Source organism: Rhinoderma darwinii, chromosome 10 (genome assembly GCF_050947455.1).
Source record: "Rhinoderma darwinii isolate aRhiDar2 chromosome 10, aRhiDar2.hap1, whole genome shotgun sequence".
Taxonomy (NCBI): Eukaryota; Metazoa; Chordata; class Amphibia; order Anura; family Rhinodermatidae; genus Rhinoderma; species Rhinoderma darwinii.
Genome location: NC_134696.1, coordinates 57,544,969 through 57,617,057, shown reverse-complemented (window position 1 = coordinate 57,617,057; position 72,089 = coordinate 57,544,969). Strand labels below are relative to the sequence as shown.

General features: G+C 44.4%; 1 protein-coding gene across 1 annotated transcript; it reads left to right on the top strand.

The window, feature by feature from the left end:
* Positions 1 to 17,526: 17,526 nt before the first annotated feature.
* EMP3 (epithelial membrane protein 3 (MAM blood group)) lies at positions 17,527 to 71,860 on the top strand. Its single transcript, XM_075838862.1, has 5 exons — positions 17,527 to 17,609; positions 55,522 to 55,618; positions 57,310 to 57,412; positions 68,177 to 68,317; positions 70,248 to 71,860. Exons 2-5 carry the CDS (start codon positions 55,541 to 55,543, stop codon positions 70,415 to 70,417), a joined length of 492 nt encoding a protein of 163 aa, XP_075694977.1. The 5' UTR covers positions 17,527 to 17,609; positions 55,522 to 55,540; the 3' UTR covers positions 70,418 to 71,860.
* The last annotated feature ends 229 nt before the right edge of the window (positions 71,861 to 72,089 follow it).

The window sequence follows — 72,089 nt, the reverse complement described above, 5'->3', positions numbered from 1 at the left end:
GGTACCTCAATAGAAGCGACTCCATGCTGTGATGCGGTCGTGTGTCCCAGCGTGCAGGAGCCTGCAGGCATGTTCAGTGTGCCGTCTGATCTCCTCGTGGTCGGCTGCTGTGTGGGATCCGCCATGACACCTGGAGGCCTTGGTGTAGTTTGTGGCGCTTGCAAAAAGCGCTCCATACTTGTGCTGCGCGTCTGAGAGCGCGATAAGGAGCGGGAGGGTGTTGAGCCTAGTCCCCGACGCTTTCCGGGCATCTCCTGCCGGTACAAGACGGACTCTGACTGCTCTTTACTCCACCGCTGCACGGAGCTCCCCCAAAGCACGACTTCACTCCGCCATGGCTAAGCCCCGCCCCCATTCATGCGCTCTTTAACCTGGCTAAAGATCATGAGAATCGGAATCGCCGTAACAATATTCGGCTCCGGGGCATTCCTGAGGATATCTCTCCGGGGCAACTCATACCTGTCTTACAGTCCTTGTTTAACTCCCTGCTGGAGCGTCCTGCTGATGATCCATTGGAGCTGGATAGGGCTCACAGGACTCTTGGCCCTCGTAACCCGGATCCTGATAGGCCTAGAGATGTGCTATGCCGTGTCCATTTTTTCTCTCTGAAGGAGCAGATCATGAGGAAGGCCCGAGATAAAGGAGAAGTCTTATTACATGGGGTCAAGATCCAGTTGTTATCCGATTTGTCCAAGATGACCCTGGACAAGCACCGAGTGCTTCGTCCTTTACTGGATGTGCTGAGAGAGCATGAGATCTCCTATTCCTGGGGTCACCCCTTCCAGCTGCAGGTTCAAAGGGACGGGACATTGCTGAGTGTTCGAGACCCAGGAGATGTTCCGGACTTCTGTGCTGCCCTCAGGGTGCCGAGAGTTTCCCTGCCTGAGTGGCCTTATGCAGGGGCGTAGCTAGGGGGGGGCAAGCGGGGCATGTGCCCCGGGCGCAGTTCAGGGGGGGGCGCCAGTGCCCCCTCCTCCTGCCCTATAATTGTACCTGTGTCGCAAGGACACAGGTACAATTAGAAGCAATGAATGACCGGGTACGTTCCGTGCCCGGCCATTCAGCGCCTCTCCACGAATGAAGCGACTGGTACCTTTTGTACCAGTGACGCTTCCGTCGATGAAAGGCGCTGACTGACTGGCAGGGAAAGTCATCCTGCCCAGCCAATCAGCGCCTTTCATAGACGCCGCGTTCAACCCCCTGGAGACCTGCGCAGAAGAGAGCAGGTCTCCATGGCTGCCGGACGGCGTGGGAGCGGGAATAAGGTGAGTTTGAAATGTTTTTTTTTTTTTTGTTTTTTTTAAATTGTAATAGAAGTGTGCGGCTGTATCTGCGGGGGGGGGGACTTTGTCTACTCGCGGGGGGCTTTACGGGGGTGTCTATCTACAGGGGGACTATATCTACAGGGCTGGGCTGTATACAGGGCTGGGCTATATACAGGGCTGGGCTATATACAGGGCGACTATATCTACAGGGCTGGGCTATCTACAGGGGGGCTATATACAGGGGGACTATATCTACAGGGGGGCTATATACAGGGGGACTATATCTACAGGGGAGCTATATACTGGAGTGGGCTGTCTATAGAGCACCATATACAGGGGTGGGCTATATAGTATATAGCCCCCTGTAGATATAGCCCACCCCTGTATATGGTGCTCCATAGATAGCCCACCCCAGTATATAGTCGCCCTGTAGATATAGCCCAGCCCTGTAGATATAGCCCCCTGTAGATATATTCCCCCTGTATATAGCCCACCCCTGTATATAGCCCCCCTATGTATAGCCCACCCCTGTAGATATAGCTCCCCTGTGTATAGCCCACCCCTGTATATAGCCCCCCTCTGTAGATATAGCCCCCCTGTGTATAGCCCACCCCTGTAGATATGGTCCCCCTGTAGATATGGTCCCCCTGTAGATATAGCCCACCCCTGTATATAGTCCCCCTGTAGATATAGCCCACCCCTGTATATAGTATCCCACAAATAGCTCCCCCTATAGTGCTCCACAGAAAGCCCACCCCTGTATATAGCCCCCTTGTACATATAGTCCACCCCTGTATATAGTGCTCCACAGATAGCCCACCCTTGTATATATTATATACAGGGGTGGGCTATCTGTGGAGCACTATATACAGGGGTGGACTATCTAGTGGAGCACTATATACATGGGTGGACTATATGTACAAGGGGGGGCTATATACAGGGGTGGGCTATCTGTGAAACACTATACAGGGGTGGACTATATGTGGAGCACTATATACAGGGGTGGGCTATATCTACAGGGGGGCTACATACATGGTTGGGCTATCTGTAGAGCTCTATATACAGGGGTGGGCTATATCTACAGGGGGCTATATACAGGGGTGGGCTATCTGTAGAGCACTATAGGGGGAGTTATTTGTGGGACACTATATACAGGGGTGGGCTATATGGCAGGCACTATCTACAGGGGGCACAGTGTGTGTGTGTGTGTGTGTGTGTGTGTGTGGGACACGGTGTATGGTGCTATTATAATTAGAGGTGCAGTGTATGGCACTATTATATTTAGGGATGTAGTGTGTGGTATAATGATAACTTTATATTTATTTATAGGTGCAGAAATGTTGGAAAAGTGAGAAGCTGAAGACATCTGAGCGGCAAACTGCAGAAATGGGCTGTGACCGGGAGAAGTCATCATAGAGGTCTGGACCGGATGGAGAGAAAGAACTAGAATCTGAGACGTCACCGGTGAGTCACTTAATGTAAATGTTTATTCTGCCTCTAATCAGTAATGTAGTCACTGTATGACCTGCAGCGAGATGATTATGATAGGATTTATTTTTGTGAAACGGCATCTCCCAGCATATCCTTACCATTGTTCGGGCCATGCTGGGAGCTGTAGTTTTACGCCGTACAAACCTATACGGCAGGGGTTGCACAGCTGTATTTGTTCTGGGGCTGTATATATGTACTGAGCTTGGTTCTGGTGTTGTGTATAGAACCATATTGCTTGTGAAATGTACAAATAATTTTATGCTCGCGTTACATAAAAAGAAATGACACGTCGATTGGTAGAGAAAATAAACACGGCGAGGGGGAAGGAGATGTCGGGAAAGAGGTGGTGGGGGGCGCCAAACTGAATCTTTGCCCCGGGTGCTGGAGAACCTAGCTACGCCTCTGCCTTATGTCCCCCTACCACCGCAGCGTCCAAGACCACGCCGGCGTGGTCGTTCTCCCGCTTCTCCTATGGGTCGTCCTGGTGGGTGACGTGCTGATCCGCTGTGATTTTATCTGGATGTTTCTTTGTCGGCCAGCAGTCGGACTAGGCCTGTTAAGTTCAAATTGTTACTGCTTATATCTTGGGAGGCGATGGTTTGATGTGTTTCATGTAACACCCCGTTATGTATGTTCGTCCGCTCTAGGTGGAGGCTGCAGGTGATCAGATAGGCCATTTGCCCGTGATTAATTACTGTTCCTCAGCTGCCAGTAATACTGCACTATATATGTTATGTGATTACCTACGTTTTTACTAATTAAATGCCTGTACATCCATGCGGTAAATGTGTACATCTCCGGGAATGTCTTGTTATGCTGGCATCTCTGTTTGATCCTGCCCAAATGTCGGCCATTACTTCATTTTTCTTGTGATATTGATCTAATTGCCTTGATTTTCTTTCCATTCATGTTTTGGTTCTTAGATGTGTGATATTTGTACTGGGTTGGGGGGTGCGGGGCGCTGGCTAGACCTTGTCCTGACACTTCTCCTCTTAGGGACTCACTGGTTATATCCGGTGTATATTGGATTGTTTCTCCTTGAGTAGCTCAAGGAGTGGGTGACTACTTCACCTGTCTGTTTGTCTTTGTGGTCGTGTCTCCCTTCCTGGTTTGTCCTGTATTTGTTTGTCTCACCTCTGCTTAGTGCATTGCCCTACGAGTTCCTTCAGTGGGAGGTGGCGATGGCACAATTGAAGGCTTGTACCTTTAATGCTAGGGGGCTTAATGTCCCAGAAAAACGCTCACAAATTCTATATAACATGCATAAAGAGCAGGTACATATTTTGTTCCTACAAGAGACCCACTTTCAGGTGGGCCATACGCCACAGTTCACGAATCGATATTTTCCGGCCTGGTTCCACAGTACCAACCCGGAATCCAAGTCCAAGGGTGCCAGTATATGTATTCATAAGTCACTCTCTCATAAAATTATTGATGTTCTGGTTGACCCGGATGGTCGATATGTTTTTCTCAAGCTATCTATACGTAATAAGATCTTTACTCTGGCTAATTTATACCTCCCCAATCAGGACCAGGCACGAGTGGGCCGATTGTATTTAAGGAAACTGGAGGAGTTCACTGAGGGCGTTTTAATTGTTGGAGGTGATTTTATTTTGACTTTCGATTCCAGACTTGACACCTCCTCGGGCAGGTCTGCTGTCCCTAAGTCGCATTTGGGGGCACTGAAAACTGTGATGCATTCCATGCAGTTGATTGACGTGTGGAGGATTCTACACCCTCAGGTAAGAGAATACACTTATTTCTCCCCACTGCATAACATGTACAGTAGGATAGACGATTTTTTGGTTAGCCACCACTTGCTTACCTGGCATCCTACCGCTGAAGTGGGCCCTATGGTTTGGTCGGATCATGCCCCTGTGTTTCTGACCCTTACATTTCCTAACTCGTTGCCTAATTTCCATTCCTGGAAACTTAATGACAATTTGCTACGGGATGCAGTATGCGTAGCGGCCATTAAAGATTCACTTACCGGTTTCTTTGAGGTTCATGAAAATGAAGCTACTCCCTTGTCACTCCAGTGGGAGGCACTGAAGTGTGTTATTCGAGGGGTACTGATACAAAATGGGGCACGATTGAAGCGCGAAAAGGGGTTTGCTATTGCACGTCTCTTGATTCAGATACGGGATCTGGAATCCTGTCATAAACAAGTTTCATCCTCACAGATTTTTGCAGAGCTCACTACAGCGAGAGAATCCTTACGTTCTTTGATAGATCAGTCACATGCTCGGTTCAGGGATCACATGCGCAAGCACTCATACGAATATGCGGATAAATGCGGTAGGTCTCTGGCAGGGATGCTGCATCCCCGTACACAAGCGTCATATATCCCTAAAGTTTCATCTCCCTCGGGCGGTGAGGTTCATGACCCGGTTGGTATTACTGACTGCTTTAAACACTATTACTCGGCGCTATACAATATTAAAGGCCAATTTCATGATATGCAGGCAGAGGCATTACGTGATAAAATCGACCGTTATGTTCATGATACTGCGTTGCCGACCTTGGAGGAGGGGGTGGCTTTGGAGCTTGAGGAGGATTTTTTGGAATCCGAAGTTGAGCGTGCTATTGGAGAGTCACCCTTGGGCAAGAGCCCGGGGCCCGATGGGTTTAATAACAAATTTTATAAGGCATTTAAAGATCAATTGGCTCCTTTTCTGACAAAAGTTTTTAACTCGGTGTCCTCCTCGTGTCCCTTTGCGCCTCAATCCCTCGAGGCTCATATAACTCTCCTACCAAAACCAGGCAAGGATCCAACGTTGTGCACAAAATTCAGGCCCATATCGCTAATCAATGTAGATGTGAAGCTTTTCGCAAAGTTGCTTGCCTCTCGTTTATCCCCGGTACTACCTGGCTTGATCGCGGATGATCAGGTGGGGTTTGTATGTGGTCGGGAAGCGCGGGATAACACTAACAAAACCCTCCTTTTGACGTCATACTGCCAAACCCGTAAGATACCGATGTGCTTACTCTCGATAGATGCCGAAAAGGCTTTTGACAGAGTGCTCTGGGTGTTCCTCCGCAGTGTCCTGACGCAGGTTGGCCTTTGCACCACTATGGTGGATAGGATAATGGCCTTGTACCATAGGCCTACTGCTCGAGTTCGTGTCAACGGACTATTATCTGATCCTCTGTCTATTGCTAATGACACGAGACAGGGGTGCCCAATTTCGCCTCTTTTGTATGTTCTGGTGATGGAACACCTGGCCGTGGCACTGCGGAACAACCCTAATATTAATGGTATACACGTTGGCTCACAGCATCATAAATTGGCGTTATACGCGGATGACCTCATGGTATACATCACAACTCCCATGATTTCTTTGCCATCCTTGACGAAGGAGTTTGAGTGCTTTGGTCATTTAAGTAATTTTAAAGTCAATTACTCTAAATCGGAGGCCTTGAATATCTCTTTGGATCCCCCTCTGGCTGCCCATCTCGCTCAGGTTTTTCCGTTCAAGTGGCAATCTACGTCCTTAAAATACCTGGGGGTACATGTCCCCACGCAACAGTCAGATTTGTATGCTTTGAATTATACACCAATTCTACAGCGTACCCTGAAGGAATTGGCGGAATATGGCGGGAACCGCATGTCGTGGTTTGGGCGTATCAATGCGGTTAAAATGGATATCTTGCCCAAATTTCTATATATCTTCCAGACCGTCCCTATTGCCGTACCATCCAGTTTTTTCCAGGTGTTACATAGGGCCATAACCAAGTTTGTGTGGGGCTCCTCTAAGCCTCGTATTCGGTTTGCTGTCCTTAGCCGGAAAAAAGTAGACGGGGGCGCGGGTCTCCCAGACTTTAAACGATACCATCAAGCTGCGATGATTATGAGAGTAGTGGATTGGTTCAGTTCGGAAACAGGTAAGCAATGGGTGCGTATTGAAAAGGCTATGTCTCCTCTTGCATTGTGCTCTCTGCCGTGGCTGTCAGTCCTTCAGAGACAAACTCTTTCTCTACCTTTCCTCACACGTCAGTTTCTCATGGTATGGGAACGGATCCTCGGTACTACGGGCCTTATTCATCGCCCGGGTCCCTTGACTCCTCTATTCGATAACCCTTCCTTCCCTCCGGCGGAGGGTGTTGATACATTCCTCTGTTGGGAGAGAGGGAATGGTGGATGTTTGTCCGAGACCCTTACTCCAGACGGTGCTATTTTGCCAATGACTGCTGTATCTGCCGCCTGCCCGGGGAGGCGGTCAATCTGGTGGTCCTATTTGCAGTTGCGGTCCTATCTTTCTTCCATGGGTGACTGCCTGGTATTACTACAGGATAAGACCCCTCTGGAACTCTACTTGTCCTTGCCCACAGCCCCTTCTCATGTGTTGTCCCACTTACATGGGATCCTTCTGCCAAAATTTTATTTTTCTCAATTGTCCTTCACTGCTGCATGGGACGAGGAAATGGGGGTTAGACACTCTGAAGAGGAGTGGGGCACCCCTTTCTTTTTAGCCCATAAGTTACCGATGTCTTGTTTTGCCCAGGAAAATAACTACAAAATACTTACCAGGTGGTACCGTTGTCCGACCTTGTTACATAGGATATATCCTGATGTGTCTGCTGATTGTTGGAGGTGTGGGGGGGCTCCTGGAACTATGTTGCATATTTGGTGGGACTGTCCCATGCTACGTCCCTTTTGCGGAAAGATTTTTGATCTAGTCAACAAGCTTCTCCATACTGAGGTTCCGACCTCGGCTTCCATAGGCTTGCTTTCTATGGTTCCTGGATCACTCCCACACCTCAAAAAGGGGATCTTTCGACATTTTTTGACCGCAGCGAGAACGGTGATACCTCGTCACTGGAAGTCGCATACTGTACCATCCCTGACGGAATGGGTGACGGAGGTGAATGGGATTATGAGGATGGAGGAGTTGCTGTCCGCTGATAGGGGCAAATCAGTGCTCTTCGTCCAAACTTGGATGGTGTGGTCTGGATTCCGGGGTGGTGCTGATCTACATCTCTGGCTGGATGGAATGTTCTGAACGAATTATATTGCCTAACTGAGGCGCTTTGTCTGTATATGTTTCCCCTTTGTTGTCTAGTGTTATGTGTTGTGTGTCCAAATATTCAAAAGTGCTCTTATATGTGCCACTTCTCACTTTACTGGGGGGGCGGTCTCCCTGACTATTGCACTGTTTTGATGCGAACATGGTACAGTTATTGCCGTTATATCTCTCTTATCACTGAATTCTGATAGGTGGGAGGCTACCTTCTACTGATGTTCTTATACATGTTTATATATATTATATATTGTTGTTATACTATGAAACTTCACTTAATGTATAGCACTGCGTGCAAATTTGATTTTTTTTTTGCAAAAAACGTGAAATGTTTATGTATTGTTATATTTTCAAAATAAAATCTTTGATAAAGAAAAAAAAAAAAAAAAAAAAACGGCTGAAAATCCCTTGAAAACAGCTCTGTATTTTCAGCCGTTTTTTGTTAAGCGTGCGAACATGGCCTTACACCGGCCACCAATAGACTATTATGGTATACGTTAAACATATAGGTCATGCACTCTCATGACTTTCATGAGGTATGTGTCAAACGAATGCCATAATAGCCTATGGGTGACGGATGCAACTATTAGGCATCCGTCACAGGCATCTGCTTAACATATACATCATGAGCTTTTGAATGCTTTTTCATGAAGTGTACGTTAAACGGAGGCCATAATAGTCTATGGATGACAGATCCATAGACTATTATGGCCTCCGTTTAACGTACACTTCATGAAAAATTATTGAAAAGCTCATGATGTATATGTTAAGCAGTTGCCTGTGATGTATGCCATAGAGTGGCATACGTCACCTATAGGCTCCTATGTTTAAAAAAAACATATATCGTGCTTTATACATTTTTCTGTGGGATCCCGTTGTAACTTTTTGAGCCCTATGGACATGTTTAGCGGGTACGTCGGGTGCTTTTACGCTCAACGTAGGGCAAAAATAAATAATGCTGGTCATACAAATTAGATTATTATCAGTGCATCAGCAGAATCAATTCATCAAGCATGATGGATCCATTTTAAAACAAGGATTGGTCTCTCTTGGAAGACAATGGTGCTGTAATGACAGGGTAGGGAGACAGACAGGTGAGCCCTAATCTACCCGCCACTCAGTCCCTGTCTACTTGCAACGACCCGTCCTAAGCGACGGGGTACAACTGGGCGACGGTTCCTACGCTCAGTAAGTGCAAGACAGACAAACAGACAAGGGTACACAGAAGCTAGGGAAACGGGGCAGCTGCCCACGGAGACACCGTGAGCAACAAGAGTAGTGAACGAGACGAGTCAAACCAGGAGAGAACGAAGTACAAAACGCTGAGCAGGAGAGTGGTCAGAAAGCCAAGGTCAATAACAAGCAGAGGATGAGTAGTACAAGCAGCAGCAGCAAGCCAGGAAACAAGCATAGAAGAATCACAGGCAAAGGAGGAACAAGAAAGGCAGGTATAAATAGACAGTGGGCGGGAGCTAGCTCCGTCTGGCCAAGCTGTGATAGGCTCTCCCACTCCTAAGCCTGCCATCCTGAGTGGTGGAAGATGGAGTCAGTCTCACAGACATAGGAGCAGGTGCAGACTGATTGCCAACGGGCGTCGACACAGAAGCTGTGTCTGGCAAATCCTTTACAGTACCCCCCTTTTATGAGGGGCCACCGGACCCTTTCTAGGTGGACCTGGTTTATTGGGGAAACGAAGGTGGAACCTCCTGAGCAATACCCCAGCGTGAACATCCCGAGCGGGTACCCAAGTCCTCTCCTCAGGCCCGTATCCTCTCCAATGGACCAGGTACTGGAGGGAACCTTGGACCATCCTGCTGCCCACAATCTTGGCCACCTCGAATTCTACCCCCTCAGGGGTGAGAACAGGGACCGGAGGTTTCCCTGAGGGAGCCAAGGATGGCGAGCAGCGTTTAAGGAGGGAGGCATGAAAGACCTCGTGCACTCGAAAAGACCGGGGCAACTCCAGTCAGAAGGAGACAGGGTTAAGGACTTCAATGACCTTGTACGGCCCTATAAACCGGGGAGCAAACTTCTTGGATGGGACTTTAAGTTGCAAATTTTTAGAAGATAGCCACACCAGATCCCCGACCACAAACTAGGGGTTAGCAGAACGTCTTCTATCTGCCTGAGTCTTTTGTATGCTCTGGGACGCCTCTAGGTTCTTCTGAACCTGGGCCCAGACTGTGCACAGTTCCTGATGAATGATATCTACCTCGGGATTGTTGGAACTACCAGGTGAAACGGAGGAGAACCGTGGATTAAACCCAAAATTACAGAAAAAGGGAGAGACCCCTGACGAGTTACTGACCTGGTTATTAAGGGAAAATTCGGCGAGGGGAATGAATGAGACCCAATCATGTTGACAGTCAGAGATAAAACACCTTAAATATTGTTCTAGAGACTGATTAGTCCTCTCCGTTTGGCCATTAGTTTCAGGATGGAAAGCCGAGGAGAAGGACAGATCAATCTCCAACTTTTTACAGAAGGCTCTCCAAAACAATGAAACAAATTGTACCCCTCTGTCAGAAACAATATTGACAGGAACCCCATGGAGACGCAGGATGTGTTTGACAAACAAGGTAGCTAACATCTTAGCATTGGGTAGTTTCTTGAGGGGCACAAAGTGGCACATTTTACTGAAGCGGTCTACTACAACCCACACCACCGACTTGCCTTGAGATGGAGGCAAATCGGTGATAAAATCCATGGAGATATGGGTCCAAGGTCTCTGGGGAATGAGCAAAGAACATAGTAAGCCCGCTGGTCGGGACCTGGGAGTCTTGGACCTAGCACAAACCTCACAAGCGGCGACGTAGGCCTTAACGTCTTTAAGCAACCCAGGCTATCAGTAGTTTTTGGCAATGAGGTGCTTGGTACCCAGGATGCCTGGATGGCCAGATAGTGCAGAGTCATGATTTTCCCTAAGTACCCTTAGCCGGAGTTGCAGGGGAACAAACAGCTTGTTCTCAGGAAGGTTCCCGGGAGCTGAACCTTGATCAGCCGCAATTTCGGAGACTAAATCAGAATCAATAGAGGAAATGATTATACCTGGAGGCAAAATACAAGCAGGATCTTCCTCCGAAGGAGGGCTGGCCATGAAGCTACGTGACAGTGCGTCAGCTTTAATATTTTTAGACCCAGCCCTATAGGTGACCAAAAAGTTGAATCTGGTAAAAATAACGTCCATCGAGCTTGTCTCGGGTTTAGCCTCCGGGCAGATTCTAAGAAAACCAGATTCTTGTGGTCGGTAAGGACCGTTACCTGGTGCCTAGCCCCCTCCAGGAAGTGGCGCCACTATTCAAATGCCCATTTAATGGCTAAGAGTTCGCAGTTGCCAATATCATAGTTACTCTCAGTGGGCGAAAACTTCCTGGAGAAGTAGGCACAGGGACGAAGATGGGTGAGGGACCTGGTACCCTGGGACAAGACAGCACCCACTCCCACCTCGGAGGCATCAACCTCCACGATGAATGGCTCCATTTGGTGGGGCTGAACCAGCACTGGGGCCGAGATAAAGCACTTCTTAAGGACCTCAAAAGCCTGGACAGCCTCAGGAGGCCAGTGGAGGAGATCAGCACCTTTGCGAGTGAGATCCGTAAGAGGCTTAGCAATGACCGAGAAGTTAGCAATAAATCTCCTGTAATAATTAGCGAATCCCAGGAAGCACTGTAACGCCTTCAGGGAGGCAGCTTGGACCCATTGCGCCACAGCCTGGACCTTGGCGGCGTCCATGCGGAATTCATGAGGAGTGAGGATTTGACCCAAAAATGGTATCTCTTGCACCCCAAACACACATTTTTCGGTCTTAGCAAACAGTTTGTTTTCCCGAAGGACCTGGAGCACCTTCCTGACATGCTCAATGTGGGAGGACCAGTCCTTGGAAAACACAAGTATGTCATCAAGGTACACTACAAGAAATACCCCCAGGTAGTCACTTAAAATCTCATTTATGAAATTCTGGGAGCATTACACGACCCAAAGGGCATGACGAGGTATTCGAAATGACCTTCGGGCGTGTTAAACGCAGTCTTCCACTCATTCCCCTCTTTGATGCGGATAAGGTTATAAGCCCCCCGTAGATCAAACTTAGAGAACCATTGGGCCCCCTGAACCTGATTGAAGAGATCAGGAATCAAAGGAAGGGGGTACTGGTTCCTTACCCCCTTAATGACCAACCTATTTTAAACCTTAATGACCAAGCCATTTTTTACGTTTTTCCATCGTCGCATTCCAAGAGCTATAACCTTTTTATTTTTGCGTCGACGTAGCTGTATAAGGTCTTGTTTTTTGCGGGACAAGTTGTATTTTTTAATAGCACCATTTTGGGGGACATATTATTTATTGATTAACTTTTAGTAACTTTTTTTTGGGGGGGAATAGAAAAAAACCTGAAATTTTGCCACACTTTTTCGCATCTTAAATCTACGCCATTTACCGTGTGATATAAATAACACAATAACTTTATTCAGCGGGTTGTTACGATTGCAACGATACCAAATTTGTATAGTTTTTGTATGTTTTACTACTTTTACACAGTAAAAACGCTTTTTTTTCAAAATTATTTGTTTTTGTGTCTCCATATTTGAAGAGCCGTAACGTTTTTACTTTATTGCCGATGCAGTTGTATGAGGGCTTTTTTTTTTGCGGGAAGACTTGTAGCTTTTATTGGTATCATTTTGGAGTAGATGCGACTTTTTGATCACTTTTTATCAAATTTTTTTAAGTCAGGATTCAAAGAAAACAGCAATTTTTCCATAGTTTTTTATAAAAAAAATTTACGGCGTTCACCGTGCGGGTTAAATAATGTAATAGATTTATAGTCGGGGTCGTTACGGATGCGGCGATACCAAATATGTGTAACTTTTTTACTTTATTTTGTTTTTTTAATAGTAAAGCATTTTGTAAGGGGAAAAGCTGGGTTTTTCATTTTTTTTTTTACATTTTTTTTAAAATGAACTTTATTCAACTTTTTTTTAACTTTTTCACTAGTCCCACTAGGGGACTATAATATGTGATTCTCCGATCGCTATTATAATACACTGCAATACTTTTGTATTGCAGTGTTTTACTGTCTGTCCTTTTAAAACGGACAGGCATCTGCTAGGTCATGCCTCCGGCATGACCTAGCAGGCATTCGCTCCAGGCAGACCTGGGGGCCTTTATTAGACCCCCGGCTGCCATTAGAGACACAGACACTCGGCGATCGTATCGCCGGGTGTCGGTGTGAGAGAAAGGGAGCTCCCTCCCTCTCTCCAAAACCACTCAGATGCGGTGCACGCTATTGTGCACCACATCGGAGGGGTTAAACGGGTGAGATCGATATTAATATCGATCTCACACGGCAGAGCATGGACGCCCCCAGCTCTCAGCTGCCTCTGGCAGCTGAGAGCAGGGAGATTTGACGCTCCCTGCTCTGTTTACTTTATCCTGATGCAGTGCCGTAAAAAGGCATATGCATCAGAATAAAGCCCGTTAGTGGCCGCCGTTAAAAGGCGTATTGGCAGTCACTAACGGGTTAAAGTGACCTTATTCAAGTTCCGGTAGTCGATGCACGGCCTAAGACCACCATCCTTATTCCCTACGAAGAAGAAGCCAGCACCTACCGGAGAAGTAGAGGGGCGAATGTAACCCTTGGCCAGGTATTCCTGGATATACTCTCTCATGGCTTCACGTTCGGGACAAGAGAGATTGAATATCCTACCCTTAGGGAGCTTAGCTCCTGGTACCAAATCGATTGCGCAATCGTATTCTCTATGAGGAGGTAACACTTCAGAGGCCTCTTTAGAGAAAACATCAGCAAAGTCCTGAACAAACTCAGGTAGTGTGTTCACCTCCTCAGGGAGATAAATAGAATTAACATGACGTCATGCATTCATTACCCCATTTGGTAAGATCCCCAATATTCCAGTTAAACGTGGGATTATGCAACTGCAACCAGGGAAGGCCTAAAACCAAATCGGACGATAATCCCTGCATCACCAGTACAGCGCACTGCTTCAAATGCATGGAGCCAACAAGGAGTTCAAAAACAAGGGTATGCTGTGTAAAATAACCATAAGCAAGAGGAGTGGAGTCGATACCCACTACCGGGACAGGTTTAGGCAAATCAATCAATGGCATAGCTAGAGACATAGCAAATTCCACAGACATAATATTAGCAGAAGACCCTTAAAGAGGCTCTGTCACCAGATTTTGCAACCCCTATCTGCTATTGCAGCAGATAGGCGCTGCAATGTAGATTACAGTAACGTTTTTATTTTTAAAAAACGAGCATTTTTGGTCAAGTTATGACCATTTTTGTCGTTATGCAAATGAGGCTTGCAAAAGTCCAAGTGGGTGTGTTTAAAAGTAAAAGTCCAAGTGGGCGTGTATTGTGTGCGTACATCGGGGCGTTTTTAATACTTTTACTAGCTGGGCGCTCTGAAGAGAAGTATCATCCACTTCTCTTCAGAACGCCCAGCTTCTGACAGTGCAGATCTGTGACGTCACTCACAGGTCCTGCATCGTTTCGGCCACATCGGCACCAGAGGCTACAGTTGATTCTGCAGCAGCATCAGCGTTTGCAGGTAAGTCGATCTTACCTGCAAACGCTGATGCTGCTGCAGAATCAACTGTAGCCTCTGGTGCCGATGTGGCCGACACGATGCAGGACCTGTGAGTGACGTCACAGATCTGCACTGTCAGAAGCTGGGCGTTCTGAAGAGAAGTGGATGATACTTCTCTTCAGAGCACCCAGCTAGTTAAAAGTATTAAAAACGCCCCGATGTACGCACACAATACACGCCCACTTGGACTTTTACTTTTAAACACACCCACTTGGACTTTTGCAAGCCTCATTTGCATAACTACAAAAATGGTCATAACTTGGCCAAAAATGCTCGTTTTTTAAAAATAAAAACGTTACTGTAATCTACATTGCAGCGCCTATCTGCTGCAATAGCAGATAGGGGTTGCAAAATCTGGTGACAGAGCCTCTTTAATCCACAAAGGCACTGCCGGTAGCAGACCTACCACCAAAAGAGACCTGAAAGGGAAGCAAGATTTTATTAGGTTTCATCTTTACGGGAAATACCTGTGCGCCCAAGTGACCTCCCCGATGATCACTTATGCGCGGAAGTTATCCGGCTGCTTATTCTTACGCCTAGGACAGTTGTTCACTTGATGCTTGTCATCCCCACAGTAGAAGCAGAGACCATTCTTCCTGCGGAACTCTCTACGTTGTTGGGGGAACACGGAGGCCCCGAGCTGCATAGGTTCATCCGAGTCTTCCGTGGAAGAACGAAGCAACGGAACCTCGGGAGGCATCATGGGGGAGTCAGAGGAGAAGGCACAAAAACGTTCAAGTCGTCGTTTCCTGAGACGTCGGTCAAGTCATACCGCTAAAGCCATAACCTGATCTAGGGAGTCAGCAGAGGGATAGCTAACTAGCAGGTCTTTCAGGGCGTTCGACATACCCAATCTAAACTGGCACCTCAAGGCAGGGTCATTCCACCGAGAAGCTACACACCACTTCCTAAAGTCAGAACAATACTCCTCTACAGGTCTCTTACCCTGACGTAAGGTCACCAGCTGACTCTCAGCAAAGGCAGTCTTGTCAGTCTCGTCATAAATGAGTCCGAGAGCAGAAAAGATCAACGGAGGAAAGTTCAGGGGCGTCAGGAGCCAAGGAGAAGGCCCATTCTTGGGGCCCGTCCTGGAGCCGGGACATAATTATACCCACCCACTGGCTCTCAGATCCTGAGGAGTGGGGCTTTAAGCGAAAATAGAGCTTACAACTCTCCCGAAAGGAGAAAAAAGTCTTCCGGTCCCCTGAGAACCGGTCAGGCAACTTGAGGTGGGGTTCAAGAGGTGAGGTGGGGGGCACTACCAGGGAAGCATTACGCAGGTTTTCCCTCTGAGCCAGGGCCTGGACCTGTAGGGAGAGGCCCTGCATCTGCTGAGAAAGGGGCTCAAGGGGGTCCATAGATGTGTCAGGGACCAGGGTAGACTAGGTATATGGGCCTGTGATTATGTAATGACAGGGTAGGGAGACAGACAGGTGAGCTCTAATCTACCCGCCACTCAGTCCCTGCCTACTTGCAACGACCCTTCCTAAGCGATGGGGTACAACTGGGTGACCGTCCCTATGCTCAGTAAGTGCAAGACAGACAAACAGACAAGGGTACACAGAAGCTAGGGAAACGGGGCAGTTGCCCACGGAGACACCGTGAGCAACAAGAGTAGTGAACGAGCCGAGTCAAACCAGGAGAGAACGAAGTACAAAACGCTGAGCAGGAGAGTGGTCAGAAAGCCAAGGTCAATAACAAGCAGAGGATGAGTAGTACAAGCAGCAGCAGCAAGCCAGGAAACAAGCATAGAAGAATCACAGGCCAAAGAGGAACAGGAAAGGCAGGTATAAATAGACAGTGGGCGGGAGCTAGCTCCGTCTGGCCAGGCTGTGATAGGCTCTCCCACTCCTAAGCCTGCCATCCTGAGTGGTGGAAGATGGAGTCAGTCTCACAGACATAGGAGCAGGTGCAGACTGATTGCCCACGGGCGTCGACACAGAAGCTGTGTCTGGCAAATCCTTTACAGGTGCCAGATGTGTTTGGTGGCCATATCCCTCTCTATGGCAATACATATGCATGCTCAACTGATCCGAGTGAGACTGAGGGTGTTGGGGGAGTGAGAAGATGAGGGAAAGCCGTGAACTCAGGAATACAGTGGACTCATCGGATAGCTCTGGATATTGTCATTTTAAATAATATATATATATATTTATTTTCTTTTTTTTAAATGTTTTTTTCAGGTTTTTCAGGATTTCACATAAAGAAGAATAAAAAAAAAATCATATATACAGTGAAACCTCCCCAGAAGACCAGCTCTTTGAAAGGACCCCCAAAAAAAACTATTTATTTTTTCTTTTACAATTTTGGGTGGTCATCTCAAAAAGGTTTTATTATATTTACCTTACAGATTCTCTTCCATTGCCCACCTCCAGTCACATGTCACTGACTACATCCCTCTGCAGGACTCAGCAGCCGCAGGCAATCTACAATTATTTTTGAGGCGCATCACCATTGAAGGTTCTCTGGGTAGTAGCGCTCCTCACATGCCCCTTAAAAACAGGCCTGCATCGAGGATTGGGACACAGAGCAATGCAATAATATGCAGTTTCATGTAAAGCTATGCTATCATATCAATGTCCCAGCAAGTTACAAGTATAAAAGTTGTGTGAGCACTTCCTTTATATACCTGCCCACTAACAGAAAGCTGCCAGCAAAGTGGTAAGAAGGAAAAAAGTAAGCTCCATACATTATATAATGAATAGCATGAGTATTTGGCCATTTGTTTGCACCACTTCTGCTCCAAAATATTGTGTGGGTCAGTTTCTTTTAAACATAGTCAAACATTGAATATTTGCAATGCATGTTTATTTATTGAAGATGCATTTTTGCCAAACCACAGCATCTGATGCTCACCCATTTATAACAACTTAACTGCTTATGATCCTAACTTAACCTAAAACATCTGTCTTGAGAGACAGTTGCAGAATGTGAGTGCTGGAGAGCTGCCCAGTTTAAGAAAAGGGAAGGGTGGTGGTGGTGGGGGCTGTGATTAATATGCCTAGCAAAGTTCTCTTTGACGTGTGGTTTGGATGGGTGTGGGGTGGGAGGGTATAGGTCTCCATCAACTTTTAGCAAAAGGGAGGAGTACTGTAGTGCAAACATTTCTTGCAAACTCCCACTTAAGGCATCACTTCTACGTGCACAGAGGGCTACAGTGCTAGAGAGAAAAGGCAGAAGATCATCACCTTCAAAGAAGTTACTTATTGAGACCATACATCTTAGTGGTAAGATATTTTATTATTTACACTAAAGAATACTTCATAACTGGCTTTAGTCTTACGCTTTATACTATTAGTTTACTTGTGTTAGTTGTCAGTTCATACTGGCGAAATCTGTTTTTTAGGTAGAAAAAGCAGAGGCAAAAATTAAAACGATATCTTCTTATAATAAAAAGAAAACTATAAAAAAAGCAAAAACATTCCTTGTTACTTTTTCTTCTGCCGCTCTAGACGTAGCTCTGTTTTCCTGCTGCAGAAATAGGAAAGACACAGATGTTCTAAGTCGTTTTTTGTGGGGCCCTGATATGTGGAGGGAGAAGTATAATAAACTCCAGGCGTGTAATAGAAAGAACATGTGGTTTAAATCTTTTACAGAAGTAAAAAGCACTCACTCATTTTTTCTGTTGACCATTATGATCCATGTGGATATTCTTTCCAGCGGCAAAACTATTTCTGTGTATAAGTAACTGTGAAAAATGATATCTGCTTTCCAGAATGAAGATGTTTTTTCCATCTCTCAGATAAAAGAATAATTACATAGAACTAGCTGTGCACATCCAGATATGGTTATGTTCAAAACCAATTTCTTAAAGGGGTGTTCCCATCTTAGAATGTCATGGCATATCACCAGTATATATTATAACATTATGATTGTTGGGTTCTGACCTTTGGAACCCCTATCGATCCCAAGAACAAAGGGACTGAGGTCTCTTCAGCTTTTTCCCTGCACAGCAGCGCTCCCGTCCACTAGCTCTGCAGGGTACTGTATAATACAGCTATGTTGCAGCATCCTGCACAGAGGGTGGGTGTGAACCCTGCTGTGCAGAAAAGAGCTTGGTCCTTCAGTCTATCAGTGGGGGGTCCCTGCAGTCAGACCCTCATCAATCAGGAAGTGACGATGTATCCTAGAGATATTCATCCCTTCTTGTGGAGGAAAGAAAACACTTTAACTTAGGCTCTGTTCACATTTGCGTCAGACGCTCCATGCAGGGATGTTCTTCCCATTAAAATTGGACACATTACGAAAGAACCCAGATGAACCCCATTGTAAGTTGACAGATGCGGCACTGCATCAAGGCTTCTGTTAGAACCGGAAGCCACAACGCAGATCTGAACATAGCCTTAGGCAAACTAATGTTGATGTTTGTTCTAGGAGTTCTAACAAGTAAAATAATAGATGTTAATGCTAGGAAGAGATGATAATTGACAGTAAATCCCCTTAGTATACAGTTATCAAGTGAAATAAATTAAATAAGTTTACCAGTACTGAGAGCAATGGTAGAAGCACCAGCTAATGTTTTATAAAACTGACTGAAGTTGAAGTGGATTTCATTGTTGGCTTCGTTGGTATGTATTGTTTATGATATTGGCATATGGCTGAATTATTGGTTGGGTGGATACTTCAAGCATATTTAAACAAAAACTGTTCAGGTTAATTGTGGATTTTCATGGAATAATGCAAACTCAGGATGTCAGCTATATACATTTCTATTGTAAATCAAGTAGGCCGAGAAGTTAACTACTTTACCCCTTGGTAATAGTTACATAGTTGATAAGGTCCATCAAGTCCAACATATAATCCTACTGTGTGACCACTGAACTAAAGTTTCTAGCATTCCCTGTTTCTCTGTTTAACCTTTAACTTTTTAAAAAACAAAACATTTGACCTTAAAGCCTATAAGAAGTATTAGGCTCTGTTTACATCTGTGTCTGTTTTTTCCGTTGTTCTGCTCAGTCATAGGACCAGAACAGCGAAATTGATGCCAGTATTGGGTTTGACACTAACGGCACCCGATAGAACCAATTAACTTTAATAGGGTCCGTTGGTTTTCCATCTTGGTGTCCATCATTTTCCCGGACAAAGTAGCAATACATGCTGCGCTATTTTGTTTGGGATTTTTGCTAGAATCTGCGTTGGAGCCTCCTAACGGAGCATCTAATGCAGATGTGGACATAGCTTTAGTCCGTTTGTATTTTGTGTTTATTTCCCATAGTAACTTATGTGTTTTTCAGACCTCCAATGTTGTTTACTGAGATTTCCTATGGAGACAACTAAGCTTTACCGGGCTTCCCCTTCGGCACCCATCTTTATAGCTTCTGCTGTCTCCCTAGGCAACCAACAAACACAACACTGGCTAATTCTGCTGAAAACCACAGAGGGAAGTCTGAATGATAAGAAGCTGCATTGTGGTAAAACATGAGGGATGTCATGTGTAAGTGAATGAAACCGATTACTCACACTGTGGAAAACCCTTTTATAATGATGAAAGTATTTATTCATCATACGTCCTGAAGGACTGTAGATTGATATAAGCAGATGAAAGTTTCCCTGCCTTTCTTCTATTCTTCCATGAAACTGGATTTACAAAAATGTATCCAGATTCCATATATGAGGTTGTTAAGGCCTCATGCACACGACCGTAGCCATGTGCACGGCCGTGATTTTCGGGTCGGCCGGCCACAGAGTGTCACCGACGAGCTGCCCGCAAATTTCGGGCAGTGCATATGGCCACGCCCATTATTTTCTAAGAGCCTGGACCGCAGAACACGGCCATAATAAGACACGTCCGTTCTTTCTGCGGTCCAGGCTCCTGGGCCATGCACGAATCGTGGAGACCACGGTCGTTTGCATGGGCCCATAGAAATGAATGGGGCCGCAATTCTCCCGTGGATTTTGAGCACATTCACACGTGGCGGAATTGTTGTTGAATTGTGCTGCAGACAGTCCGCAGTGGAATTCTGCAGCAGCCGTTTTTTACATTTGTTTCTATACATTTTTAGGAAAGTTAGTTCAGACGTTGCAGAAAATAACTGAGCGGAAATCAGGCTGCAGTGCAGAATTTTCCCTCCGCAGCATGCTCATTATGTTGCGGAGAAGAAGCAGAATTTCACTGCGGATTTCAGCCTTTGCAATGTCCGCTGTGATATCTGCAACGTCTGAATTACCTGTCAAATATGCAAATGTTGGTGCAGATTCGTTGCGTAATTGCCCCAAATCTGCACCAACATTTGAAACTGAAAAATTCCGCCACGTCTGAGGGTGCCTTTTCGGAGGAATTGCGGCCGCAAAAGCACTTTTGTGTGCATGGGGCCTAAGTAAGAAGGTGAAATCTGCTGAGAAGCATTCGACTTGAGGCCACATGCACACGACCGTAAAAAACCTCAAAAACTGACCCATTCACTTCCATTGAGCGCGGACACCTTTCCGTATCGCTTCGGACGAGTGTCCGCGCCACAGAACTGTGCCCACAGACGGCACAGACTCCTCCATAGAAGTCTATGGGGGAAGCCAAAATTGCGGATGGCTACAGAGGTGTATCCGCAAATACGGATAGCCATCCGCAAATACAGAAGTGTTGCTAAGCGACACAAAGGGGATTTCCCATTAACCAGGCCTCTTTTTTTTGCAGATACCATTCAGCAGAAATGGGTACGTTGCTGATGATTTGCTGATGACTATAAAGCAATACGGAACCGTATTTACGGTCAGTAGTTGTGGATATGGTCGTGTGCATGAGGCCTGAGGGTATGTTCACACGCTTAACAAAAAATAGCTGTAAAATATGGCGCTGTTTTCAAGGGAAAACAGCCTCTGATTTACAGCCGGTTTTTATGTATCAAGCGTTTTTTTATGCGTTTTTTACGGCCGTTTTTTAGAGTTGTTTTTCTATTGAGACAATGAATAATGGCTCCAAAAACGGCTCAAGGAGTGGCATGCACTTCTTTTTATGGGGCGTTTTTTTATGCGCCGTTTCTACAAAAAAACGCTCCGTGGGAACGAAACTCCATTTTTTCCATTGAAATCAATAGGCAGATGTTTGGAGGCATTAAGCCCCCGTATTTTCAGTCGTTTTTTTCCGGGCGTTTACGGTCCGAAAAAAGGTTGAAAATAGGCCGTGTGAACATATCCCAAGAGGACTCCCAAGGGCAAGTCCAGGCTGGGCAAAACAGCTCTCGATTATGGATGACTTTATATCATCTATTAGTAGGCATTCACAGTGTGTTGCCTCCACATTTCTAATGTAACTAACCTTGCATATGTCTACATTGTGAAGGAAATTGTACTTTTAGGTAAATACCTAAAAATAAAACCATTACATGTAATATATATAGTTAGGATAGCAATAAACCCATTCATGTTCCCTAACAGATGCAATAATATATTGCCTATAAATTAGACCTACTGTGAGAATGTTGAAAGACCTCTATGTAATAGCAGATACACCCGCTATGAACTCTACCTTTACCGGGATTGACGCGTCGCACTGACAGCTTGTATTCAGCTATGTGACAGGGAAACCACTTACTTGCCTTTCACCCAATAGGAAAGAGACAATACTCCAATGAAGTAGTGCAGAACAGCTTACAGGTGGAAACAACGCAAAACGCTATTATCTCCAGATATTTTATCAGAGGTAGGAAAGGAAGGTACGGGGCACAACACAAGCTGGTCTTTCCTACATGTAGTTCACTAGTTACAGATGCACACATTGCAGTTTTGGTGCAGTTTTTTAAGACACGACCAGGAGGAGTGGATTAAAAAAAAAAGTGGAGAAGTAGAATCTTTCCTATGTACTTTCACTTCTTTTACGATCCAATCCTAGTTGTGGCTTCAAGAACTGTTCCAAAACTGCACTGTGTGAATAAGGTCTAATGGTCAGTTGCCATTAAATCTCTAACACCTGTGTCCTATACAGTCCATAGCAAAAGAACAGATCATTCCTTTTATTCTACCATAAAAACGACCATAAAACCCAGTTTAAAATATGTAACAAAAAAAATAAGCAAATAAGTACATGTAAAAAGAAAAAAAAAATAATTAGATTTTTTTACAATTTATGTTTCATTCATTTGAACCTGCTTTCAGACCTTTCTGTCTTGGGAGGTTTTTCCACCAGGTCCCAATTTCAGTTCAACACTTTTAATCAATGTAAGATCAGGGGGGGGGGGGTTCCAATATGAATCAGCAGATTTTTGTGGCTGCAGCGAAGCGATGGACATAGCAGCGTATAGTTCTAAGCTGCAATACCAGGTACATATTAACATAGCTGAGCCTGGATACACAATTGAGGAGCAGGTGCCATGGCTCCTTCATTCTGCTGATCAATGGTGGTCTGTCTCCTTCAATTGAAAATTTTGGAAAACCCCTGTGCTCGTGAATGCAGGCTGTTTATCTTCTTGCACAACCAGAGAGTACCCTTGAAATTCCTTTCCACCCCTGTATCCTATTGCAAAACCAAAGTCTAATCTTTGCACTACATTGTAAAATGTCAAGAGTTCACATTCAATCCTCAATCCACAGATTACTCTATACACTTGGTACATAGGACTGCAAATTATAACATTCACCACCCCACCCTCCAAAAAGAAAAATCAGATTCTAGTAATATTTACAGAGATCTTTGGGCTTAACATATTTAACAACAACTTCAAGATTAACCAGTATTTACAACTAAAGGTATATACATACAGTGAAGGAAATAAGTATTTGATTCCTTGCTGATTTTGTAAGTTTGCCCACTGTCAAAGACATGAACAGTCTAGAATTTTTAGGCTAGGTTAATTTTACCAGTGAGAGATAGATTATATTTAAAAAAAAACAGAAAATCACATAGTCAAAATGATATATATTTATTTGCATTGTGCACAGAGAAATAAGTATTTGATCCCCTACCAACCATTAAGAGTTCAGCCTCCTCCAGACCAGTTACACGCTCCAAATCAACTTGGTGCCTGCATTAAAGACAGCTGTCTTAAATGGTCACCTGTATAAAAGACTCCTGTCCACAGACTCAATTAGTCAGTCTGACTCTAACCTCTACAACATGGGCAAGACCAAAGAGCTTTCTAAGGATGTCAGGAACAAGATCATAGACCTGCACAAGGCTGGAATGGGCTACAAAACGATAAGTAAGACGCTGGGTGAGAAGGAGACAACTGTTGGTGCAATAGTAAGAAAATGGAAGACATACAAAATGACTGTCAATCGACATCGATCTGGGGCTCCATGCAAAATCTCACCTCGTGGGGTATCCTTGATCCTGAGGAAGGTGAGAGCTCAGCCGAAAACTACACGGGGGGAACTTGTTAATGATCTCAAGGCAGCTGGGACCACGGTCACCAAGAAAACCATTGGTAACACATTACGCCGTAATGGATTAAAATCCTGCAGTGCCCGCAAGGTCCCCCTGCTCAAGGAGGTACATGTACAGTCCCATCTGAAGTTTGCAAATGAACATCTGGATGATTCTGAGAGTGATTGGGAGAAGGTGCTGTGGTCAGATGAGACTAAAATTGAGCTCTTTGGCATTAACTCAACTCGCCGTGTTTGGAGGAAGAGAACTGCTGCCTATGACCCAAAGAACACTGTCCCCACTGTCAAGCATGGAGGTGGAAACATTATGTTTTGGGGGTGTTTCTCTGCTAAGGGCACAGGACTACTTCACCGCATCAATGGGAGAATGGATGGAGCCATGTACCGTCAAATCCTGAGTGACAACCTCCTTCCCTCCACCAGGACATTAAAAATGGCTCGTGGCTGGGTCTTCCAGCACGACAATGACCCGAAACATACAGCCAAGGCAACAAAGGAGTGGCTCAAAAAGAAGCACATTAAGGTCATGGAGTGGCCTAGCCAGTCTCCAGACCTTAATCCCATCGAAAACTTATGGAGGGAGCTGAAGATCCGAGTTGCCAAGCGACAGCCTCGAAATCTTAATGATTTACAGATGATCTGCAAAGAGGAGTGGGCCAAAATTCCATCTAACATGTGTGCAAACCTCATCATCAACTACAAAAAACGTCTGACTGCTGTGCTTGCCAACAAGGGTTTTGCCACCAAGTATTAAGTCTTGTTTGCCAAAGGGATCAAATACTTATTTCTCTGTGCACAATGCAAATAAATATATATAATTTTGACAATGTGATTTTCTTTTTTTTTTTTTTATATAATCTATCTCTCACTGGTAAAATTAACCTAGCCTAAAAATTCTAGACTGTTCATGTCTTTGACTGTGGGCAAACTTACAGAATCAGCAAGGGATCAAATACTTATTTCCTTCACTGTATAATGTTAATACATGTCTGAAGAAATGCATTTATTACCCATTATTTATATAGTGCCACCATATAGTGACACAGCATGTTACAGAGAATGTACTCACATTGGTTCTGTATCCAATCGCACTCACAATGTATCCTTGGTAACACACATCAACATTAAGATGACCCACCCATAGGTAATATAGGGCACTATAAGGGTAGGAACACACTAGGCGTACGCACTGAGGCTTTTCCGCAATGGATTTCATTGCGGAAATCTTGCAGCGTTAGCAGCAGTGTGGGTGAGATTTCAACGAATCAGCCTAAAAAAAAGCACATAAATTGACCTGCGGTGCGTCTTTTTCATCGCTTCTCTTTTGTTGCGGGTTTTCCCCATTGAATTCAATGAGGTGCTTAAACAAAGTGGTGTGTGTTGCGACATTTGCAGCGGAATCACAGCGATTCCGCCACAAAAATATTAAAAAAGTAAGAAAAAATATTCATTTATACTTACCCAGAGTTCACCGTTTCTCCAGTCTGGCCTCCTAAGATGAAGTTTCAGCCCATGTGACTGTTGCAGCCAATCATAGGAAGCAGTCACATGGCCTGCAACATCATCCCAGGAGCCTGGACTTCACACAGAAGAGAAGAGTATAAAAGTTACTTTTTTTTTCCAGCGCTTCTTTCCGCAGCGGAATTCCGCCCGAAAAAACGCACCACGGTGTGGTACGTTTTTTCAGACCGGATTCCCTGTGGTGTTCAGGGAGGATAAGCTGTGCAGCTTCACGGACTGGATCCGCCCTGAACACACTGTGTGTGTTCCTACCCTAATATAAGTAGTAATTATCGCTCGGACACTGTCCAACCAGCTACAGACAGTATGAGAGCGGCTTGAGCTATGTGATCTCTCTTGCAAAACCACAGTCTTGTCGTTCTGCGGAAAACGTGCACGCGCGCCCTCACGCAGGTGTACACAAGCCGCTCTCACACTGCACAAGCTACTATCACACTGTACAAGCCACTCTCACACTGTCCGTAGCTGATTGGACAGTGTCAGAGCCAGGGCCGGCGTTAGTACCGGACAAGTGCCGGGGCCCACTACCCTTGCGGGGGCCCACTCGGTTGCCGGATGCTGATGCTGCCGTCAGGGACGGGCTGGGCCGGTAAACTTTTAGAGCCGTTCTTCATATATTTTCCCCTACCCTCCCCCCGCCGCAGCCGCGCTATGCCTTTAAGAGCCCTTATCTAGCAGACATGCAGCCATAGGCACCTCTGCTAGAACACGACCGTCCCCTGTTGCTGCCCACGCCACCAGAGCAGAACAGGAGTGCCAGAGAAGACATTGAGGAGAGGCTGGCCGGGCTGAGACTGAGTTGAGCACTTTATAAAAATAACTGAGCGCCGCTCACTGCGCTCAGCCTCCTGCCCGTCTTGAACTTAAAAAAGTCATCACCGGCCGACGCTAGGGATTTAGGGGAGGGTGTCTAAGCATGTTGGCTGTTTGCAAGGGGGGGTAGTCTAAGCATCTCACTGCCTGCAAAGGGCTCTATGGGGGGGATTATTCCCCCCCCAATAGAGCCCTCGGTGGTTAATAGTTATTATATTGCAAGGGGGGGTGAGCATCTATGACTGCTCAGGGCTCAGAGCCCTCAGCAGTCAGACCCCCACCCTTGCAGTATAATTCTTCCCCATAGAGCCCTCAGCAGTGAGTCATGCTCAGACCCAGGGCCGGCGTCAGCACCCGCTGCCCTTTGGGTGCTCACTCGGCTGCTGGGTGCTTACTTCTGCTGCTGTCATGGCTCCTCGAGGAGCGGAATCTCCAGGCAGAGCGTTGCCGATGCTCTTGCCAGGGTTTCTGCTCCTAGAGGGAGCCCCTGTCTAGGAGCGAAATCCCCCCAGAGCGTTGCCGACGCTCTGGCCAGGAATTTCTCTCCTAGAGGAGCCCTTGACATCACTATCCATATATTTGTCAGTGACGTCAAGTGCTCCTCCGGGACCGGAATCCCCAGCCAGAGCGTCGGCAACGCTCTGGCAGGGGATTCCACTGCTAGAGGGAGCCCCAATGGCGCTATCTACAGGGATGGGGCTGTAGCGCTATCTGCAGGTTGGGGTGTGTTTGGCACTATTTACAAGGAAGTGTGTGTGGCATTATCTACAGGGGTGTGTGTGGCACTATTTACAGTGGGCTGTGTGGCATTATCTATCGGGGGCTGTGTGGCACTATCTACAGTGAGCTGTGTGGCACTATCTACAGGGGGCATTATGGCACTATCTACAGGGGGCTGTGTGGCACTATCTACAGGGGGCTGTTGGCATTATCTACATGGGTATGTGTGGCATTATTTACAGGGGGCTGTGTGGCATTATATACAGGGGGGCTGTGTGGCAATATCTACAGGGGTGTGTGGTAATATCTACAGGGGTGTGCGTGGCAATATCTAAAGGGGGTTGTGTGGCAATATCTACAGGGGGTGTGTGGTAATATCTACAGGGGAATGTGTGGCAATATCTACAGAGGGCACTGTGGCACTATCTACATGGATGTGTTGCAATATCTACAAAGTGCACTGTGGCATTATCTACAGAGTGCATTGTATGTATGGGGGCCTAACCTCTATATGAGGGCATAAACAGGGCCTAACTTCTATATAACTTCTTTCCCGGCCTGATGAAGACGCACGTTCGGCATTGAAATGCGTAGCCTCTACAATAAAACTTTTATTATCGTTCCTCTTATGGTCTCTCTTTGATGCAGTGCTACACGATGGTTCCTTTTTTCAACACAATTGATCTCCTATTTTAGCGGTTCTCCCATTCAGGAGACCGGATTTTGAACCCAGCTGTAGCTCCATCACATTTATACTGTGTCACCTTCTACCAGAGTTGTGCCAGCCCTTGCACAACTCCAAAAGGTGAGCAGTTATCATTTTGTCTGTGTCCTCCTTGCTTCCTATGGTTTTGTGATCTGCACCATGTGGCGCCGTGTTTTTTGCTCTCTTTCCTAGATCATTAACTTCTATATGAGGGCACAAGCTGCCGCTTTACTGCAGCTGTAAGTGAGTTCCACCGCAAAGGGGCCCACTAAGTCTGTGTTGCCCAAGGGCCCACGTAAACCTGGAGCCGGCCCTGGTCAGAGCGATAAGTAACATGCCCCCATGCCATTTAGAAATAAAGAAACACCCCATTGACAGTTCAGGGGGTTATTTACATAGAGGGCACCAAATATAACGGCACCAATATCTAAATAACGGAGGAGGCTAGAATTTGTTTTATTAAAGTGAGACAATGTTTGTGCAGCACTGCCTATTACAAGGTGCACTCAGCTGCACATGTATGGGCAAGTGAAAGGTTCTCTTTAAGACAAGGCCGGAGCCAGGTTGCTTGTGCCAGCTGGCGTGGCATTGGAATTTACTAGGAGCTGAGATTTACTTGAATGATTTTCATTTATGCGAACTAAAGGGGAATTTTTATTTCTTATTGTTTTACCTGATCAGGCTTGACATTTAATGTAATAAATGTGTTAGGTAAGACTAAACGTGGACACCACAACACTACTCAGTTCTTTTCAAATAAACGGTTTACTGAAAATCACAATTTCAAACAGGCCAAATAACGACAATACAGTATTCAAATCAAGTCTCTCAGTAGCTGAGGCACTCGCCCTCGTGGGAGTCCTACCAGCTCATGGGTGGCTGCGCCTGGCGCTCACTGACCCGGCCCGGCGGGTCTCAAGAAGGAAATGGGCCGTCTCCGCGGATCACTGTGGTGCTACCACTCACACTGCGGAATCCCCAAAGGTGGAAGCTATGCCCCTCGCCCTTTGGCTACGGCGTGAGTCCGGCGGATATATTACCGCGTGCGCCTCCGCGGGTCAGAGTGAGAGCTACTCACTACCACGCGGCATACCACCCTTACCTCTGCTTTCTGCTCCTCTGTTGAAGAAGACGACATCTTTTCCCTTGTGTCTCCTGACACTGCTGAGCTGTAGTGAATGTCCAGCTAGTCCTCCTCCAGGAACATTGAGCCAAGGATCCTTCTCCTACAAATGGCGGCAGCCTGGTCACTGTGCCCCCTCTCTGTCACACAAGTCCTCTTTCTTTCTTCCCCCTCAGACACCTCCCTCTCCCTCACCTCCACTTCCTGTCACCCAGCTCTGTCTCCTCAGTCACTCGTCCTGCAGTGACACCTTGTGGCTGCTAATAATATGACAGGCATACACAGGATAATACAGAAGAAAAATACCACTAAACATGGAAGATGCACAGGGAAGACAGTTCACTTTAGAAGGGCCGTATCACCCCCTTACACTTCCCCCGGCTTTTACGAGTGCAGTCCCTTGCACTCACAGAGGCTAGCCAGGCATTCATTTCTGTAGCGGTTACAGTTCCCCATCCTTGTAGAGCTGTGTTCTCCTTTTTGTCGACCTCTTGGAATCCCACTGCATCCGGTTGTCTTACGGTCGACAGGTCCCGCTGATCTTTAGGCTGGTCAGTTGAACAGACGAAAGGCTGTTGAAACGGTGGTTCTTTAGTAATCAATCCTGGTCCTGGCTTGTTGGCTGCTACCAACATCGGACGTTGCAAGACTGCTGGTGTGAATTCCGCAGCTGCAGGGGAAAGGAGGGATGGCTGGTCACGAGACGTTTGACTTGACACTTGACCTATGGCCGGGTCTCTCGATTCCTCTAAACTCTCTGACCTGAGCTGGTGAAAGGGCCGACGGGGTCGCCGCCGGTCAGGGGCAAATCTGCTTCCCTTAACTGGAACACCACCGGGGCCTGTGACATTGGCAGCTTCAGTGCCCTTTCTTCCTCCCACTACATCAAATTCTACCATCTCTCCTTCTCCAACGCTGCGCAGAGACTTCTGGGGGTTGCTCCTCTTTATAGCAGACCAGTGGACAAACACATCGCCTTTATGGTCACTTCGGCGAATAAAACCGTAGCCCTTTCGGACATGAAACCACTTCACCGTCCCTTTTACTTGACTAGAAATAAACTTTCCTTCCACTTGGCTAAGATTCCACACCTTGTGCTGTACTGCTGGTATTCCTGTGCAGCACCCAATAGCTCTCTGTGTGGATGATAGAGGGCCTCTACAAGGAACTTCCGCCACCCGGCCCTCAGCAGCGGGTCCTTCTAGTTTAAAGGTGGCCGTTTCATCCTAGGGGCATGACAGTCTCTTGCCAGGTGTCCTGGTCAGCCACATTCCCAACACCGGCGAATTTCGGCCGGATCAAATCTTCTCTGCCGAGGACGGTCCTCCCGGGTAGAACTTGCCGCCTTCAGCTGGTTGATCTCTTCTCTCATCTCCCTCATGAGCTCCCTCACATCCCTGGCAAAGTCTCGGAGGAAAGCACTCTCTGGTGTGGGGTCCATTTTCGGAGGCGGTCCCCTTTCGGTCGAGTTGTGTACACTAACGTGAGCACCATCCTCTCCCTCGTGCTGCCACTCTATGGCCTCTCGAACTAGGTCCACTAAGGCGGTATGCGGCTCCGTCCGTATATAGTCTCTGAGGCTCCTTCTTAGCGCTCTATTCTTCAACCCAGACAAGTATTGGTCCCGCAGCACCCTGTCCGGGTCAGGGACAGCCGCGCACCCCTCTTGATCTTTCTTGCTAAGTCGGTTCCACAATCGTTGGAGTGCAACCGAGTACTGTTGGACGGATTCATCTTCCCGTTGACTACGGGTATAGAATTTTTTCCGTAAATCGGTAACTGAGGTAGTGTCTCCGTATAGGGTTTCGAGCCTGGTGATGATGTCTTCCAGGGTCGCTCTTTGACTGACTGGGAGGACTACTACTGCTGCACGAGCATCTCCTTCTAGCAGGCTCAACGCGAGATCCGCTTGGTGTGGGGGAGGTACTTGGTAGAGTCGGGCCGCTGCTCGTAGCCTCTCGGCCCAATCCATCAGCGTCACACTCTTTCCGTCATATTTGGGCACATTTAACATGGCTGCCCCCATAGGGAACAGAATTGGGGGTGGGCCTGGGGCACTGATGGCAGACTCCGCTGAAGTTCCTGGTTGGCTCATCCTGTTCGTGACGCCACGTGTTAGGTAAGACTAAACGTGGACACCACAACACTACTCAGTTCTTTTCAAATAAACGGTTTACTGAAAATCACAATTTCAAACAGGCCAAATAACGACAATACAGTATTCAAATCAAGTCTCTCAGTAGCTGAGGCACTCGCCCTCGTGGGAGTCCTACCAGCTCATGGGTGGCTGCGCCTGGCGCTCACTGACCCGGCCCGGCGGGTCTCAAGAAGGAAATGGGCCGTCTCCGCGGATCACTGTGGTGCTACCACTCACACTGCGGAATCCCCAAAGGTGGAAGCTATGCCCCTCGCCCTTTGGCTACGGCGTGAGTCCGGCGGATATATTACCGCGTGCGCCTCCGCGGGTCAGAGTGAGAGCTACTCACTACCACGCGGCATACCACCCTTACCTCTGCTTTCTGCTCCTCTGTTGAAGAAGACGACATCTTTTCCCTTGTGTCTCCTGACACTGCTGAGCTGTAGTGAATGTCCAGCTAGTCCTCCTCCAGGAACATTGAGCCAAGGATCCTTCTCCTACAAATGGCGGCAGCCTGGTCACTGTGCCCCCTCTCTGTCACACAAGTCCTCTTTCTTTCTTCCCCCTCAGACACCTCCCTCTCCCTCACCTCCACTTCCTGTCACCCAGCTCTGTCTCCTCAGTCACTCGTCCTGCAGTAACACCTTGTGGCTGCTAATAATATGACAGGCATACACAGGATAATACAGAAGAAAAATACCACTAAACATGGAAGATGCACAGGGAAGACAGTTCACTTTAGAAGGGCCGTATCACCCCCTTACAAATGTTTCTGAAGGATAAGGAAATGGATGCAAATGCTGTGAATGTTGATAAAAAGGGCTCAGACTTCCTTTCAATATTTAGGACTCAGCGTTTGAAGAAATAATCCCTTAAAGGGCTATTCCCATCTAGAAATATTATGGCAAACTTTGTTTATATCGATATGCTATAACATTATGGTTGTTGTGTGTCTGACTACAGGGACACCCACAAATCATTAAACAAAGGGACAGATGTCCATTCTGCAGTTCTCCTGCAGAGCAGCGCTCCCTACCACCTGCTGTGCAAGTACAGCAACAAAGCCTTGTTTGAATATATGAGGATCGTGAGGTTCCCGGTAGTTGGACCTCCATCAATAAGGAAGTAATGGCATATTTTACCAATCTGCCATCACTTCCTATAGCGGGTAAAACCCTTTAACTATGTGATTCTCATAATAGCTTATGCACAAGAATTTATTACGGCTCCATACAATCTCTGAGTTGTACGGAGCCATAATATAGTACCCATGGACTTTTATGGGGCCGTATTGTACCTCTATATGCTTCCAATTACATAAAGCCCTATGGTTATACAGTACCTGCATAAAAGTGACAAATAAATTCAAAAACAAAACTCTGTACATGTTGCAGAGAGATAACATAGTAGCATGGAGGGGAAAATTCAATACATGATAATAAAATTAGCTACAAATTCAATCTTCAGTGCATGAAGAACGTGGTATGGGAAGGGTCCCTCACTGTGGTCAGATGACTCACATCTGCTTTTCATTTTAGCTGAACACAAGGACATTTTTGTGTAAGTCACAGGAAGTTATATTATAAAATAATTTTCATCATCTCTTTTTCTACATGTGTGTGGGTTCATATACATTCATTCATCTGAGCTTTCAAATTACAAAAATAATCCTGTCGCCTTTTTGCTGCTGGGTGGCCTTTGACTGTAGAGCAGAATTCTTGAGTGCTTCTAAGGATACCCCGATGACCTTATACACATTCCTGCCTGTTTAAAGAGAGGGGGGCACTGGATATAGCAACAACAACTGCACAGCTAGAGCTGCAGAGATGTTTGGGGGAAGGGTGGTGGGTAAAGTATAAATGTGACACTAAAAAATTTTCATCTCCATTAGTTTTATGTAAGGGCAAGCACAAGAATGGACAACAATGCAAGTCTGCAAGGGTAGGGTGAGAGGGACACAGACTAATGTAGACAGATACTGAATATTGCACAGAAATAATGGTTTACAATGCTTAAACTGTCCTAAAAAGTATTATGATGCACCTGCGTGCATATACACATCACTGAACCAACAGATCAGGGTGTTGGGTAACCAATAATAGTAACCTAGTCAGTAGCCAAAAGTAACTTACACTCCGCTGAGAGGGCAGCTGGTCTAGTAAAATAACCTTTATTTTCATGTTATAAGGGTCTGTGTCAGTATGCCGTGGTAATAGGAAGCACGTGAAGTCCAGTAATGCCAGACTCTTCTTTGCTTTTGCTAACCCAGTGTGATGATCACATTGCTATGTATGATTTAGTTATTCATAGTGAATTTATGGCAACACTTGTAGGCTCTGATATGGTCCTCTCCTCATCATTGTCTTCCCTGCTCTTGTTTTGGCATCTTACACATTAGGGCAGGATAGGGAAAGGGTGAAGGACGATGTCTTTGTAGGACAGCTACACTGCTGTTAGAGGAACACTAGAGGCGCACTAGGGTGGGTTCACTTTGTTGTTGTATTTTTGTGCCTATTTAACATTGAAATAAAGGTTATGTTTTATTGAAGTCTCACCTGGATGTAGAATTATTGACCGATTAACCTTTGAAGAAGATGATGCCTACTGAATGTTTCGGCAAAATCAGATCTTCTTCAACTTAACAGTGGCAGTAATATGAATAAATAAATAAGTAAGTAAGGAAGGGTTGCTGCTATCTTTAAATGGGGAAGCACAATAATACTATATGAATGGAAAGTGATGGGACCCCCACTTCTATTTTTATCACAATCAGACCTAGTTGGTCCTACTAACTGCTGAAGAACATGACTCCAACAGCTTACCTATCTTGTACTGAGAAATTAGGTATTTTTTTCAAGCATCAATTGCATATGGGTTGCCAGGTTGGTGTGTGTGGGAGAGACTTTTTTCTAAAACAGAACAACTCCCAACCCAGCGCTGCGGCAGAACTGCAACACGGCACCATTAATCTGATTGGCGCTATGATGCAATCCCAGACATTGATATAATTGATATGCCATCTGTTCTTATGGCGAGATAACACCTTAAATGTTGTTTTTCACATTATAAACAGAACAGGAACTAAATGATTGTGTTTCAGCTTTTGGTCTAGTATTCCAAAGCACAATTGTGTTACTGACTGTACAAGCCATTAAAGATTAATAGACTTCACTGGCTTTCTTATGGTTCAGTTGCTCTTAAAGGGTCCCAACAGACCCAGATTTTACTATTTCTGCCGATGTCCCTGTATATAAGAATGGACCAGTTATGTATTTGTACAATATATATAATTTATTACATAGCTAAACGTCTGTGGGGGGTTTTGCACTTGTGCCATCTATGAGTATGACTGATTCTTTCCTGTGACATAAGAGATTATATTCACTCTTTTTAAAATCAGAGTTTACTAGGCATCTTCTAGATTATGTTATTGGTAACCATGCCCTGTTTTCTCATGTATTGCTCATCGCCATTCTGTGAAATCTCAGTAATGGTTGTTTAGGTTGCTAGGAGGGATAACTCTCCCATGTCTTTCAGCACTAAGAGATGCAATGTAAACTGAACTAGTGTTTTAAGCAGTTATGCAGAACGTATCTATCTATTAGTGTCAGGTCCGTATTTCACACCGAATAACCACCTCTGTAAATTGAAAGCTGAAGGCATGCCTGGAGAGAAGTACACCACACAAATGTCTGAGGTACAGCTTCAATGTCAGCCAGGAGGAACTGAACTTTATTCAGAACAGAGAAACACACACAGAGAAGACACATGCCCCTCCCTATAAGTTTTCCTATACATTCTTCTGCACACTCCTTTGCATTCCAGGGGGCGGTGTCTTCCATAGGTGTGTCCGACATGAACAAAGAACTTGTTATATATATCAGTATATTACACAAAGAACTGAAATGTATATACATATGTGTGAGGATAATATTTTTCAGACAATATACATAGTAATGATCCCTGACAGTCCCCCCTAAAAATATTATTCTATCCCTGAGTCTTGCCTAGCAACCTACCACTGACCACTCGAACCAGGCGGGTAGGGGTTTTGGATTTCTTCACCAGCTTGAGACGAGCTACTCCTGATGAGTAACCCCCCTTTGTACCTGGACTTCTAAGGTGTCGGAGTGGTCCTAACTTTCCCTATTCTCCTCTGGATACAGGATGGTTGTCTTGATATAATCTACAAACCACTGCTGGTTGTAATATATATATATATATATTAATCCAGTCTACATTTTTATTAACAGTAATAATTGTCGCACTGTCACTTACTGTCCTAATGGGACTTTACCCCTGCAGATATGACAGGTCATGGGCAGCACAGTGACCTTCACCTCACACCTTCACATAAAACTCCTCAGATTGTAATTTGCAGCACCGCGGCATATTTACACACATTATAATTATAAACCTCAGACATTATAAACAATAGGGCCTCAGCTAATAACATAATGCTATCACCAATCTCATGCTATCACCCTCAGGTCTCGGGTCCCATCAGTTCATTGCCAGTCCTGTACACCATCGTCTTCTTCTTCTCCTGTCTTCTGCTCTTCACTGACTGTCACCCTCAGGGTAACCCACACAATTGTGGAGTCAGACTACGTTGGTGTCCAGTGGGGGAGTTATTATTACCCCCTCCTGGTCACTTATCAAAACACTTGATCCTGCTGTCGGATTCACTCAGGTCTTTGGTCTTTACTTTGCTGATGTCATCAGGACTTGGTTTGGTCCTTCTCATCTGTCCGACACCGTCTCCTTTGGTTTACGTCATCAGGCTGTACATAGCACCTCATGTTGTGAGCCTGGGGTGAGATCCCACGTAGGCGGATTAGTGGAGTTGTATTGTGACTATCAAACCCTCCGCATCTGTACTCTTCCTCTGGCAAGTTACTTGTCTGGGTGGCCGCTTAGAATTGTGACACTGCCGTCAGTTCATGATAAACGCGTTGTAGTGGCTCAGGCTGTGCCTGCCGCATCTCAGTGATAAAGTTCATCGTGTTAAAAGTCTTTTAGTTCATATTTACTGGCACTTGCTGGGGACCCCCAACTCTTGTCAATTGTTAAAATAAATACTAATCTGGTGATAACATCATCCGCATACACTATAAACGTTGTTCTAAGTACATACAATAATGTCAGGCCCCTAAATGACATCAAACACCTTTATATAAGGAAAAACTTCTCTGTTACAATGGACAGGGCACCTAGAAGATGTGTAATTATTGGGTACATTTCATTTGCACTTGGTGATACTTTTTCAGCAGGATTTGTACCTTGATCTCAGCTGATTGCCTGGAACATCTCCACCTCACAGAAAGATACACAGATTCCACATGTTTATCTGACAAGCGTCTTAAACCTATTTTTCTTACTCTAATCTGGTTCGTTCTACCTGGGAAGGCCTCTCAAGGTCGGTTCTCTTCGTAGGAGGCGGGTATGATAAGGTTGGCACCGGTCTGCCAGGACTGTTCTGTAGGCAAATCAAACAGCTCTAACAGAATTTAGCAGCGACAGCTGTAAAACCTGGGACATACCAATTAGATCTTACCCAAATAATTAATTTGAAGAAAAACATTAACAAATAGCATCTTTACATCAAACGTTCACACTGGTCAGTAACTAAAACTTACAAACTGATTCTTCTTCTTTATATAAATATCTATACATACACATATACACTGCACAGAATTCTCTGCTCTAAAATTTCCCTTTCACAACAAAAATAAAAAATAAACAAATAAAAATGTTTTCTAATGGGAATATTCCACTTCTGTACCTTTTATCTGACGCATGACTCTAACAGTCCAATGCTAAGGCTGGTCCAGAACTTTACATAAAACTTAACCTCAGTATTTAATATTCCCACAACACTTCTTAAATACAATTATTAAACAAACTAACCTTGGGACAATGTCTAGAGAACTGCTGACATCTTATCATTGTACAAACACCAGTTCAATACTTGGGATAACATTGTTCCCCCGTCACTTACACACAATGTCTGCAATGGGGAAGATACCGGCCGGGCTTCAGGCCCCCCCTGAGAACAGGTCTACACACATGAGCACTTTGTCATACACTTCTACCTCGGGTAGTTGTATGTTCTGCAGTCGCTGGGACGGGTAATCTGGCCGGGCTTCACAGGTACCTTTGCTGTTTTACCTATGTCATGCCGTGCGCACATCACGCCGGCTGCTACAAACCTAGTGGTGGCATTATTGTATCCAGGGACAAGCCAATTTACTGATAACTGGCCGCACATACCCTTGTTGTCAGTTCTGTCTTCTCTCGCTCTCTCAATTGGCTTACCCGATGATCCAATAAAGTTCCTACTACCAATGGGCCCATAATTGTGGGCGATGCCAAAAGCGTACCCAGAGTCAGTGTAAATGTCGGCCGTCTTACCTTCTGCCAGGTTACAAGCCTCAGCGAGCACCTCCAGCTCCGCTCCTTGAGATGAACAAGAAGGTGAGAGTGGTTTCTGGGTAATTTACCTGGTGCCTCGTATCCCGGCTTGTACATACTGTATAATAAAATCTCTTTATTACAAATTTACATTAAAAACCCATGTCACATATAGATAGAACATCTCAAAGGGGTGGCGTCTTCATCCTCTAAAATAAAACCAAATGTTATACACTTCTCCACACTCATCTGATAATCCAGAATACTTTGAGAATCTCACTTTTATCAGATTCTGCAAATACTTGATTAATACAAAAACAAATAAAAATAAAACATTCCTAAAAACTTTACATCAAATTAACAATGTCCAGACAATTTTTGTTTTGCCTTCCCCCTCATCTTAATCCATAAAGACTCGTGTGAGTGACGTCACCTCTGCCTCCTGTGTAAATTTGCTGGAGGGGGATGGTCTCTTACACATTTTTAGATCTCCTGAAACCAAATTAATTAACTCAAAACAAACCAAAATTGTACCTCATCAGTCCCTTCACCCTTCCCCCCTTTGTGGACTCTGCGAAAGTAATGTAGCAGAGTTCAAAACTACATCTCAACATAACAAAGTCTGGCACTAGTTTAACCCCCTGTAATGTGCAACAGCCTGAAACAAAAATGACTTTTTCCTGACGAAAATACATTTGATCTTTACAATGACACAACTCATGTGTGAAATCAAAAACAAAACAATTGTAGTTAGTTATTCAATAAAACAAAAAATATTATCTCTGATAACATTAATTACTGCAAACCAATAAACTGTATATATAAATAGGGAACGGTGGGGGCACATACATTTTCAAAACCCCGTGTCTCACAGTATCTGTAGTTTAATACATCTGAATTAACATCAAAACACATGAAATCTGATCACATAAATATCGTAACTTTTATAAACAACAGCGCATGCGCAAAAGAGAAGAAATTTATTTCGGTTTGTAGACATTACTGATATATATATACAGTGAAGGAAATAAGTATTTGATCCCTTGCTGATTTTGTAAGTTTGCCCACTGTCAAAGACATGAACATTCTAGAATTTTTAGGCTAGGTTAATTTTACCAGTGAGAGATAGATTATATAAAAAAAATAAAAAAAAATAACATTGTCAAAATTATATATATTTATTTGCATTGTGCACAGAGAAATAAGTATTTGATCCCTTTGGCAAACAAGACTTAATATTTGGTGGCAAAACCCTTGTTGGCACGCACAGCAGTCAGACATTTTTAGTAGTTGATGATGAGGTTTGCACACATATTAGATGGAATTTTGGCCCACTCCTCTTTGCAGATCATCTGTAAATCATTACGATTTCGAGACTATCGCTTGGCAACTCGGATCTTCAGCTCCCTCCATAAGTTTTCGATGGGATAAAGGTCTGGAGACTGGCTAGGCCACTCCATGACCTTAATGTGCTTCTTTTTGAGCCACTCCTTTGTTGCCTTGACTGTATGTTTCGGGTAATTGTCGTGCTGGAAGACCCAGCCACGAGCCATTTTTAATGTCCTGGTGGAGGGAAGGAGGTTGTCACTCAGGATTTGACAGTACATGGCTCCATCAATTCTCCCATTGATGCAGTGAAGTAGTCCTGTGCCCTTAGCAGAGAAACACCCCCAAAACATAATGTTTCCACCTCCATGCTTGACAGTGGGTACAGTGTTCTTTGGGTCATAGGCAGCATTTCTCTTCCTCCAAAAACGGCGAGTTGAGTTAATGCCGTTAAGAGCTCAATTTTAGTCTCATCTGACCAAAGCACCTTCTCCCAATCACTCTCAGAATCATCCAGATGTTCATTTGCAAACTTCAGACGGGCCTGTACATGTGCCTTCTTGAGCAGGGGGACCTTGCGGGCACTGCAGGATTTTAATCCATTACGGCGTAATGTGTTACCAATGGTTTTCTTGGTGACTGTGGTCCCAGCTACCTTGAGATCATTAACAAGTTCCCCCCCGTAGAGTTTTCGGCTGAGCTCTCACCTTCCTCAGGATCAAGGATACCCCACGAGGTGAGATTTTGCATGGAGCCCCAGATCGATGTCGATTGACAGTCATTTTGTATGTCTTCCATTTTCTTACTATTGCACCAACAGTTGTCTCCTTCTCACCCAGCGTCTTACTTATGGTTTTGTAGCCCATTCCAGCCTTGTGCAGGTCTATGATCTTGTCCCTGACATCCTTAGAAAGCTCTTTGGTCTTGCCCATGTTGTAGAGGTTAGAGTCAGACTGATTAATTGAGTCTGTTTGACAGGAGTATTTTATACAGGTGACCATGTAAGACAGCTGTCTTTAATGCAGGCACCAAGTTGATATGGAGTGTGTAACTGGTCTGGAGGAGGCTGAACTCTTAATGGTTGGTAGGGGATCAAATACTTATTTCTCTGTGCACAATGCAAATAAATATATATAATTTTGACAATGTGATTTTCCTATTTTTTTTTAATATAATCTATCTCTCACTAGTAAAATTAACCTAGCCTAAAAATTCTAGACTGTTCATGACTTTGACAGTGGGCAAACTTACAAAATCAGCAAGGGATCAAATACTTATTTCCTTCACTGTATATATCTCTCAGCAGTGCATATTGAGATCCCTTTGTCCCATCAGCCCTGCAGACTGCACCCAGTCAGCCCCCCTCCTCCTCCCAAACACAGCACACTACAGGGGAGAGGGAGGGGGGTCACACACTCATTTCTCACAACTTCTCACAATCTTAACACTTTCAATGCCGGCAAAACAACATACGTATCTGCAATCATTCATCACACCATTGTATAGGAATTATCTACGTATCAAACACATCTTTAACCGTACAATCTGTCGGCCACCATCTCTATATTATGATGACGTGTTGTTTCATCAGTGAACTAGACTGGAACTTCTGTAAATAGAAAAAAACACTACAAATGACAAAATTAACAAGGTGATTATTTCATACTGATTTGGTTGGGCCGGGCGTGGCCACATCAGGGGTGGGTGGTGGGGGGCAGCCTCTCCCATTGGAAACACATTGCGCAGCTGTGAAGGGGGGGGGGGGTTCCCCACCCACAATGAGGACACACTCAACATGAGGTTACGGACACCATTACCGGGCGTCGGCTGGTCCTGTGTTTTCTAATACATATAACATACAATACCTTTCTTATTACTAACTTCCATTCACTTCACCAAATCATGAATAGGATCGGGTGATCCTGATGATTTGAATATGGACCGTAAACCATCCATTCTAACAGTCTATATTATACACGTAACTTATATAACAATTTTCGGTCTACAACTCTCTTGTCTGGCCACTATATTACTTACAATTTAATACACGACTTAACAGTTTTTTTTTTTTGTTTTTTTCAGTTTATACACCCCGCATGCCTTATCACACGACTTATCAGTGTTTTTGTCTCACGTCTTATCACACGTCTTATCAGTGCATCATTGCACCCCGCGTGCCCGCGTCTCACGTCTTATCACACATGTACTTATGCCCGCGTGCCTATCCACGACTTATCACACATGTACTTATGCCCGCGTGCCCCTGTATAAGACAGGTTATAATACTATCCACGACTTATCACACATATATATTGTGCCCGCGTATTTTCTATCTAGTCCCTAATTACCCAGAGGATGGTTAGTCGGGCGCGACTAAGGTCTCACAGGTTTTTTACCTCACAGCGGAAAATATCACCTCTGTCGCCTGAGATAGTCCAGGAAATCAACAAAAGGGTTCTACAGATCGCCACAAGACTGTCCACTAACACAGATAAGACGAAGATTTATAAAATCAATTCGCTTACCGTGTTATTGCGGAGGTGATCAAATTCCTTCAGTGGGCAACTTTGAGTTATCTGTTTCACCCTGTGATTGTCGATTGTCCGGATTTTGATATTTCCTCGAGTGAGGTCCCATCTGGGGTGCCAAATGTCAGGTCCGTATTTCACACCGAATAACCACCTCTGTAAATTGAAAGCTGAAGGCATGCCTGGAGAGAAGTACACCACACAAATGTCTGAGGTACAGCTTCAATGTCAGCCAGGAGGAACTGAACTTTATTCAGAACAGAGAAACACACACAGAGAAGACACATGCCCCTCCCTATAAGTTTTCCTATACATTCTTCTGCACACTCCTTTGCATTCCAGGGGGCGGTGTCTTCCATAGGTGTGTCCGACATGAACAAAGAACTTGTTATATATATCAGTATATTACACAAAGAACTGAAATGTATATACATATGTGTGAGGATAATATTTTTCAGACAATATACATAGTAATGATCCCTGACATTAGGAACTAATAATGAAAACATAATTATCTCACGGAGTATGACCATCTTAATAGTTACAAAATCACAGAAAATCACAGCACCGGATAGCGGTAATATGGGTGCATGCCTCAAGACAGGACTGGATCCAGGGTCCCCAAGTGTAGGTACAAAGAAGAAAAAGCGAGGCAGCAATTCCAAATAAGATGTGAGCTTTATTCACCCAATGAGACGTTTCAGTCCAACAGGACCTTTCTCAAGCATGTAAGACTACAAACAGTGATGAGTATATAAGGACTCATTGAGTCATAATCAATTATACAGTGATTATTGTAAAAATATAAAATACATACAATACAGACATATAAATTACAAAAAACATACCTGAAAAATGTGACAAATTGAAAGCAAAATTATCCAGCAGGTACAAAAAAACCTTAAAAATAGTCAAAATTAGTGACTCACCCAGGTGTGTGTATCAATAAAAGGTAATTATTCATTAAGAACTCAGTAAACAGAGAGCACATAATCCTCGTAAAGTCAGCGTCTCAACCCCGCCACTGCGCATGTCAAAGCAGACGCCAGGATTACATCAGAGACAGTTCCGAACAGCGCATGCACCAAGTGTCAAAGGCATCGAATGGTGCGTGCATCATTAACAGATCAGCAACCCAATTTTTGCATGCAGAATTCAACGCAAAGTGGCGCGCGCCATCTTAAAAACTGCAAAATGCCAGATAACAAAATCTTAAGGAGAAAAATAAGCCCACCCACTAATAGAATAGATACGGCCATAGGGCAAAGCCAGAATAAGGTGATATGTCATAAAGTGCCAAGCAGGCAGGATATGCAAATCATTTCTATAATAAGACTAATGTAATTAATAATAATAAATGAACTAACGGATACATTTCGCCTATGGGGGTACTCATGGCTGAAAAATGGGGCCAAAGTACTAGAACCACACAAAGTGAAATATAAAAATGCTCAACTGCCAACCCAGGGGGATAAAGGGAAACCCCAATAATCTCACCTCTAGGTGTTTTCAATTATTATAACGCAATGGTGGGGCCCACACTAAAATACTACCTATAGCCATAGCCATCCCTCCTCCAAAGGTACATGTTCAGATAATATCCAATAATTTAATTCAGAATGAAAACTGTATATCAATATACAACATACAATATCTGGCAACAACTAAATACATTGCAATAGGTTGACATCACAGATAGCTTTATGACTGCGAAATGAAGTAGGTGAGACACTTGAATCCAGAGAAAGTGATCTGAAGTGGTCCTCACACAAAGTAACATCTACAGACATAAAAATAAAAGTGTTAATAAACAACAATATAATTACGGTAGATAGAAAAAATATCACAAATGTATCATCAGGAGATAATGAATCCAACCTAAAGATCCACTCTAATTCTTTACGCTTGAGGCTGGCTATTCTATCACGACCCTTTCTATGTAACGGTATATGGTGAATTCCCAAAAATTTTAGGTAACTGACTGCAGGTCCAGCGGTGACAAAATGTGCTGATACCAGAAGATCTAATATTTTGGTCCGAATTGTTGACTTGTGTTTAGTTATCTTGAATTGGCACTTCTGGGTGGTTTCACCTATATAAATTAGTTTTCAGGGACATTGTAACATATAGATTACGAAGAAAGATGTACACGTGAGGAAATGTTTTATATGGAATATCTGCCATTAACTGGGAATATAAAGGAATTGCCCTTAATGAGGTTCCCACAATTCCCGCAATTCAAACACGGGAAACAACCCATCTTAACTGGAGCCAAAGTCATCTGACGTGAACTATGTGTAGGCCCTACATCAGCATGTACCAAAAGATCCCTAAGGTTTTTGCCGCCTATATGCCATCTTTGGGGGATGACCAAACTCAGGAACAGTGCCAGACAAACTGCTGAGAATATGCCATTCACTGCGGATGATGTTAGAAATTCTGCCACTAATGCCAGAATAAGTGGACACAAAAGACAACCTGTTGGACGATTCACGCCTATGGGGGGTGAGTAAGCTTACTCTGACCATCGCATCAACTTTTGATCTCTGTTTCTTTAAGAGCGATTTTAGATAGAGACGTTGTGTAAACTTATCACTTATTTCATCTTGTTGACTAATGAGATGCTGGGGTTCAGACACCACCCGTTTTACTCTCAGCACCAGGCTGAAAGGTAGGGATTCCATCATCCATCGAGGGTGTTGGCTATCGAAGCGCTAAAGATTATTGTGGTCTGTAACCTTTCTAAAGAGATCAGTAACAAATCTATCCTCAGAACTTTACACCAGAGTGTTGAGAAACTTCAACGAAACATTGAATAAATTCATCGTAAATTTGATATCGTCATGCATGTTGTTTAAAAAAAATAACTCATTATGTTGCGTTATCGTTCCAGTCCAAATAACAAAAATATCATCTATGTATCTCCAACACCTCAGCGCTTGGCTGAAGTGGTGGGATACATAGATGTGTTGTTCTTCGAAGGCCGCCATGAACATATTTGCATATGTGGGGTCCACGTTCGAGCCCATGGTGGTCCCTCTCTTTTGAACATAGAATGAATCACAGAACATAAAATAGTTCCCCGTGAGAACTATTTCAAGTAGACTCATCAGGAAATAGACCCTTCTTTGGAGTAATGTGACACTTTCAGAGCTTCATGGATGATGTGGAGAACTGTCAAGCAGTTAATTGAGGTATATAAACTGGACATGTCAAGCGACACCAAAGAGATGTTGACACTTAAAGTTGTCACTCTAAGTGACACTTTAATCAATTTCAAAATGTAGTCAGTGATTTCTTGGACATAGGAGGCAGCAGAGGTAGCATACCCACTTAGTACTCTGTCAAGGAAAACGGCAATAGAATTAAATAGAGAACCCCTCCCGGATACTATAAGGCGTCCTGGAGGTTTTTCAAGACATTTATGAATCTTAGGTAGGCAATATAGGACAGGAGTGACAGGGTATGACACAACAAGGAATTCCATCAAATCACTATCAATGACTCCCCCAACCAAAAGCACATCATCAATTTTATGCTGAATTTTAAACTTAGGGTCACTAGAAATTTTTTGGTACAAATTAAAGTCCTCCACTTGTACACTAATTTCCCAAAAATAAAGCAATATGTCCATGACAACCAAGGCACTGCCCTTGTCAGCTTGTCGGCTTGATTGTCAGGGACACATCACCGGAGGGAGCCTCAAGGGCAACTCTCTCTTCACTAGTCAGATTAGGATGCAACAGGGAGGATTGTTTCCACTAATCTCTTAACTCATGTACACGTTGTTTGACTATAAAAGTAAAAGCATTAAGAACTGTCTCATTTGTGAATGGTTGCCACCCACTTTTTTTGAAGAGACCCACCTTGCCCAATATAAACTAACTGGTATAACCCCTATTGTGAAAGGAAGAGCATACAGAAAACATTTTTGGAGCTTAATCCTACGAAAAAAGCATGTAGGTCCAACTCCAATTGGAACCATTCTATTTTAGCTGCAGGGCAAAACGATAACCCCTTATTCAACAAAGTCATTTGAGTGACGGATAAGGGACGAGATTAGATATTTACCACCAACTGATTTAATACATCTTCCGATCCTTGTGTGTGAACTGCCCTTGTCGACTGGTTCTCTGGCCTTGCTTTTGAATCTGCTCCTATATTTCCGGCCTGCTCTATGTGTGCGTCCCACGTTGCCCCTAAAAAAGGCGCAGCTGCCTCAGATGCATCACCTTCAGGTGTCTGTAAACGTCTTTATTTTTGGGCCGTTTTGCTATACATGGGACATCTTTAGCCAATTATAAATACGCTCATCTTTATAGTCCTCCACGTCACGGAACCATTTCTGGTGTTTCACATTCTCCAGGTTAGACCTGAATTTAGCCAAAGATGCCAGTGCGCTTTCTTTATATTGTTGTAAATCATTAGTGGCAATAAGGTCGTTAAAAGGTCATCAGATTCTTGTATCTTAAGATTCACACTCTGCAATGCACTCTGCAAGAATTCTATATTTAGTAGAATCATCTCACGAACATATTTGTTAGATTTTTGTCAAAAATGTTGACAGAAATCAGTATTATTAAGAAACAGGTTGGGTGTGAGGTTAGATCTCATACCGCTGGGAAGGTGTAATTGAACAGTGATGGCTCCTTTGGACTCCATTTCCCATCTTAATAGTTAATCCCCTGTATCAATGCCAACCATATCCTTTGCAATGGGGTTGATGAAAAATAGTTATAGTTTCAGAAAAGGGCTGGGAGGGGAAAAAAGGGCTTAATAGAAATAAAAATAAATGGGATTTCTACTGAAAGTTACTTTAATAGAAATAAAGAAGAAACAATTTCAATGTAACTTTTGTATAACCTCTGCCATCTTAACTTTGACCTAAATATGAAGCACATTTATCAAAAATAGGGAAAGTGATTATTTCTGCAACTGGCCACAGGTGATGGAAGCAAATGTTCTTTTGCAGCCTATCAGGTGCTGCACTAAGGGGAATTTACAGTGTACTGTATATACACTGAATAGCCATTTTATTAGAGACACCCATCTAGTAGCGTGTTGGAGCTCCTTTGGTCTTCAGAACCACAGCAATGCCCTGTAGCATAGATTTCACTAGGTGTTGAAATCATTCTGCATGAATATTGGCACATGCGGACAGAATAGATTTTTCGCAGTTGCTGCTAAACTGTCCTTCTGCCATAGAGTAAACCGCTGCCATGGTGGGATGAACTTGACTGGCCACAATGCTTAGGTAAACCCTACTGTTTAAACATCTGTCCACAGCATAAGAAAAACCAGGGTGTACCAAGAAAAACATTCCCCACACTTTACCCCATTACTTTACCTCCAGCCTGAACTATTGACACCTGAAAGGAAGGGGTTATCAGTTCATACTGCTTGTGCCAAATTCTGACCCCCACATCAGCATGGCGCCACAGAAATCTGGAGTCATCTGACCAGGCGATGTTTTTCCACTGAAAGTAATCCAGTTTTTTAACTCTTTTGCCCGATGGAGTCTTACTTTTCTGTTTCCCTTAGACAGCAATGCCACTCGAACTGGTCGTCTGCTGTTATCCATGCTAAGAAATGGAGAGTTGTGCGTTCGGACACATTGGTTGGAGCCAGAGCCAGCCTTAGGTTGGATGGCGCCCTGTGTGGGACTCTCTATTGCTGTCCTCCACAAACCAAAAATTAACCACATATATAGACATAGGTATTTAGACAAACAGGCAAATATATATACACCCATTCTGGAATATATCCATACATAAAGGTAAATATAGAGACAGACAGACACACACACACACACACACACACACATATATATATATATATATATATCTATACATATATATAGATGTGTATATATATAGGCACATAAATACAGAGACAGGAACATATGCAAATATTTAAAAGGCAGAAATATACAAGTACAAAGACACATTGACATACAGACCCATATAAACCCACACAAGCACACATATACACAGTACAGATAATGTAGTAGATTTCACATGCAGTCCTATGTAACATCATAGATAACACAGTGGTAACACTGAGTACAGGTAATGTAATAGACATGTAATCTGCAGTCCTATGTAACACCACAGATAACACACAGTGATAACTCTCTGATTACAGATAATGTAGTAGATGTTACCTGCAGTTCTATGTAACACCACAGATAACAGAATCTGATAGCTTTACCCACACAGGCACATATAAATACACCCAGAGACACACACACACATATATATATATATATATATATATATATATATATATAGGGGAGAGTATATAAGAGCCAGCAGAGTATATAGCGGCAACAGATTATTAAGGGGAACGCAGAGTATATAAGGGGCAGCAGAGTACACAGGGGCAGCAGAGTATATAGGGGCCCAGCAGAGTATATACGGCCCAGCAGAGTATATAAGGGCAGATAGTATATAGGGGCAGCATAGTATATAGGGGCCAGCAGAGTATAAATGGGGCAGCAGAGTATATACGGGCAGCAGAGTATATAGGGGCCAGCAGAGTATATAGGGGCCAGCAGAGTACGGATTTACTCATTTTTATCTCGACTGTGATAACTTGCTGCAGCATGATATCACACAAGAGCCATTTAAAGTCACTGAAAAACTCAAGATAAAGGATCTTGCCACTGTTTAGTAAATGCTTTAAAAGTCAAGGTAAAGACGGTTACATCTGTATATAGGGGGCAGAAGAGTATATAACGGCAGCACAGATATCTTCATTTTATCTGTTCTTTAATATTGAACACACACACTTACAAAGAGACATAAACTCATACAGACACATACATACTGGAATATATACACACACAAACACAGAGACACTTACCATCCCTCCTTACTGACAGGATCATAGGCTTCTTGAAGGACAGGCTGTGAGTGGAACTTCCTCCTCTGCTCTTGCTCCTCGACTCCTGTTAACTCTGTGTGTGTGTGTGTGTGTGTGTGTGTGTGTGCAGAGCCCCCTAGATGCTGGGAGGGTGCAGTTCCCTGTGCACTCGCACAGGTCACACACCCCTAGAGTGGCCCTGGTTGGAGGACCAGCGGTGTATTCGGTTGCAATTTACTTAGCTTTGCACCGCCTGTTCATCAGAACGATTCTTGACATCCTCCTCTGACCCCTTTTTTTGCTAAGTTGTTTACGTCCACATGATCCCCTGTCGCTGGATGTATTTCCTCAATATACCATACAATGCATTTTTTCGGTATACTCTCGAAAACTTTGCGCAAGAAAAGCACACAAGGTTGGCAGTTTTTGAAATACTGGCCCAGCTGATCTAGCACCCATGATCATGCCTCATTTGAAGTTGCTCATATCGCTTGATTTTCCTATTCTAATGTGGATTCATACTGAAACTGATCCACAAAAAACGAACTCACTTAATTTTATGCTGCACTCCAGGGTTACGTGTCTAATTTCCACACAGGGAAGCTCCAATCGTGGAAGGGTTAGTGTGTCTAATAAAGTGATATATATATTGTTTATGTCTGTGTGTTTTTGTGTGTGTGAAAAGGTGAGAATCAGCAGTAGACATGGCATCAACACCGAGGGCTATGTTAGTAATTTGGAGCACTGTGAAAGAGCTAAAGGAAGAAATGTAGAGGTGTGTGTAATGATGGGGAAGGGAGACATACAGGTGAGCCCTAATCTACCCACCACTCAGTCCCTGCCTACTTGCAACGGCCCGTCCTAGGCGACGGCGTACAACTGGGCAACGGTCCCTACGCTCAATAAGTGCACGACAGACAAACAGACCAGGGTACACAGAAGCTAAGGGAAATGGGACAGTTGCCCACGGCAACACCGTGAGCAACAAGAGTAGTAAACGAGCCGAGTCAAACCAGGAGTGTACGAGGTACCAAACGCAGAGCAGGAGAGTAGTGAACGAGCCGAGTCAAACCAGGAGTGTACGAGGTACCAAACGCAGAGCAGGAGAGTAGTCAGTAAGCCAGGGTCAATATGAAGCAGGGACAAATAGTTCAAGCAGCAGCAGCAGCTGGGCCAGGAAACAGGAGAATCACAGGCAAAGGAGGAGCAGGAAATGCAGGTATAAATAGACAGAGGGCGGGAGCTAGCTCCGTCTGGCCAGGCTGTGATAGGCTCTCCCACTCCTAAGCCTGCCAGCCTGAGTGGTAGAAGATGGAGTCACTCTCTCAGCAGGTGCAGACAAATTATCCACGGGCGTCGACACAGAAGCTGTGTCTGGCAGATCCTTTACAGTGTGACTAAACGGCAAAAAAGAAAGGAATGGAGGATAGATGAGAAAATGACAGAAAGCCCAGCTGTAAAAAAAAAAGGCATAATTCTGACACGTAGGGAATGAAATATAAAAATTTTGAGAACGTGTAAAAAAACATAAAAAGAAGTAACAATAGAAACAATATTAACCATAGGTAAAAAAGTATACATACACATAGGCCATTTTAAGATTGGGAGCGTTTAATTTATAAAGCAGAGAGTATAAAACAAGAAATGACATAGAATAAGGCTTTTGTTATTGGTACTTTCCTACGAGTTGTCTCTTACAATAGTAAAGCATCATGTGTTGCAGCCAAGATGTGATAGCAGCTACTCAAAAGACAACACACCACATTGTTGAACAACAGCAGCTTTACAGTAATGCAATGTTCTTCCAGTGAGAAGATATTCATGTTACTAAAACTGCAGTCAAGTCAAATATATGCGACAGTTGTCAGGCAGCCAGGTATCAGAGATGAGCAAATCTAAATATTCTCCTCTCTGATGATTCTCCAAAATTTGACCCGCTTAAAATCTCTAGCCTGGTGAAACATTTCTACCATCTCTAGTAACATATAGACCAGGTCTAGAGTGTAGTAGATGCAAAATGTGGATAAATGCGGACAAGGACTCTGATGAAAATGTGAGATGAATAGCTGGTCATTATGCCAGCAGTTATTTAGTAAATCTAGGGAAGATATCCTGTTACAGTAGACAGTGCTACGCCATATTTCCAAATGCAGGGGCATAGCTAGGGGGGCTGGTCCGGGATGTCCCCTGGGTCCTATGTGTCAGGGTACACCAACAGGCCGCTCTGCCTTGACCGGTGAAGTTAACAGAATCTTTGTCCCTTGTAAAGGAATTCATAGCTATAACTCTGACCAAATGCATCTCTGTCCCTACAGTGTCACTGGGAAAATTGTTTAAAGTAAATTATTTATTGTGACTTTCTGCATATTTTAAGAAGAGTTTATGTTCTGTTTGTCGCTGATGAATGTGAACTCTGAAGATTCTAGTAAACGTCTCTGCCTTGGGCACATTGGTCTCATCTGGCTCGGTATCAGGGAGGCATTCCTGCTTTATTCCTGTAAACAGTCGAGCAATTGACAAATAGTCATACTTTCCTAGCTTGAAACTCTTAACTTTAGCAAAACTCCCCTGTGCCTCCACACAGTTAGAATTCACTGAAATGTTCACATATGTCATTCATATTTTGGGTTGTGGAGGCGCATACAAATATAAAATAGTGCCCAGTTACTTTTCTGAAACATTGATCAATGGTCTAATATGTAATATTGTATCTGTAACTTTTTCTCTTTTCCCTTTTAATGTGCAACTTGTGTTACTCTGGACAGTTATGGATTATGTTTACTTGGAGATAATAGATTAGTATTTGGTTGAAAGATATGGAAGATTCTACCTTCGGATATAGATTTAGTTGTCCCAAGTACTTCCATAGTTATATAAACACATGAGGTATCTGGTGGCCTCAAATATTCTTAAAGATTTATTTTATTAAGTAGAATATTCTTTATAATACATGTCCCTGCTGCAGAACTTCTTTAAGAAGAGGATGTATATTGATTGACTTTTAAAGGGTATTGACGTTATAGGAAGTGAAGGCATATCCCTAGAATATGCCATCATTTCATGATCATGGCGGTCTGAAGTGTGAGACCCACGCAAATCATCTGAAAGAAGCCCCATTGGTTTCTTCCCTGCTGTCTCCATTCAAGAAGAAATCTGTGAAGGAACTGCAACGTTAAATCTGAGGATTAGTAGGGCTATCAGAAGTTGGACACCAACTGTTCACAAAGTAATGTCATAGCCTAGTAATGTGCCATCATTTCTAATGGTGTGAAAAACCCTTTAAGTTTATAATAGTACAGAATATTTTAAAATTCACAGTAGGATCTTAAATTACAAGTATGTTTTCCGTGTGTAAATAGGCTTTCTAATCCCCATTCACATGCATCATACTGTATTTTGTTGCGGCTTTTTAGTGCAACATAAATCTGCAGGAAATATGTCATGTGTAAAAAGCAAAAGAAGTCAACAGGTCGGCACTACTTACCGTCCTCACTTATCTTAGGAGCGGGTATGTCTCCGGGGGTTGATATATACAGTGGCATAACTACCGCTATAGCAGCCGTAGCGGCTGCTACGGGGCCCGCGGCATGAGGGGGCCCGTGTCGCCCGCCGGCACGGGCCCCCACCATGGCCGGATGCTCCGCTAGCTGCCGCTATGGCTGCTACAGCGCGACGCCACTGAACACTACGGCAGAGCAGGGAGGTATCTCCCCGCTTTGCCATTAAAGGGGTTGTTCCTACATAAGACATGTATCCCCTATCCACAGGATAGGGGATACATGTGTGATCGCTGGCAGCGATAGGGAGAACGGGGGACCGAAAGTTCCCTGAAGTTCTCCATGAGAAACCTCGGACTTCCGGGGTCTGTGTCGGCAGCTCCGTAGAAATGAATGGAGCGCCGGTCGCGCTTGTGCGCATGTGTGACCAGCGCTCCTTTCATTTTTATTGAGCTGCGCAGACGCCGGAAGTCAGAGGTTTGTCATGGAGAACTTCGGGGGACTTTCGGTCCCCTGTTCTCCTTATCAGTGCCAGTGATCACACATGTATCCCCTTACTTGTGGATAGGGGATACATGTCTTTTGTAGGACACACTATAGTTCTGATTTTTTTGGGGGGTTGGGGCAGCATGGCGTTACCTACAGGGGGGGCTGTATGGCGATATCTACAGGGGGGGCTGTAAAAAAGGCACTATCTACAAGGGGGGGTTGTGTGACACCCAGGGGAGGGGGGGCCCCAGTCAAAAGTTTGCTATGGGGCCCAATCTTTCCTAGTTACACCCCTGGATATATATATATATATATATATATATATATATATATATATATATGCACAGATGACGGTGGTGCTCAGCTAAATGATAAGTATCCAGAGAAGAATGAAAAGCAAAAAGCAACAGTTCACCATCCTGCATTAAAATCGGGACATTGAAGTGTTGTTACACAAAACAGCTGGAAACATCCTCCCTCACCCCCTTGTCCATGAGCAGAAATGAAATTATTTTAACGCAGGATGGTGAGTTGCTTCTTTTTGCTTTTCATTTTTCTCTGGATTGTTGAATTTGTCATGTGTAAACCTCGCCTTACACTTCTGAATGAGGTTCTGCATCAGTTCAGAAAGTTGCCTACCATAAACCATTTTGGATTGTCATCATCTCTTTGTGTGTCTGAAGTAGGGGCAGAGGGGAGTAGCATTGGCATAGAGGATAGTTTAGTGTATGTTTAAGCACATAAAAAATGAAACTTGTCCAGAGGAATAAAAATGGCCAAAGAGGGGGAGAAAACCATGGGAAATGCAGAAAACGCAGCAAATCCAAGTCAGAGGGGGCAAAGGAAGAGTGTGGTGATGCTGAGCCTTGTGTGTTTTCCTAATCCAGACGTGTGAGCGAGCTGCTATATACAGTGCTGTGCATGCATGACCGGCCTTAGCGGTGTGCGACCTTTGAACAGGGTGCATCACTCCAGCAGGTGGAAGGGGGCGCTGCGCTAGCTCCCTTCCCCTGCTTGTTTCAGAAGCGCCTGGGCCTGGCGAGTCAGCAGCTGCCTTTCCGCCCGGGCGCTTCTTCTCTCAGTGGCGTAGCGACGCCACTTTCAATAGTATTCTTGTACTTAGGACGCAAATACTATTGAACACTATAGCAGAGCAGAGAGGAATCTCCCTGTTCTGCCATCTACTAGCGCCACTGTAGCTCCCTGAAGGAGCGGAATCCCCGTGTGGCCGGGGATTCCGCTACTGGACAGAGTGCTTGATGTCTCTGTCCATATATGGACAGTGACATCAGGGGCAACTCCTGAAGAGAAATCCCCGTCCAAAGCGTTGCCGACACTGTGAGAGGGGATTCCACTCTAGGAGAAGCACCTGATGTCTCTGTCCTTTTATGGCACTATCTGCAGGAAGGGGGGGTGCTATCTACAAGGGGGCTGTGTGGCACTACATACAAGAGGGTGACTGGCACTACCTACAAGGGGGCTGTGTGGCACTACCTACAAGGGGGCTATGTGGCATTACCTACAGGGGGCTGTGTGGCACTACCTACAAGGGGGCTGCGTAGGACTACCTACAAGGGGGCTGTGTGTCACTACCTACAAGGGGCTGTGTGGCACTACCTACAAGGGGCTATGTGGCTCTATTTACAGGGAAAATCTATGAGTGGCGGGCTGATGGTCATTTTACTGTGGGGGACTGATGGTCTTCAATTGGTTTCCCCCCTCTGACCTCTAATTGAAATTAATAGCAGGCAGAAAATACTTGTGGCTCTCGTTTGGAGTGCTTTTTTGCCTGCGTCTTTTGCATTAGCATAAATGGCTTTAAAAAAAAATGCAAAAAAACACCGTCAGATAACGCTGTCAATTCTAAATCTGCCTTACACAATCCTCTGTGTGATCATACCCTCAGTTCGTCGTGGGAACGGGGCCTGGGTGAGTCAATTTTTTTTTTGTTTGGAGGCACTGTCTACAAGGGAGAGGTAGGGTGCTATATGGCACTGTCTACAGAAGGGAGGTGGGGGGCTGTATGGCACGATCTACAAGGGGGATGTGAGGGGATTTTATGGCACTGTCTACAAGGAGGAGGTGGGTGATTATGGCACTGTCTACAGGGAGGTGTGGGATTATGGCACTGTCTACATGGGGGAGGTGGGGGACTGTATGACACAGTCTAAAAGAAGGAGGTGGGTGGATTATGGCACTGTCTACGGAGAGGCTTTATGGCACAATCTACAGGGGGGGACTATATACAAGGGAGTGGGGCGGTGTGTGGCAGCCAGGGAGGGGGCGTTATACTGTGTGGAGGCCACTAAGCGGACACTATACTTTGTAGGGGCATTACAGGGGGCAATATTCTGTGTGTGGCACTTAGGGGGCATAATACTGTGTTGGCACAATTAGAGGACACAATACTGTGTCCTTGAAGGGGTTATAATAAATTATATTATTAACTATTATTATTATTATTATACTGTATGGGGGGCACTAAAGGTGCATTATACTGTGTGGGCAACTATATATGGCATTATACTGTAGGGGGCATTATACTTTTTTATAAGGCATTTTTTTATTATGGGGTGGGGTGCCGAAAGATAATTTTGCACGGGGTGCCATCTATCCTAAGGCCGGCCCTGATTCCAATATCAAAATATCCCATATATACAGATATTGTTATTATTATTGAGCTTTTTTTATTATGTGTTTTAATGTCAATTACATGAGGTAGTTATGATGACATAAGTTAAATATTGGAGAGTGAAAGTTCCAGATTTGTGACCAGGGTTAAAAAGAATATTTTTTAGCGTATTACATTATTGTGGTCCGCTGTTATATATGACTGCAGAACCATGAGTACAAGCTGTGACCACTACACTGAAAGAGGCAAGTCATTTATTTGTAGTGTGGTATGTCTATGTTAATATATTCTGTTCATAAACTGTACAAGTTTAATTAGAATTTATGCTTTTTAGCCTACTACTCCGTAAATAACTCTTGTGAGTGTGACCGTGTTAAATCTGCATAGATTTAAGATTAAAGTCAGGAGGTTTTGATAGTTAGTTGTGAGACTAAATGCTGTTATTAGTGTTTTGTATGATCTTGAAATTTATTAAAAAGCTTTATATAACTAGAACAAGTAGTGTCGTCAGTGTCAGACTGGGGTTCCTTGAACAACGGAAATTCTTTTGGGGGCCCACGGTTCAACCATACAGAACATGTGCATTTCTACACAGGACGTATCATTAGTATGGCCAAATATGTTATTTGTGAGTCCACTCATAAGAAATAGATCCTAAAGCGGGGGATTGGCTACAAAGTCTGCTCCAAATTGCACTGTCTTTAGCTGGACCTGTAGGGTCCATTATTGTGTGAGAGCCTGTGCCCTTGAGAGGATCCTCTAGTAATCTGATGGGCCAGTCCAACCCTGAGTGTCTTACCTCTATATGTGCTTGTTATTTAGACTGTGGAGATTACACAGATTTGGACTTCTCCACTCTGTCCAATTACCTGGATCTCTAATGCTTGTAAAGGGATTAAAGGGGTTATCCCACTCTATAGCAAATGGGACAGTCTTTCAAAAATATGATGATGATGATGATGATAGCACAAATATGGTGTCTGCTGTCCACATGTGGTTCTTTACGTTCTTTACAATGTGTAATATGAGGTCATTGATCATTGTTTTTCTGCAGGTTGCTTACGGATCCGAAAATGAGTCTTCTACTCTTTGGTGTAACTGCCCTACACATCACCATCTTGATCATCCTCTTTGTTGCCACCCTTGACAGTGTAAGCAAATAAATCAAAATCAACTTACTACTAATAGAAGTATCAGCATCATTTATAAGAATTAATATATTAACATAAGGACTTCTCTATTCACATAAGTCGATGTTCACATCTATTTGTCACCTGTGCTGTAATGGAACAGACGACAAATGTCTAAAAAAGACTGATACACCGGACAACAACAGTTACCATCAGTCGCTTCAGTTTTTCCACCCATTGTCTGATTCACTTCAATGGATGGAAAAGATCAATCCCATCGGACACTGGTTACATTGAAATGGACAGCCATTGTATTGATCCATCAAATCTGTCATTGCATTGAATGCAATGTTAGTATCCAGAAGAGACATTCGATTGGATGGTTGACGTAATTTGCGCTTGAGCAGAGAATTTTACCTGCAACACTTTCCTGTCCATTGCAAGCAACATTAGTCACCATGGTTGGGAAATAACATATCTTGCCCTATAGCATCTTCTTAGCCACAAACCTTTTCTAAAAAAAAAACAATGCTGGAGCTGACTGTATCTGAAGTAAACATGTTCGTAAGCACATACTATCAGCAATATTTTCTCATGCCTTTTTTCGATATTTCTTTCATACATTTTACGGGTCTTAGATATTTGCAAAATGTTAATCAGGAGATCCATGTGACATGAGGATTCTTAGTCTTTAGCTGTCTTTCATTCCATATTTAGTACAGATATATTCCATATTTAATACAGTATCTACAACCATTTCATACCACAGTTAGTAACATTACTGTAGTGTTTGTTGGAGCATTTATGTAAAGCATCCGGAGCATGCACAATCATACTGTCCCTCACTGCTCGCATGAAGGGTACTCTAAGAAAATACAGTAGCAAGCAGTCAGGAATAGATCCACTTTTATGGGCTACTTGTTTGCCTAGTTGGCATCCATTATTCAGATAAAACTTTTTTTAATTGCACATAAATATTCAAAAAATTAAAAAATACATATTCAAAATTGTCAGCCATTATTATTATCCTCACTGATGTTGATCATCTCTGGCTGATATAGTGGTCAAGAAGGCAAAAAAAAAAAAAAAAAAGGCTTAGGCTTTATGCACATGGTTGTGTTACAAAGCCAAGTTGTACAGAAAAGAATAATGGCATGCTCCTTTGGATGCTGTCTTATAGGAGTATTCGTCCCTAGAAATATGCTACAAGGGGAGAATACGATGCCTCACAGAGGCATCATATGGCGGCACACGTGTTAAATCAGTGAGTGGAGCGGCCGGCAAGAGTTTAGACCAAGATAAGCTAAAATGGGCAAGATGTTTGATAAAATAGGGGGCAGTACATTCAATTCTGTAAGGTTGGGGGTGCACCGTTTTAAAACTTTATACAACATTAATGGTTATTTACTAAAATTTAAAGGGGTTGTGTCACCTCAGAAAGAATGATAGAATATGCCACCAATGTCTGACCGCTGTGACCCCTGCCTTCATCACTAGATCAGTGGCACTAGGAAATTCTTCCATAACCACATATGTATATTGTTAGAAAATAGACTGGGTTAGAATGAAGCAACCTGGTGTATTTTCTCTAGCAGAACAGCACTGGATCATACCATATATCTCCGACTGCTCGTACCTTCATTTACAGCTTCTTGAAGTGAAAACATAAAGCAATGTACAGTCTAACCTTCCTGTCTTTATTGTGATTCCAGTCTTGGTGGGTGCTCTCACAAGATGAGACTCTGAACTTATGGCATGACTGCATTTTTAACAACAATTCGGAAAGCTGGGTTTGCACTTCAGTGTCTACAAATGGTAAGTTTTAGTCACATCAGACGTCATGATATAGCGTTTGCATGAAATTCTTGTTGGCGCTAGAAATGACCAAGTGTAGTGGCAAAGAGTGGCATTTTTATACCTCATGTCTTTTCTACTATTGATCAAAATCAGCCATAGACAATACTGGATAACGGTCCCGTTATCCATCCAAAATCACATTAAATCACTAATTAACTTTATATTATTGCCGTATATTTAATAGGATTTTCCATCCCAATTATGTGACCGCATTGGTGCAAGGGGAACAGGATCCATCAATCTGTTTAGTTTGGAGCCATAAAAGGTACCCATACAAGTGCATGGAGCCTTATAATACATCCGTATGCCTCCAATTTCATACAGAGGTTTATATACAGAATCTGATGGAGGATGCTGCAATTTTTTTCAGTAAGATCCATTTCTAACAGATGCTGTTTATATGAACATTTTCTCCCCTAGCTCTGTACATATGGCACCCATCGTAGTACTGGACTGCGTGTGCCGCTGCACAGCCTCCATGCCAGGTGTATGGGACCGCACATGTTGAGGTCATTTTGCATATTTCTGTTGAGGTTCTCGCATTTGCAAAACCGTGTAAGAATAAAAAATATATAGATTCAACCAATGGGATTTTACAAAGTGTTCCTGTTATATTGTAGTTATTATGCTGCGGCTTTAGTGATATATTGTATTTTTCTAAAACTAATGCTCTCTGTGCCACGGTAATTTGCACCTAGACTTTTAAGTGGAAAAACATAGCTGCATTAAAAACAAAAGTAATAAGGGGGAGGAAGTTATGTATGGAATAAAAGGAAAATGTGCAGGGAAAATGCATCAAAACCACACGTCATTTTAGTGCCGTTCCAGAAAACCGCATGAAAACCACATAACAATACCTGGACAGTCAGTAAAAATAAGGGACTTTTTTCCAGTAACTGTGAAACATATTTTAATACGTCTGTGATTATTTTCTAAACTGGAGGAGCTTCTCTCTTGATTTTAGTTATTATCCTTTTACAGTTCACAGTAAATTCTGCTAATGTGTTCATATTACTATTTTGAGCTATAGACATATAGAACTTGTCATCTGTATAAAACACTTTGGTTCATAATCTTTTTCCGTAAAGAATGTTGTCTATCCTTGAATTTTACGATTAGTTGTCCAGAAAAAAAAACAAAAAATCTGGTTGGCAAACCTGGGCTCAGCATACACTCCTTAACATTGAAATTGCAACACCAAGAAGGAAAAGTTCTTGAATTGTAGAAATTACAGGTTCGATAGACATGTTCAATATCGAGTATGAGCGCCACACGCAGAAATACACGCACTTACACGCCTTGACATACTCTCAATGAGGTTATTAATAGTTGTCTGAGGAATGTTATGCCACGCTGAATGCACTTGGACATGCAAATCATCAAGATTGGCTGCTGTCAGCTCCCTTTGCAATTGCCGACCAATGACGTCCCAGATGTGCTCGATGGGAGACAAGTCCGGAGATTCTGCAGGCCATGATAGCACGTTGAGGCCACGCAGGCTGCTCACAGTCACGACCGGTTTTAGACAAAGTGTGGCCCTGGGCAAGGTTAAAAGTGGGGTCCAAAATGCTGAATTAGTGCCTGGTCACATCTGCATCGGGGTTCTATTGATGGCTTCCGTCAGACCTTTCTGTCAGGGGAACCCATGAACGCAAAGCAAACAGAAATCACAGCTTCTATTTGCATTACCATTGATTTCAATGGTAATGTTTCAGTTCCAAATGGTTTCCGTTTGTCTCCATTCTGTAAGGTTTCTGTTTTTTGGGTGTAAATAATAGCGCAGTAAACTAAAATAGCGCAGACGCAACTGAAACATTACCATTGAAATCAATGGTAATGCAAACAGAAGCTATGGTTTCCGTTTGGTTTGCGTTCATGTGTTCCCCTGACGAAAAGGTTTGTCGGAAGCCATCAATGGAACCCTGACGCTGATGTAAACACTCCCTTAGGGTAAGGCCACACGTCGTTAACGTGGTTTTGTTGCGTTTGAATACCGCATGCGGTCAACTGCATGCGTTTTTTGTATCTGTAATGCTGCAGTTCTGGTGCGTTTTTAAAGGAAATAATTGATGGGTATAGTTTTCACCCGTGTTGAAGTTTGTTAGGTGCTTCCTGTATATAGTTCATTACAATGCATTGCAGAACTGTTAGCAAAAACGCAAGCAGTTCAGCAACAACTTTGGCAGCGCGGTCATTAACTGAATGCAGTCGGACATTATGAAGATGCAGTTAACTGCACAAAAAACACATTGAAATATAATAGCAGCAGTCTGTCCATAACAAACATTTCACCATTGACTTCTATTGAAAAAACTGCAACATAAACGCACCGTGACTGCACCGTGTGGCCTTACCCTTACTGCATCAATAATACAGTCAATTCAGAAAGTGGCATGCAGAGAACTGTATCACTGTAGTCTAGCGCGTCCAGGAGTGTTGCAAGACCCAAAGCATATGTCCCCCCTCTCAGACAAAAAAATTATCTATATACATATACAGTTATTAAATCATTCCACCATACCAGATTAAATAATACCCCCCATACTGTTACTGAATAATACCTCCACACCATAACCACATAGTGACGGAATAATACCCCCATACTGTTACTGAATAAAAACCACTATACTAAGACCAATATTACCATCATGTAGTGACCATACAGTGGAAGATTCCAGTTATACACAGGGGCTCTGCAGACGATATATGTGATTACAGCACATTTATATCTAGTGACTCACAGGTGGTTTTCTCTGATTAGAGTCGTTCACTATCCCTTTTTTTGTCCATCCGGCCCAGACCACTGTGGCGACTTATTCCAGCCACAACTCATCTCTGCAGAATTTGACACACAGGCATGTTGGTTTCTCGCTTTTCAAGCACCCTCCACACATATACCCCATCCTCTAAACAAACTCATGATGTACAGTGCCCCAGATGGTAATAATGATCCCTAGGTGCTCGACACAATAAAAGTGCTCAATCAGTAATCGTGCCCCCTTTGTGCCCCCTGTAGATAGCACCACACACAACCCCCTGTAGAAAGCGCCACACACAGCCCCCTGTAGATAGCGCTACTGTCCCCCCTTATATATATAGTGCCAGACCACCCCCTTCTTATTAGATAGTGCCACACAGCCCCTCTTGTATATAGTGCCACACAGCACCCCTCGCTTGTATATAAAGTGACATATAGCCCCCATTGTATAATGTGCCACACAGCCCCCCTTGTATATAGTGCCACACAGCACTCCCTTGTATATAGGGCCACAACCCCCCTTGTATATAGAGCCACGCAACCCCCTTTGTGAGTAGTGCCACACAGCCTCCCTTGTATATAGTGCCACATAGTCCTCCCTTGTATATAGAGCCACACAACCCCCTCCCTTGTATATAGTGCCACAAAGCCCCCTTCTATATAGTAACACGCAGCACCCCTCCCTTGTATATATAGTGCCACACAGCCCCATTTATATAATGTGCCACACAGCCCCCCTTGTACTTTATATAGTGCCACACAGCCCCCCTTGTATATAGTGCCACACAGACCCCCTCCCTTGTATATAGTGCCATAATGCCCCCTCCCTTGCATATAGTGCCACACAGCACCCCCTTGTATATAGTGCCACACCCCCTTGTATATAGTGCCACACAGCCCCCCTTATATATAGTGCCACACAACCCCCCTTGTATATTGTGCCACACAGCCCCACTTATATAGTGCCACACAATCCCCCTTGTATATTGTGCCACACAGCCGCCCTTGTATATAGTGCCACAATGCAATGCCATCCCCTTGTATATAGTGCCACACAGTCCCTTGTATATAGTGCCACACAGCCCCCTCCCTTGCATATAGTGCCACACAGCCGCCCTTGTATATAGTGTCACAATGTCCTCCTCTTGTATATAGTGCCACATATACCTTGTATATAGTGCCACACAGCTCCCTCCCTTGTATATAGTGCCACACAGCACCCCCTTGTATATAGTGCCACCCCCCTTGTATATAGTGCCACACAGCCCCCTCCCTTGTATATAGTGCCAAAAAGCCCTCCCCTTGTATATAGTGCCACACAGCCCCCCTTGCATATAGTACAACACAGCCACCCTTGTATATAGTGCCACACAGCCCCCTTGTATATAGTGCCACACAGCTCCCCTCCCTTGTATATAGTGCCACCCAGCACTCCGCCTTGTATATAGTGCCACACAACCGCCTTGTATATAGTGCCACACAGCCTCCCTTGTATATAGCACCACAATGCCCTCCCCTTGTATATAGTGCCACAGAGCCCCCTTCCTTTCTTATAGTTTCACACAGCCCCCCCTTGTATAGAGTGCCACAATTCCCCCCTTTGTATATAGTGCCACACAGCCACCCTTTTATATAGTGCCACACAGCCCCCTTCCCTTGTATATAGTGCCACATAGAACCCCTCTCTTTTATATAGTGCCACACAGCACCCCCTCCCTTGTATATAGTGCTACACAACAATCCCCCGTATATTGCCACACAGCCCCTCACTCCCTTTTATATAGTGCCACACAGAACCCCCCTTGTATATAGTGCCACATAGGCCCCCCTTATATAGAGTGCTACAATGCCCGCCCCTTGTATGTAGTGCCACACAGCCCCCCTTGTATGTAGTGACACACAGTCCCCCTCTCCTTGTATATAGTAAATACCCCAGGTATTTTTCATTATTACTTATATTTGCTTCTTTTGGACACAGCCGGGTCTTTGATGCTGGGAGAGCATGGTGTGTTGTTGTTTGGCTTAGCAAGCAGGGTAGCCCGCTCTATGAATTATCAAGGCGTCACAAATAGGCTTCTACCTGGCTATACACGTTGCGCCTCATGACTTACACACGATCCCTCCATGTTTCACACACTTGCACCCCATTATTCATTTATTTTTATTGAGGCACTTTACTCATTACTGCCCCCTATATTTCACTTATATTATTACACTTGCACATACACTATTCATTTATTATTCTTTACTACACATCCCATGCACCACACACCACTCCCCTCAAGACTAGTGGGAGTGGCTATTATTATTTAAAGCACCTGCTCACTCTCCTTCATCAGCGTTTCTGACCTGGCTGTGTCCATTTGTAAGTATGGCCTTTTTCGGTGTTTTTGTATATATGTCCCCTTGTTTTTATCTGTTTTGTCTGTGCATCAGGAGCTTTTCGTTCCAGTTAGGGAGTTAGGGACTCGCAAGTCTGGGGATACTTGTCGTGGATTGCGAGCTTGCGTCCTTTTGGCCAAAATGATCACTAATACCCCAGGTATTTTTCATTATTACTTATATTTGCTTCTTTTGGACACAGCCAGGTCTTTGATGCTGGGAGAGCATGGTGTGTTGTTGTTTGGCTTAGCAAGCAGGGTAGCCCGCTCTATGAATTATCAAGGCGTCACAAATAGGCTTCTACCTGGCTATACACGTTGTGCATCATGACTTACACACTATGCCTCCATGTTTCACACACTTGCACCCCATTATTCATTTATTTTTATTGAGGCACTTTACTCATTACTGCCCCCTATATTTCACTTATATTATTACACTTGCACATACACTATTCATTTATTATTCTTTACTACACATCCCATGCACCACACCACTCCCCTCAAGACTAGTGGGAGTGGCTATTATTATTTAAAGCACCTGCTCACTCTCCTTCATCAGCGTTTCTGACCTGGCTGTGTCCATTTGTAAGTATGGCCTTTTTTGGTGTCCTTGTATATAGTGGTACACAGCAATCCCGCCTGTATATTGCCACACGGTCCCCCTCCCTTGTAGTTAATGTCACACAGAACCCCCCATGTATATAGTGCTACACAGCGCTTCCCCTTGTACATAGTGCTACACATCTGCCCCTTGTATATAGTGCTACACAATGACCCCCCCGCGCCGTTGTATATAGTGCTATACAGCGCACCCCCCTTGTATATGGTGCTACACAGCAATCCCCCCCTGTATATTGCCAGACCACCACAAAAACTAAATTAAAAGTTTTTAACTTACCTTTCCCGTGATAGACGGAGCGATGCACACCCTCCAGGCGGGATGCATACGCAGACCAACGTGATGCAGTGATGTCATCAAGCTGGGCTGCGCAGGGATTCTTATCAGCACCTTAAAGGCTGCAGCCCTAACGTGAATACAAGACACAAGTGAATGTGGCTGTCGCTAGCAACGGGGCCCCCTCCGGTGCTAGTAACAACAGCGGGCATGAAGTGGCATGTGCCGCCCGGCCAATAAATGCTATGGAGCTGGGCGGTGCGGGCCCAATATCAGCCGCGGGCAAGGGGCAATAAGAGGATGGGCCCCTGGGCAATGGCCGGTTTGCCCCCCTAACGCCGGCCCTGCTCACAGTAGCACGAGTAACATGTTCTGTTGAAAAACTGCTTCTGGGACACTTTGGAGAAGTGGAAGGGTCCGGCTACCGTACTTTATGCCACCTCACACCATAATCCCGGGAGTAGAACCGGTGTGACGTTCCCTTGTAAAGGCCGCTTCATGGTGTTGCCCACGTGGTCTCCAGAACCATCTCCAGCTATCATGGCATCCAAGACAAAAGCGGGACTCAACACTGAAGGATAGACCTCCATTCCAGCCAGTGGCGTAACTACCGCCGTAGCAGCAGTAGCGGCTGCTACGGGGCCCGCGGCATGGGGGGGCCCGTGTCGCCCGCCGGCACGGGCCCCCACCATGGCCGGAGGCTCCGCTAGCAGCCGCTATGGCTGCTACAGCTGGACCCCACTGAACACTACGGCAGAGCAGGGAGGTATCTCCCCGCTCTGCCATTAAACAAAAGACATGTATCCCCTATCCACAGGATAGGGGATACATGTGTGATCGCTGGCAGCGATATGGAGAACGGGGGACTGAAAGTCCCCTGAAGTTCTCCATCACAAACCTCGGACTTCCGGGGTCTGTGTCGGCAGCTCCGTAGAAATGAATGGAGCGCCGGTCGCGCTTGTGCGCTTGCGTGACCAGCGCTCCTTTCATTTTTAGTGAGCTGCGCAGACGCCGGAAGTCAGAGGTCAGTCATGGAGAACTTCAGGGGGACTTTCAGTCTCCCGTTCTCCCTATCGCTGCCAGCGATCACACATGTATCCCCTCTCCTGTGGTTAGGGGATACATGTCTTTTGTCAGACACGCTGTAGGTCGCATTTTTTTGGGAGGGGGAACGCTGTATGGCGTTCCCTACAGGGGGGGCTCTGTATGGCGTTCCCTACAGGGGGGGGGGGCGCTGTATGGCGTTCCATACAGGGGGGGCTCTGTATGGCGTTTTCTACAGGGGGGCTGTATGGCGTTACCTACAGGGGGGGCTGTATGCCATACAGCCCCCCCTGTAGGGAACGCCATACAGCCCCCCCTGCAGGGAGCCCCATACAGCCCCCCCTGCAGGGTACGCCATACAGCCCCCCCTGCAGGGTACGCCATACAGCCCCCCCTGCAGGGTACGCCATACAGCCCCCCCCGGCAGGGAACGCCATACAGCCCCCCCTGCTGGGAACGCCATACAGCCCCCCCTGCAGGGAACGCCATACAGCCCCCCCTGCTGGGAACGCCATACAGCCCCCCCTGCAGGGAACGCCATACAGCCCCCCCTGCAGGGAACGCCATACAGCCCCCCCTGCAGGGAACGCCATACAGCCCCCCCTGCAGGGAACGCCATACAGCCTCCCCTGGAGGGAACGCCATACAGACCCCCCGTAGATAACGCCATACAGCCCCCTCTGTAGATAACGCCATACAGCCCCCCTGTAGATAACGCCATACAGCCCCCCCTGTAGATAACGCCATACAGCCCCCTGTAGATAACGCCATACAGCCCCCTCTGTAGATAACGCCATACAGCCCCCTCTGTAGATAACGCCATACAGCTCCCTTTGTAGATAACGCCATACAACCCCCCCTGTAGATAACGCCATACAGCCCCCTGTAGATAACGCCATACAGCCCCCTCTGTAGATAGCGCCATACATCCCCCCCTGTAGATAACGCCATACAGCCCCCTGTAGATAACGCCATACAGCCCCCTGTAGATAACGGCATACAGCCCCCTCTGTAGATATCTACAGAGGGGACTGTATGGCGTTATCTACAGGGGGGCTGTATGGCGTTATCTACAGGGGGGGCTGTATGGCGTTATCTATAGATGGGGCTGTATGGCGTTATCTATAGATGGGGCTGTATGGCGTTATCTATAGATGGGGCTGTATGGCGTTATCTACAGGGGGGGTTGTATGGCGTTATCTACAGGGGGGGCTGTATGGCGTTATCTATAGATGGGGCTGTATGGCGTTCTCTACAGGGGGGGTTATATGGCGTTATCTACAGGGGGGGCGCTGTATGGCGTTATCTACAGGGGGGGCTGTAAAAAAGGCACTATCAGGGGGGGGGTTGTGTGACACCCATGGGAGGGGGGCCCCAGTCAAAAGTTTGCTATGGGGCCCAGTCTTTCCTAGTTACGCCCCTGATTCCAGCCTACATTGCCGTCTTGCTATGCACCATGATAGCCTTTGAGATCAGTGGCATGTGGTCAGTGTAATACCTGTAGCTTTACGTCTGGCTCCTAGCCCAATGTTGTGCAAATACCTTCTGATGGTTTGTGTGTAGACATTGGTTGGCACCTTAGGCTTGGACTGTGACGTCCAATTTCACTTGCAGTACAGAATGGATCACTATGCGCCATTTTTCCAATCAGACGATACGTCCGTGCGAAGGTTCGCCTCTGTGCACCTCTTGCTGTCATTCCCATTCATTGTTGTTCTCCCAACAAACGGGACACTAAATGTTAAACAGTGGCTGACATCACAGCCTAGGTCTCTCAGTTCAAGGATTCTTTCCCTCTCAGATTGCGAAAATGGACAAAACTGTCACATCGACGAACAGGAGGCATCACACAATCATCCCACACCACTCGATCCAATTTTTGAGGTTTCCTGTGGATAAAAAACTTTGCTTTTAATCTGGAGTTTATACCCCTTCCACATCCCACAGATTGTAGCAAGGTGCTTGAAAATTTGATAATTTGCAGATCTAAGCGACACCTGCTACTTCCTCAATTTGCATAACCTTATGACTTGCCCTTCTTGGTGTTGCAATTTCAATGTTGAGGAATGTATGTATTATGACTAAGGGTATGTTCACACGTGCACGTCCGTTACGGCTGAAATTACGGAGCTGTTTTCAGGCGAAAATAGCTCCTGAATGGTATGTACGGGCGTTTTTCGCAGCGTCCATTACGGATGTAATTGGAGCTGTTTTTCTATGGAGTCAATGGAAAACGGCTCCAATTACGTCCCAAGAAGTGGCATGCGCTTCTTTGATGCGGGCATCTTTTTTACGCACCGTCTTTTGACAGCGGCGCCTAAAAAAAATGACCGTCTGCACAGTACATCGTAAAACCCATTCAAATGAATGGGCAGATGTTTGCCGACGCTTTCAAGCTGTACTTTCGGCCGTAATTCCAGGCGTAAAACGCCTGAATTACAGCCGTAAATAGTGCGTGTGAACATACCCTTACTCCATGTCATATACTCATGAGGGCTATAAAGTGGTTTACAGCTATAGATGCCAACAGCTTTAAGGAGACTTTAGAGACATGCTCTTAAAGGCTATGTACACCTTTTGAAATCAGATTAAAAAAAAATATATAAAATAGTCCATTAGCGTTATTTGTGCAACTTCCAAAATATATTTTATTAAAATTATTTTTACTTTTTGAGATACAGCTGTTTTGTATACTGTATATAGAGTATCTGTATCTTCGGCTGAATCCTGTATTCGTCACGTCAGTGGCACTGACTGGTTCGGTGTCAGCGGGTTCTGAGTGTCTCTGACACAAAGGATCGAGCGGTTATCAATCACATTTAAAGGCTATGTACACATTTCACATTTTCTTTTAAAATAAATTTGTTTATCAGTGTGATCGGTGCAACTTCCTAAATACATTTTAGTAAAGATTATTTTTACTTTTTGAGATACAGTTGCTTTGTATTTCTGTATACAGAGCAGCTGTATCTTGCACTGAATCCTGTATCCGTCAGGTCAGCGGGACTGACGGGTTCAATGTCAGCGTGTCCTGCTTAGATCGAACGGTTAATGATCACAGCTACGTTCACGACTTAGATGTGATTGATTACAGGTGGATCCTGCGTGTCTGAGGCACACAGGACTTAGCGAACAATACAGCTGCTGTGTATACAAAATACAAAGCAGCTGTATTTCAAAAAGTAAAAATATTTTTTAATAAAATGTATTTAGGAAGTTGTACCAATCACACAGATGCACATTTTTTTTTATATGTGTGTGTATATCCCGTATATCCTGCGGATCTGACGGATTCAGGTCTTAGCGAACCATACAGAATACAGAGCAGCTGTATCTGAAAAAGTTTAAGTATTTTTTAATAAAATGTATGTAGGAAGTTGTACCAATCACACTGATGCACAATTTTATTTTAAAAAACATATCAAAAAATATTTCAAAGGTGTACATAGCATTTAAATCCTGATTGTGTCCTCATTATGACAGCCAGAGTGCCCAATAAAAATGTCCCCATAACAATGCCAGCCAGGGTGTTCCCATGTACCCATCAGTATCTTAAAAAAAGAATAGTGATTACATTGAGAACCATGCACAGAAGTAGACGGTTCAATGAGAATTTGTAACTTGTGTTTTGTCTTCCTCAGAATGGTTCCATGCTGTGCAGGCTCTGGTAGTGCTCTCAGTCCTGTTTTCCAGCATTTCCTTCATGCTGTTTATGTGTCAGCTCTACATCATGGAGAAAGGGGGGCTCTTTTATGCGACAGGTGCCTTTCAAATTCTTGCTAGTAAGTATTATATCCTTGAATTCTACTTATTAACCAAGTGGAAATCTTGCATGGTTTGTCCTTTCCCAAAACCTGTTCCTGTGTTATTTATGGTGTTTCTACTTAGCATTATCTGATCGAAGTTTGGATTATGTCTCACAGTTACAAATGATTTTGAAGAGTTTTTGTCTTGATGATAAATCAGAGACATTGCATGAAAAGATGATGACTGATTATTTCACATAGCATTTGTAGTGGCAGCTTTTGCAGTTCAAAAGGGAATTAAATTCATTTGCTACTTACGGTATATACTTATACACTGATGCACATAATTTTTCAAAGTTTGATATTTAAAGAGATGAAGGGTTTAAAAGAGCAAATTCTTTATAAAACTCCACTGTTTCCATGGTAAGACTTATTCCACTGTCCTTGCACAACATGCTTCAACAAGGAACCTGACATTTTCGACCATAGTTGGCTGAAAGATTAAGCCGAGAATTGGACTGTATAGGGACATTTCAAAGAAAATATTATTTATCATGTTAGAAAGGTTTGTCAGAGGGACTAACCCTCTTCTTATCTTTTCCTTCCCCTTATAGTTGTTGATGCATGCAATGGTGGCGCAGGGGCACAGGCATTGGCAGCATCGGTTGATCTGGTAATAAAGAACAGCTCACGCGCCACAGGAGCGTCAGCGTAATGACGAGGATGCTCTCACACAGAGCAATGGAGGGTAGCTTCCATTGGCTGTGTAGGTGGTGTGGGCAGATCTATGCTGGTCTGTGCGTCACAATGCTACAGGGGTCTGGCAGAGCAGTGCAGGAAAGGGAGGACATATATAGACAGTGAGAACAGGGCAGAAAAGTAAGCCCCATTATAGGCTCTGATTTCGTCTGGCAAGTTTTGGCCCTGGAAGTGAGTGTGCAATGCATCCTCACTGTGCATATAAGTCTCTGAAGAGTCTGATAATGCCCCAATAATGCTACTGAGTAGCGGAACCTAAGCGAATATACTATAAGCCGTGAATTGCGCAGTAGCCAGCGTCATATTTGAGGTCCCTCTGAGAACGTCCTGTGACCCTGGGCACCAAAAGAAATGGTAAAGTAATTTCCGTAAGATTAGTCCTTTAAGAAGAATCTGTGTGATTTGTTCAAGTGCATAAAGAGTTAGGGGATGTTCACACGGCCTGTTTTCGGCCGTTTTTCGGGCCGTAAACCCCCGAAAAATGGCCCAAAAAATCGGAAGCAGAATGCCTCCAAACATCTGCCCATTGATTTTAATGGGAAAAACGGTGTTCTGTTCCGATGGGCCGTTTTTTTACGCGGCCATTTTGAAAAACGCTGCGTAAAAAAGGCCGCGGAAAAGAAGTGCAGGTCACTTCTTAGGACGTTTTTGGAGCTGTTTTTCATAGACTCTATAGAAAACAGCTCCAAAAATGGCTGTAAAAAACAGAGTGAAAATCACGAGTGGAATATAAAACGTCTGAAAATCAGGAGCTTGCCTACCCAGATAGTGGCTGCCAGCTAAGGGCGGTAGGGGTATTGGCGCGAAAGGTATCCATTGTACGACAAATCCAGCAGAGCGTTGTGGCTAACATTATGAACGGAAACCACGACGCAAGTATGAACATAGACTAATATGACTACAGTTATAATAGAAGATGTTTCCATAGCACCTGTTGGTCATCAGTGGTAATGCAGTCTTTTCCTCTTCCAACACATGCACATATTGAGCAGTAATGGTTCACAAGCAGTGCTTTACATTTCTAATACAGGGATAGTATGTTTATTAGAAGCAGTACTTATGGTAACATTTTTGTCATATTTATATAAAACTACAACCCTTTTAGGCTATATGAAATCCTTCCGTGAAATATTTTCATTGTGTTCTAGAAGGCCATCAGATAACATACGGAACGCGGACTAACTGACTGCTTGTATCATTTGTGCAGGTCTGGCTGTGTTTTCTGGAGCAGTGATCTATGCGACCCATGTGACAGAGTTCCATAAAGATAAGGGTGAAGGAGGATCCTTTGGCCACTGCTTTGTATTGGCTTGGGTGGCCTTTCCTCTCAGCATGTTGAGTGGTATCATGTACATTCACTTAAGAAAACGGGAGTAGCAAAAAAAATCAAAAAAAACATTTTCCTTGCTGCAACTGAAGAGACAGCAATATGGAGCATTGGACAGGCTCTCGAGTGACTACCTGTCCTGTGAACATGTGGCTCATTGTATTTGAAATGTACTAATAATATTCTTTATTACTCCCACTATATGGATCGCCACATTCCCAGTAATAATTGTCAGCTATTACAAAATATGATTTGTCCAAATGGCTTTTATAAACAGACCACACATTAGCATCCACCAGGAGAAGTATAACGCTGTTTAGATTTTATTTTCCTTTTTCTTGTCATATTGTTAACGTTTAAGATTGAAAAATTCATCCTACAAGAAATGCATCATGGATGGCTATATTTTTTGGGGCGATGCCACATCAGTGCTATCACAAGGCACCGGGAGGTAAGACGGAAGACAGCAGATGCTTCAGAAATAACATGCAAATAGCTTCTGTTTTTCCTACAATTGTAAATACTATAATATTCTATATATATTTTTACATCTAAAAAGGAGACTATAAAGGTGTTGTTTGCATTCAGGGCACAGCTCCAATTTAGATCCATGGTCAATTTTATCTTAGATAATTATACAACTAGCAATTCTATAATATAATGTGATTATCAGAATTGCCCCATCCACAGGCAGAACTAATGCGATAATTGTCCTGCAGGGTGGCAGAGTGTTTAAGGGTATGTTCACACAGAGTTTTTTGACAAGCAGAAAAAATCTTCCTCAAAATTGCTTATGTTTTTTGAGGACGATTTTGAAATGGAAGTTTCTATTGACGCTTTTTTTTTTTTACTCTTTTTTTTTTTTAGCCTGTATTTATGCGTTCTTTAAGCCATTTCTTTTATTATGCAAATGAAAAAAACGCAATCGTATTTTGGTCAAAAACCGTGTCACAAAACACTCCAAATAAACAGCGCGCTTTTTCTCTGCCTTCCATTGAATACAGTGGAGATTTAGAAGTAGAAAAAGCTCAGGGGGAAAAATGCCTCTACCTACCATTGAAATCAATAAATGGACATTTGGGGTGCTTTTTGGTGCTAAAGTCAGTGCCAAAAAACGCTGTATGAACTGAGCCTAAATTTCTCACTGCTGTCAGCAGAATACAGTCACCATTTACATGATTTCCTAACTGAATAGTCTATTCAAAGAATATACGCTTTCATAAAGAATGCCCATATTCTGCTGAAGGTGCCTACTGGGCAGTGCCAGGGAATTTAAATTCCTTACAGTGCTGCAGGTTAATATAAGAATGCTTACACTTGTACAGGGAGCCGTTTCTAGAGTAACATTATATTATAATGGTAAAGAGGTTGTATCATGAAGACAACCCCTTTCCATAAATATGGACGTCATAATCCCTCTATGAGCTGCTAACACAGAGAGACTCTCAGGCTGGATTCACACAAGCCTGTTCGGTCCGTAAAGGACGGAACGTATTTCGGCCGCAAGTCCCAGACCGAACACACTGCAGGGAGCCGGGCTCATAGCATCATAGTTATGTACGATGCTAGGAGTCCCTGCCTCTCCGTGGAACTACTGTCCTGCACTGAAAACATGATTACAGTAGGGGACAGTGTTCCACTGAGAAGCAGGGACTCCTATTGTCGTACATAACTATGATGCTAGGAGCCCGGCTCCCTGCAGTGTGTTCGGTTCCGGGACTT

Excerpts from the sequence above, each read along its gene's own strand:
- EMP3 (XM_075838862.1), top strand. The coding sequence starts at position 55,541 with ATGAGTCTTCTACTCTTTGGTGTAACTGCCCTACACATCACCATCTTG. Across the intron at positions 55,619-57,309 it reads TTGTTGCCACCCTTGACAGT|TCTTGGTGGGTGCTCTCACA; the intron begins GTAAGCAAATAA and ends TTGTGATTCCAG. Across the intron at positions 57,413-68,176 it reads CACTTCAGTGTCTACAAATG|AATGGTTCCATGCTGTGCAG; the intron begins GTAAGTTTTAGT and ends TGTCTTCCTCAG.